Source organism: Eleutherodactylus coqui, chromosome 13 (genome assembly GCF_035609145.1).
Source record: "Eleutherodactylus coqui strain aEleCoq1 chromosome 13, aEleCoq1.hap1, whole genome shotgun sequence".
Taxonomy (NCBI): Eukaryota; Metazoa; Chordata; class Amphibia; order Anura; family Eleutherodactylidae; genus Eleutherodactylus; species Eleutherodactylus coqui.
In genome coordinates this window covers 84904160-84976248 of record NC_089849.1, presented here as the reverse complement: position 1 = coordinate 84976248, position 72089 = coordinate 84904160, and the positions used below count along the sequence as shown (strand labels likewise).

At 45.7% G+C, this 72089-nt stretch overlaps 1 protein-coding gene across 1 annotated transcript; it reads left to right on the top strand.

Moving 5' to 3' along the window:
• The first annotated feature begins 12420 nt into the window (after positions 1-12420).
• On the top strand, positions 12421-64356 carry LOC136587879 (uncharacterized). Its single transcript, XM_066586683.1, has 8 exons — positions 12421-12456; positions 27309-27406; positions 27482-27608; positions 36297-36407; positions 36490-36609; positions 60735-60882; positions 61737-61899; positions 64214-64356. Exons 2-7 carry the CDS (start codon positions 27393-27395, stop codon positions 61877-61879), a joined length of 663 nt encoding a protein of 220 aa, XP_066442780.1. The 5' UTR covers positions 12421-12456; positions 27309-27392; the 3' UTR covers positions 61880-61899; positions 64214-64356.
• Positions 64357-72089: the final 7733 nt, after the last annotated feature.

Below are 72089 nucleotides of genomic sequence, written 5' to 3'. Positions count from 1 at the left end.
CCCTTGAAATTTGGCAGGAGCATTGATTATGTCATAAATAGGAAAAGATCAAGGGTCCCAACTCGATTATTCAATTCTAAGCGCAAAAGAATTAGCGCCCAAATTTTATGTACGTAATCTAATTCGATGTTCCCGATGTCATAGAAACTTGAAATTTGGCAGGAGCATTGATTATGTCATAAATAGGAAAAGATCAAGTTTCTATGACATCAGGAACATCGAATTAGATTACGTACATAAAATTTGGGCGCTAATTCTTTTGCGCTTAGAATTGAATAATCGAGTTGGGACCCTTGATCTTTTCCTATTTATGACATAATCAATGCTCCTGCCAAATTTCAAGTTTCTATGACATCGGGAACATCGAATTAGATTACGTACATAAAATTTGGGCGCTAATTCTTTTGCGCTTAGAATTGAATAATCGAGTTGGGACCTATTAGCTTTTTCTATTTATGACAATCTATGCTTGTGCCAAATTTTATGTTTCTACGACATCGGGAAGTGAGCGAATTAGATTCCGTATGTAAAATTTGGACGCTAATTCTTTTGCGCCTAGAATTAAATAATCGAGTTGGGACCCCTTTACTTTTCCTATATATGACATAATTAATGCTCATGACAAATTTCAAATTTCTATGACATTGGGAAGTGAGAAAATTAGATTCCGTACATAAACTTTGGACGCTAATTCTTTTGTGCTTTGAATAATCGAGTTGGGACCCATTAGCTTTTCCTATTTATGACATAATCTATGCTCCTGCCAAATTTCATGTTTCTACGACATCAGGAAGTTGGAGAATTAGTGGCGAGTCAGTGAGTGAGTCAGTGAGGGCTTTCGTCTTTTTATATATATATATATATATATATATATATATATACATAAAACCCATGAGAATGGGTTGGATGCAGTTAGACAAAGAGTAGTGACGGCTAATTTTTCAATCCAATGTGAACATATTCTGATGCTATTAGAATTTGTTCTGTGTAATATCTATCTCATGTTCGGTGACAAGTATTACAAACAACGCCAGGGGACCACCATGGGTGCCAATATGGTGCTGACATATGCCAATATTTACGTGGGCACGTTTGAAGAACAATATGTTTACACATCTACCTATTGGCACCTGGTGGTCTCCTGGGTGACATACATTGGCGATATTTTTGTGGTGTGGGCCGGTACAGAGGAAGAACTACATCTGTTCCATGAAGAATTGAATAATGTACATCCTGAATTAAAATTCATGTTGAAACATTCGTATATCAGCATTGAATTCCTGGATGCATTGATCAGTAGGAGTGGAGAGGGATTTGAAACTGATTGTTACGGTCAATGTGTTTGATAAACAAATCTATTGGAGTATGGGAGTCATCATCCGCGTACTACTATAGATTCCCTCCCTTGGAGCCAATTTCTGTGAGTCAGACATATCACCAATGAGAATAGAGTAGAAGAAGGATTAGAGACGTTGATTGCTAACGCGGCCCTGAGGGCAAAACAAACACCAAGAGATACACTACTTACACCTAAATGTAGAACGGAGACCCATGGACGGATACCATTTGTATCCATCTACAGCCCAATGAGTAGACGGTTTTTGTTGATTCTTAATAGACATTGGCCAGTACTGCAGTTGGTACCAAATGTAGATGAATTTCAAAATCAACCCATCATGTCATACAGGCGTTGTCTAAGTTTATGCGACAAATTGGTCCATACACGGTTTGTAAAGAGGGATTCATCCAAACAGCAGACATTTATCCCTAGCAAAATGTGTAATTACCCATGCTTGGGATGTGCGTGCTGTTCTAATATGGTGAAAGGAGATAAATTCCATCATTCGCAAACAGGTGCCAGCTTTCAGATTAAAGGTCGCTACACGTGTTCGTCATCTTATGTCGTGTATTTGATAACTTGTCCATGTGGATTACAATATGTGGGTGAAACCACAAAGGAGGTAAGGACAAGGATAACAAATCATAAGAATCCCGTATTACATGGCGTACCCGGCAAGACTGCGGATCGTATCAGAAGGGAAAGTGTTTCTGCATTCACCAGAAGAAGACGGAGAGTGGCTACAAATGCATCCGGCATAAAGAACAGATGAGAGACTAACAGATAAGATTTAAGATTATACTAAAACAAGAAAGAGAAGTTAAAGAGGTTTAAGAATAGGCAGTATTCGGTTAATAAATGTAGGGGGAGGGGAAAAGATAGATAATAGATGTTGATTTAAAGGGGTTGTCCCGCGGCAGCAAGTGGGTCTATACACTTCTGTATGGCCATAATAATGCACTTTGTAATGTACATTGTGCATTAAATATGAGCCATACAGAAGTTATAAAAAGTTTTATACTTACCTGCTCCGTTGCTGGCGTCCTCGTTCCCATGGAGCCGACTAATTTTCGCCCTCCGATGGCCAAATTAGCCGCGCTTGCGCAGTCCGGGTCTTCTGCAGTCTTCTATGGGGCCGCTCGTGTAGAATGCCGGCTCCGTGTAGCTCCGCCCCGTCACGTGCCGATTCCAGCCAATCAGGAGGCTGGAATCGGCAATGGACCGCACAGAAGCCCTGCGGTCCACGGAGACAGAGGATCCCGGCGGCCATCTTCAGCAGGTAAGTATGAAGACGCCGGACCGCCGGGATTCAGGTAAGCGCTGTGCGGGTTGTTTTTTTAACCCCTGCATCGGGGTTGTCTCGCGCCGAACGGGGGGGGGGGGGGGGGAGGTTAAAAAAAAACAAAAAACCCGTTTCGGCGCGGGACAACCCCTTTAAGTAAAAGAACAGGAGGGGAGAGGGGGGAATGTATATTTCTTTAAGATGTCGCATAATGTTAAGAAGTGAACTCTTCGGGGGGAGGGGAGGGGGAAGCGGCCGACCTAAATTTATATGAATAAGACCACGCACAGAGAGTCATGGAGGAGAGATGCGTCGGCCGGTCCCCTTCTTCACTCCCCACTAGTAAGCACAAGGTGCCTACAAGAAATGTTTTAGTACCATAGAGTAAGTAGGAAAGGAGGAAGTGGTAAATGTTTAAATCTATGGATTTTTCCTTTGGAAATCTACATTTAGCTGTATAAGCTGTTTTGTTAAGTTATGATTGTTATTTGTATGTTTAGGTACATACAACTCCCAACTGTCACTAGGAAGATGTCACCACCTTTAACGGAAGATAAAAGGTTCAAAAAGAATTATCCTACTACACAAATCAACGAATATAGATGTCATTAAAATGCATTATGTGGAACGTGCGAGGACTGGGAACCCCAGCTAAGAGATCAGCAGTATTCTCACACATCAGGCAATTTACCCCACATATCATAGGATTGCAGTTGACACATCTGATCCCAGACAGGATGGACTGTCTCAAAAAACCCTGGATCCAATGGTCTTGCCATTCTTTTCATACTCTAAGGGTGTTTCTCTTTTGGTTCACCGTAACTTGCGCTGGAACCCGATAAACACCCGTAGAGACCCAGAGGGGCGGTTTGTTTTTGTGTGTGCCGAGATCAATGCTAAGCAATATGTCATTTTATGTATTTATCACACCCCACACGATAATGTACACGTACTACAAGCAGCAGTTGTATTTGCACATCAATACCCGCTAGCAGAAGTCATATGCATAGGAGACTTAAGGTTAAGGACCCCATAAAAGACAGGTTCAGTACCCGACAAGTACAGGCAAGCACACAAGATTCTCCAATGAAACAACTGTTCAACGGAGTGGGATGGGTAGACCTATGGAGATTCAAACACCCAGATGGCCAGGAATACACGTGCCATTCCCCCGGTAGAGGATCACTATCTCGCATAGACTACATTTTCGGGTCTCCGGCGTTTACTCCATATTTAGCTTCAATAACACATGGCGCCAGGGGGATATCGGACCATAGCCCGATCATGCTCACTATACAATTGCCGGGACAATACTTTGTTCCCACCTGGAAACTTAACCCCTTCTGGCTAAAACTAATAGGAGCACAAGATCGAATACCGGATCAGATACACATGTTTATACAAACACATGAACAAGAAACACGAGAGATACTAAAATGGGACACCATGAAGGCCTACCTCAGGGGGTGTTTCAGATCAACCATATCTTACATAAAAAGAACAACCTCACAAGACGATCTCCAATTAGAACAACAGATGGTCGAAGCAGAGCAGCAATACATTACAAACCCCACAGACACTTATAAGATGCAATGGCTAGGACTAACCCGTCTTCACAAACATCAATTACACGTTAAAACCAAAAGGAAACTTTTCTTTACAAAACAATATTTCTTTGAATTAGGAAACTAGTCCAGCCATCTCTTGGCTAATCTAATTAGGCAACACGGGCAGTCTAACTCAGTGCTCAAGATCAAAGCAACCGATGGTCAACTACTCACAGAGGCCCAATCTATTGTAAATAGATTTAAAGAATACTATACCACTTTATACACCTCCTCAAATAATAAATCAGTACTAGATAACTTGAGATACTTAGAAGACCTAATATTCCCAACTCTTTCATCAGAACAGGTAGAATTACTGGAAGAATCAATTACAATAGAAGAAATCCAACAAGCAATACAGGAAATGGCAATAAATAAATATCCAGGCCCGGACGGACTTCCTCTGGAAGTGTACCGCAAATATATGGAACAATTAGCCCCATTACTATATGAAGCCTTGAAGTGGGGAGCAGGGAAAACTCTCTTCCACCCTCCTTCTACGACGCATAATAACACAACTTGGTAGAATATATGACAAACCCTGGGCAAGAGCTTCACTAAATACAAAAAAAGCGTTCGACTTAGAGTGGAATTTTTTGGAGACCTTTCTGATTCATTTTGGCTTTGGACCACAATTCATGAAATGGATTAGACTAATATATAGAGCGCCCATGGCCAATGTAGTGGTTAATGGCGTACCATCAGAGAGATTCCCACTGTCGAGAGGAACGCGCCAAGGGTGTTCCCTGTCCCCGACACTATTCGCAATAGCAATAGAAGCACTGGCCATCAGATTGCGAAGTAACCCCGAAGTGACAGGAGTACAATGGGAAAATGAGGAGAATAAAATCGGATTATATGCCGACGATATGATCCTATATCTCCGTAACCCCGAATACTCACTTCCACGAGCCTTGGAGATAATAAATGAACATTCCGGACTATACATAAACTGGTCTAAATCAGCAATAATGCACACTAAGCGAAACCCAGCAGAGATCCCATGTGTACTCACTAGTGGATTAATAGAGGTAACCAAATTTAGATACCTTGGTGTAAATATAGTACAAGATCACGAAAACACTATAGCTGAAAATATAGACCCCCTATACAACGTAATAAATACAAAACCTAAGAGTTGGTCCGGACTGCCCCTCTCAGTAGCTGGACGCATAAACTTAAAGGGGTTGTCCCGAGGCAGCAAGTGGGTCTATACACTTCTGTATGGCCATATTAATGCACTTTGTAATATACATTGTGCATTAATTATGAGCCATACAGAAGTTATAAAAAGTTTTTTACTTACCTGCTCCGTTGCTAGCGTCCTCGTCTCCATGGTGCCGACTAATTTTTGGCCTCCGATGGCCAAATTAGCCGCGCTTGCGCAGTCCGGGTCTTCAGCAGTCTTCTATGGAGCCGCTCGTGCCAGAGAGCGGCTCCGTGTAGCTCCGCCCCGTCACGTGCCGATTCCAGCCAATCAGGAGGCTGGAATCGGCAGTGGACCGCACAGAAGAGCTGCGGTCCACGAAGACAGAGGATCCCGGCGGCCATCTTCAGCAGGTGAGTATGAAGATGCCGGACCGCCGGGATTCAGGTAAGCGCTGTGCGGGTGGTTTTTTTAACCCCTGCATCGGGGTTGTCTCGCGCCGAACGGGGGCGGGGGTTTTAAAAAAAAAAAACCCGTTTCGGCGCGGGACATCTCCTTTAATTAAAATGGTAATACAGACCAAATGCTTATACTCCTTACAGCACACGCCAGTTAAAATCCCAGAGAAATACTTCAAAATGTTAAACTCCCTAATCATCCGATTCATATGGGGAAACTCCAGATCCAAACTAAAGCTTGCCAATTTACAAAGATCTAAAAGTCAAGACGGGAATGGCGTTACCAGATCTCAAGTTGTATTATCTTGCAGGACAATTGCGGAATCTCCGCCCCTGGTTTCTAGATAAGGAAATGCCATCAACGGAAAAATATCTGGCTGGCGAGGTGGCAAATGGAAAAATTTGATAGGGTTTCTAGAACATCCAGAATACATAAAATCACCAAAACTGTTACCTATACATAGACTGGCTTTATCAATATGGCGAGCAACTAAAGAAGTCCAACACTACACAGACACAATGACGGATACTCCTCTATGGAACAATCCCACTCTACCATCAGTGCAAACAATGCAGAATGTCGGATAGCGGATTGCCCCGGGGGTACGTACATTAGAGGATATATATGAAGACAATATAATGTTGTCTTACACACAATTACAAGAAAAGCTGCAGGGGCCTAGATTGCAACTGTTCAGATACTTCCCAATTAAGGCACGCCCTAAATGCTCAATTCCCACCTGCTAAAATTTCTAAATACCCAATAATGGGAATTCTTAAAACACAAGGACCGAAGGAATTGATATCACAACTATATACACATTTATTATCAGCCAGGATGGACCATGACCCTCTGACAATATACGATAGATGGAAAGCTAATATACCCACACTGACAACAGAGGACTGGCAGGAGGCAATGGAATCACATTTGTGGGTGTCGCCGGCAATCAATAATAAACTAATACAACTGTATATTATATACCAGGCATACCTAACACCAGTCCGTTTGAATAAAATGGGTAGAACTAGTACCACAACATGTCATAGATGTCACCAAGTAAATGCTAATTTTTGGCACCTAATGTGGGAATGCCCCTATGTAAATAAATTTTGGGAAGAGGTCTTGATCTTTCTATCCACACTCCTATCGGTTCCTCTGGAACTAGATCCCAAGGTAGCAATATTCGGGCTAATGGACGAAGAAGAATGGAGTCACTACGACAAAATATTCATTAGGGAGGTGCTGTTTCTGGCCCGGAAGGTGGTGGCCATGAGATGCATGGCAATGAGGTCGCCCACAGTCTCATGCTGGAAAAGGCTGGTTGACACCATAATTCCATATGAAAAAGTAATTTACCAGCATAGGGGATGCCCTAATAAATTTAAAAAGGTATGGGGCTTATGGACAGGCTCGCACAACACACTAGTAGCTGAATAAATCTAGTTTAGACAGGTGGTGAAAATGGAAATAAGGCACAGTAGACCGACATATGGGAGATGTTTTATTATTGTGTGTTATACATTTTTTTTATATTTAATTGTTAAAGGTTAAGAAAGAAAAGAATTTTAATGTGATTTAAGATGTAAACAAGAAGAAATACTGTACTTAATTGTATGCAATATCTGTTTATAATCTGCAAATAAACGAAGTTAAAAAAAAGATAACAAATGATAAGAGCACGATTCGCACCAAAATCTAGATTTACCCCTCTCACAACATTTTCTTGACTATAAACATTCGATTAGTCAATTGAAATTTCGAGTTATTGATGACGTTCCACCAACAGTAAGGGGAGGTGATAGGACTAGGGCTCTAAAGAAAAAGGAATTGCGGTGGATATTCCTTTTGGATACGATGACCCCAAAGGGTCACAACCAGGAATACAATGCGGCTATGCATTTCTAAGATATTTCAGTTTGTGATGCATTTAGTGATATTACAGCAATAAGTGTTGATTTTATGTTTTTTAACTATGTGTTTCTTTGTTTTCACAGTCCATATTGGCGATCATCATGGCAGTGGCCTTACATTTATATCTAGAGGTTTAATCAATTGGGGCACTTCATTGATGACCTGTTTTTATAACGAAGGATGCATACGATTATAGTTTAATACTTATGATTATAATAATAAAGATGATTAAATATATTGATGCAATCTTCGTTTTTCCATCATTTGGAGGTTGTATACTAGAGATGAACGAACATACTCGATAAGGCAAACTACTCGAGCGAGTAGTGCCTTATGCGAGTACCTGCCCGCTCGTCTCTAAAGATTCGGCTGCCGGCGGCAGGCGGCAGGGGAGAGCGGGGAGGGGAGATCTCTCTCTCCCCCCTTCCTCCCTACTCACCGCCGCAACTCACCGCTCACCCGCGCCGGCAGCCGAACCTTTAGAGACGAGCGGGCAGGCACTCGCATAAGGCACTACTCGCTCGAGTAGTTTGCCTTATCGAGTATGCTCACTCATCTCTATTGTATATCCATTGAGGTAATGTATGGGTCAAAAAGTGATTACATGGATTATCATGTTTCAGACAAAGTACCGTGACATCAATAGTGAGTTATGATGGAATTCGGATATGATATGTATATATTCCATTATGGTGTACACAATAAAATACCATACTGACTGAATATATAGAACATCTTTTGAGTACAATTGATGTAATTGTCGTCGGTTAATGAACAACATAGTGTATGTTCTAAAATGGATACCATCATGCCTACATAGGATTTGGTAATACTGGGATTAGATGCAATTTATCAGCGTTGGTTGACATATCGAAGTTCCGTTTTAAAAAAAACGGACCCCATATATACTCAGATTTGTATGCCACAATGTTTGTCACCAACTTGGTGGCATTAATGTCTTTAGCAGTTGGGGTATTTGCCCTTAATTGTACGTGGCCTCCTGCGGCAGACGGCGCATGTGCGGTCCGCGACACATTGGGATGATGTATCGCCATGACCCAGTTGTGATGAGGTGTTGTATGCAGCTTCCAGTAATCAGCCGAGCATGCGCGGCTTGTGGCAGGGTGTGACGGTGTACACCTGCGACTTAGCTGTGATGACGCATAATGCGCGACTCTAAGTAGTAGTCTGCGCATGCGCGGGATATATACGTGACATCGTTGATTGCCAATGGTGGAGTTGATGCGAGATTTCTGCGGCTCGCGGTTTATTGTGGGCTACGGTCATGCGCAGTGGACCTGGATATGTGTATAGGTATATATGGGCTGCTAGGCATACAGGACGTTATTGAACACCTGTGAGGTAATTAACCTGAGCCCCTCCTATTCATGATGCATTGTGGGCTATACATATGTGTAATGGGGCCTGATTGAAATGCAATTATGCACAATGATACACAGGTTGCAGATCGCCATGATGACGCCAATGATGGATTTCACCTGTTTGTCAGAGGTAACAATTGTGGTGATCTTCACTGTGATTGGTTTGTGTGTTCATGTATGCACTATTCACATGTGGTATGGTGCTGAGTGGTTTTAGACTCACTAAGAGTCGAAACGTTGTTTTTTACGCCTGGAGGAATAAACAAGATTGACTTGCACCAATTTGCTGCCATCTTTACCTGTTTTGTGAATTAATGTAGGCCGGCGGGCCAAAAGCATCACACCATCTGCTGTAACAATGCCTTCACGGGCTTTTAGTGTTTCCCCCGCAGAATAATTGGACAGACAATACTGTTTTTTTTCAAAAAAAAGAAATGTAAATCTTACTAAAAAGTTAGTTTTTTTGCACTGCAATGGTTTTGAGCTCACCACTGTTGACTCAGCGGTGTGGAATGTTTTACTGCTGATTTTTTTGTAAGCCCCTATTTTTTTTTTTTAACGCTTTGTAAACTTTCCGCTCTTTAGGCTGCATTCACACGAGCGAAAAAACTGCGCATAAATAAGCCCGTGCGTATATATGCGACAATCGTGGCTCGTTCTTTGTAATGAACTAGTCCTCACGAGCGAATATACGGCGCGTATAATCGTCGCAAACAATAATCTAGTATTAACAGTATGTATATAGGATGTGATCGATGTCAAAACGTTCCAGCCGGCGTTTGAGCGTGTGCGCAACTTGCCGAGAATCATCTGCTTCTGTCGGATGCAGTGATTTGCACAGTTTAGCGGCTGACAGGTGTGCTTTTTTCGTTGTGCTTTCGCCGCCGTAGCGAAGGGATTTACCTGGTAATTATGCAGGCACCTGTACATAGGCGGGCGCACGCAATAAAAGTTCTGCTGTGGGCTGCTGCATTTTGACTGTATCCCTGATTACAAGGAATTGCCTCATCCCAGCCGTAGAAGCAAGGCCTGCGCTCTGGGACACACGCCATCGCCACTACAGAAATGTGAACCGAAAGGACGCCTTGTAACAAAAGAGTTCTATTTACATTTACAAGCGGGTTATGAAAGTAATAGTATATGCAAGAGAGAATACATCTATATGAAAGAGACACCAATAGGTGTCCCGTACTTCTATCACGCGCCTAAGGTGCATAAAAACCTACACCATCCTCCAGGGAGACCGATAGTATCGGGGATGGAGGCTATTACTCATAGATTGTCTGAATACGTGGACCGTCAGCCACAGAAATATGTAGTGAGTCAATCATCTTACATTAAGGATTCAGGACATCTCCTGGAGATACAGAATGGAAGCCCACCTACCTATGGTGCAGTATTGACGTGGAAGCACTATATTCCAACATTGAACACGTAAGTGGAGTGGGAGCAGTAGATAAGGTTTTGAGAGAAGACATACTCATGCCTGAACACCAGAAGCAATTTATTCTAAAAAGCATATTGTTTATTCTGAGGAATAATATCTTTATGTACAACGACAAATATTACCGACAGTGTACTGGTACCGCAATGGGGACGAAGTGTGCACCTGCCTTCGCAAATTTGGTCATGGGTACGTTTGAAAAGGAAAGTTTTATAGACAAATGAATCAAACTCTACAAACGTTATATAGACGATCTCCTTATCATATGGGACGGGACGAAAGAAGATCTTGGTAAATTTGTGGAGAACTTGACAGAGAACTAATTCAATTTCAAATTCACACACGTCATCTCGGCAGAGAGGATAGTCTACCTTGATCTAGAATTAGAAGGAGTAAACAATGAAATTATCACGCGAACTCACTTCAAAAAGGTAGACACCAATAGTTACTTGAACTATAAAAGTTGCCACCATCGGAAGTGGAAGAAGAATGTCCCATACGGACAATTTCATCGGATAAGGAGGAATTGTACTCGTGAAGACGACTACCGACAACAGGCGAAAATTGTGGAAAAGAGATTCAGAGACAAGGGATATCCCAAAACACTAGTAAAGGCGGCCTTCAATAAAGCATTGAATAGAGAAGGTGAAATAAAAGAGACGGGGTGGGTCACTGATATAACTAGAAAAAAACAGGAAGGATATGAAACAGCGTTCACCACCAAATTCAGTGCACATTCAGGTCTAATAAATTACATACTAAGAAAAAATTGGATAATATTGAAGGAAGACCCGTTTCTGGAGAAGAAATTATCAACAAGACCGTTATGCATATTTCGAAAGAACAAAACTTTGAAGAACCTCATAGCCCCGTCTTATCCAAAAAAAGATAAAAGACAGAATCAGAACAAAAACGGAGAAGAAAGTGGAGTATATAAATGTAGGGAAAAAAGATGCATATGTTTCGCAAACATCAATCAGGGCATTAAGAAGATAAATCTACCTGACGGAGAAGAATACGTGATCCAACAAAGTATGACATGCAAGTGGAAAGAGTAGTGTATATGTTAGAATGCCCTTGTGGGCTTAAATACATAGGAAGAACAATCAATACACTGCGAGGAAGGCTGAACAAACATCGCAGCAACATAAAGAAAGGATTTGAAAAACACAGTGTTTCGCGACACTTTAATATATGCCATGATCGAAATCCCTCAGGTTTAAAGGTCACTCCCATTGAAAATATTCAGGAAAGATCAATAGAAAAATTGAGGTCAATAGAAATGTTCTGGATATTTCGCCTAAATACTCTAATACCGAGAGGCCTCAATGAAATTTTAGAAAAATTATGAAAATTTTAATTCATGATAAATATTAGATATAGATTTGATATAGGGTTTTACATGCGTATTTTATGTATATAAATTTTACACAGTATATTTTTATGATATTTATTAGCAATAATAGTCTTTTTATGGAGTAATATGAAATTGGTTATTGAATTATATGAAATTGATGGTTATTTAATATTTTAAGATAGTTAAGATATATTATTTCCAAGCATTTATTAAGGATAAGAAAGAATAGATATAAATCTTGGTTATCATTATAGATAAGAGGAGATCAGCATGATTGAATGTATAACTATTTAGTTAGTCTCATAGAATACATAGAGACTTAGGTGTAGGCCAGTGACACATGTCTTTTCTATGTATCCCATTAGCAGCACTCCTGCCTGTTCCGGACTCTCTCCCACAGAAGGAGCAGCGCCCGGGATTTGTGACGTCACGGCACCATGTGATTGGTCCCATGACACGCACAGGGGGTATGACGCCGCAGGACGCTGGAGGAGGACGAGACGGAGCAGACCGCACGGGAATAAGGTATGTGGATTTTACTATAAATAGAATGTAAGCATTGTATGTACACACTTGAAAAAGTCCTTGTTAGGATGAAGTGTGTAGAAATAAAACTTTTCAAAAGAAGAAAAGAAGCTTTGAGTTCTCGGAGCGCGGATCCAGTGTTTACTATATACAGCAATTTGTGGCGGGAGGTGGCACAGCATGTCCACGTGGCAGAGTGGCGTGCTGCTTCAACACAGGAGCGAGCAGCATTAGTTATGTGGTTTATTGTTACAACTGTGTAATTTGGGGTTCTTAAAACCCATCTTTTTAAACCTATAAGGGTGGCTGCACACGGGCGGATTTCCACCGCGTATTATGTGGCAGAAATCGGCCGCGTTGCCCCGCAGCTATTAGGTTCTATTGCACCTAATAGCACAATGTGGAATTCCACCGGGGAATTTTGCCCCATGAATTCTCCCGTCCTCACCCGCGGCATGTTATATTTGCCACGGGCATACGCGTGGACGGCTTCCATTGCAGTCAATGGAAGCCGTCCGTTACGCTATCTTCCACTGTAGCACAGCATAAGATTGTGTGAAACCGTGTCCCCGCCTACCGCCAGCTGTGTCATATAATGCGGCTGGCGTGTCATATGACGCGGCTGGCACATCACATGGCCCTGGCAGCGCGTCACGCGCTCTATTGCGCATGCACGCCGAAGTGTCATGCGGGACATCGGGGGGCGGATCCGGAGGTAAGTATGAGGGCGCCGTGACGGGCTCCGCAGACAGAATTCCGCAGCGAGCCCGCTGCAGAATTCCGCCCGCAGAGCCCGCCACAGCCGTGTGAACCCAGCCTATCTGTTTCGTTTACCCCACATAGTTTGACAAGTCTACCCTGCCTTGAGTACCCCACAGCATTATGTGTGCTTCTGGGGCGCCCAGACATTTTTTCGTTGATAGTGGAACAAGTAATCTATAATCAGCAAGCATGACTTTGAACTGTGTGTTAACTTTCCATGCAGAAGTAATATAGTAATGTGGCCTAATATAAAGATGGTATTTCTCGCTTTGCCTACTTATATGCTTCTTGTTGGATCCCTTTAAGCCGTTACTGAGGATCGTTGTCAGCTTTGCTTTGCTGCAAAAATCTTTCCCTCAAAAACAAAACATGTAAACCCCTACCCCTTCCATCTGTTTCCGCATCCTGCAGTTGAAGCAGTTCAAAGAAACTGGAAATCAGCCAGGGACCAGAACAGACGAGAAGCTCATCAGACAAAGTGCAGCCCAGCTAGGAGAGCGCCCATACAAATACACACACCCCCTGGGGTTTCTGGATCAATGGATCTAGGACTATAAGGCAATCATTTCTGTATCGTTACTGTCTTATGGTAATGTCTAGTGGATGTGTGGGTCATGCCGCATTAGAGCCCTAGACCTCTATGCTGGCAAACGTTGTGGTTAGAACAGCAATTTGCAGCACATAGAATGGGAAGGAATAACTCCGCTTTTTGATGCTGCTTCGTTCCACGCTGGGTTAAGATTGGTGTTGTTTGCAACTGTTTACTTACTGTTACGTATGTAATGTGTAGCAGTTTGCACACACACATCTGCATTGTTCAATGCGCTAGAGGGTTGCGGCAGGGCTGGTTTGCCGGAATGCTGGGCGGCGTGCTTACAATTCTAAAGAATAGTGTAGAGCATGCCAATGCCTTACAAACATACCAACACTGTACTAGTGCATTGTCCCCGCGCACCCACAAGGTAACGCCATGTGCCAACTATGACTCGGTGCACTACCTTTCTGCGTACGCATGGCACTCACAGGTAGCTATCTTTATACATCGGGGCGCAATGCAGTAATGGGGTGTTGCAGATTTTGCTGAGAACAAATTTTGCCCTGATAGACTTACATTTGCAATTCACCTGGGTACCTGCAGCATTTCCAAATTGCAGGTATACCTGGGCATGTAGGGCATAGCATAGTGCACTGCTATTGACTTGCGTTGTATTAATAGGTTTTGCTAAATAAGTTTTCACCGCTGTACTGCCTCACCGGGCAACACAGCGTAGAAGGACTGCCTGCCGCCATGGAATCTTATACTTTAATACAACTTACCAATCTCTATAAATAAAAGACACAGACACCAATTTTGGATAAATAAAGGCCGCGGTGTTTATTAACGGGGTTAATAACAAAGGGGAGAAATTTAACCAAAGAATGAACATAACATTACAATGTAACCTCTGTCATACAGACACAAGTTTACCACCACCAAACTCTCCCCAAGTTTATCTGCCCACCTGTCTAATGCGGGCGACAATCCCCCACCAGGGTACGTCATTCACTAACGACATGCCCCCCCCCCCCAACCAACCGCAGCCCCTTCAATCATCGACTGAAAGTCCATATTGAAGATGTCCAATGCTATTTCAGATAAATGCACCATATCATCTCTGTAGAAGCCTTTTACAAAACCCTCAAAATTAACGTGTCTCAAAGAAAAACCGCCCGATCCTAACATGAGCTTTTCCACTGCCTGATTAACCCGCTTCCGAATCTTTTCAATGTACGTAAACTTTGGCAGAGACCACAGCAATTGCGGTACAATTTCTGAAAAAAATCAACACTGTGTCAGGAAATCTGGCTTTAATAATCAACATCACCCGCTTGATGCCCCACAATCCAGACAATCCTTTTCTTATTACCTGAAAAGACAAAATAATTAGTGCCCAAGTTTATCAGGGCGGATGTACAATTTAAAGCGAGATGACCCCCATCTGCCCACTCCTTGGATGTTTTCCTCAGTGAAGCCAAATCGGAACGCTTCCGTTGCTGCTCCAATCCTAAATGAATGTGCAGTAAAACCCACATAACCCAACCTCTGTAAGCAGCTTTTAAGCACCATTGAAAACTGGAAGCGAGATAATGAAAGCCCATCCTTATGAATCAACAACGAACCCGACTTCAGTGGGCGAAGGTGCCTAAACACTTGTAAATTACCCACTGGGCAAATATCTTTATGCCCATTAGGAAACAAACGAATCCAAACACCTTTTCCCGTCTTGTCAGTTTGTGTGCCCCAGAAATATTTTTACAAAATTACCATGATTCGACACATCTGACCATAATAATGATGAAAAAATGGACTTAGACTTAGCCAAAAACTCACCCATTCTCAATGCTCCAAAGTATGCCAGCACAAAGGCACACAAACAGTTGTACCTCATATGCTGACGTACATATCTCCGGCAATACTGTCACCAACTTCTGCAACAGGCTAAATGTGATCGCCGGCCATTTATCAGGGGCATAAGACACTGTCCTATTGCCCTAAATCAACTGCTTAAAATGAAAAAAAGAATTAATCGGAACCAAATTATGCCACTTCTGAAAAAAAATGCAATACCTGACAACAATTGTAAAACTGAATTATAAGAATACTGGCCTTGAAATTTTAATTCTTTCCAATCCACTGTCTGATGTCTGAAGACATTATGATTTAAGGCTGTACAGCTCTGAAGTTTGAAGACATCTGTTGGGGTTCTCTGACTGTAAATTGCCAGCCTCTCTGCTGTCGGAGCGTATCAAACGTGTCACCTCATGCAGTACTGGCTTCAGCCAGCAGATAGCGCCGTTGTATAACGGCAGAAAGAGTAAGCCCCCTAGGAAAACCAGGATACAAATTGGATTGGAAAGGGTTAAGCAAACATAAGCAACAAACCACTTTACTTCCTGAGTGCTGCCTTGAATCCCATTCCTTCCATAACAAGCTCTGCTTTGGAGGACAAACAGTTAATAGCCGTCAGACCTTTATTCTCAGAACAAAAACATATGCGTCTATTGCAGAGCTGAGCGACCCATAACTGCAAAATTACAACAATAGCAAACAATTTTTAAGAACACCCTATTGTGAACGCGACCTCTCCTTACCCAAGACGCATGCCATCGCTCCGCCGACCAGTCCTTACCAAAAATCACTCCGTACCCTTGCTTCACAGACACTCCGAAACCCAAACATAACTCCTCTGCTCCCACAAAATCCAACTGCCATGCTGACTGACCATTAAAGTCAGCCAAAAACTCCAGCCATACTATTAAGTCCTGCTTCATTTCGCTTGACACCCGTGTATGCGACATAGGAGACATCAAACCCTTCATCGCTACAAAGAAACTACGGGAAAAACAGCGACCAATTACTATAACCCGAGATGCAAAGGCTAACTGACCGGCTAATCTTCCTCCTGCGCAGCGTCTGGCTAATCAGACCTGTCAAACGAAACACTTTAGGCATAGGCAATTGAAATATCATAGTGTCACTGTCAATCAGCACCCCATGAAACTAACTTCATACACGGCCATACTGTTTTGTGATGCGCCAATGTTGCGCCAAAATCATCCATCTGGGCACATTCATCACTATCTGGACGTCCCACAAAAAGGAAGTCATCCAGATAGTGGATCACACCTGCTGCAGGGAACTCTTGTCTCACTAGCCACTCCAAGAAGGATGAAAATACTTCAAAAGCCCATGGGCAATGACATGTCAGAAAAGTAACAACCTTTAAATTTGAAACCTAAAGAGTTAAAACCTGACCGACACACAGGCAGCTAAGAAAATGCTGCCTGTATGTCCGATTTAGCCATTAAGGCACCTCTACCAAAACATCTCAGCAAACACAATGCATTCTCAAACGAGGCATATCTGACCGACACCAATTCACCATCAATCTCATCATTCAGAGACCGCCCTTCAGGATAGGAAAGATGGTGGACTACCCTAAAAGAATTAGGCTCTAGCCCTAACGGCGATATGCGGAAATTCCTGAATGGCGGCACACAAAAAGGACCCGCCACCCGGCCCTCCTGCACAATCTCAGGAAAATGTTTAACAGAACCTAAATGATTAACTTGTACACAACCGAAACCATTTTGAAAACCATCTTCTGGATACCTGCCTAACCATGGCAGCATTTTTACCAGCTTCACTGGCGTCAAGGCCCTTGCTGGCAAATTCTCGAGGCAGTGACGCAGCTGGGCCGGCAGAAGCCTTCTTAGAACATTTGCTTGCAGGATGCGATCCGCCACAAAAGGAGCACTCGTGGCGGTACTTGTAATTCTGCAACCATTTGCACTGGTTTTCGTTAAACGCAAAGCACACACCTCTGCGCAAATTCACATTATTGCCATATGGCACCTTAATAAAATTGGGGGATCTAGTGGGCATCATGTTTAACCATAAACCCACACCCTTTACTCCCCATTTTAAATTAGGGTAAATTACCAGCTTTTGGCGAAACATCATGTCATACGTAAACCACGATGTTCCCCCAAAATTACGGTATGCTTCCAAAACTATATCAACATGCTGGAATAACCCTGCCACACTAACCTGAGAACGCTCAGACAGCACCGCTGCAAAGAGCTTGTAGCCAACTATTAAAATGCTTAGGCCGTCTACTTTCTTCCTCTTTCTCCTTCTCATCTGACTTTTTATCTGATTTACTGGGTTCTTTGCCCAGTGGCAACAGAGTCAATCAACTCCCCTTTCCAGATCTTTTCCTTCACAGCTTGTGGCAGGTGAAATCCGAGAGGGGAGACTTCACAGCCATTACCTCCTTAAAGCAAGCACAATTAACCCCTGCTGCTCTGCTCAACTCAGGAATCTCCTGGGCTGGCACCCATGACTGAGCAGAGGTCAAAGCACTCGCCCCAGGCTGTACCAAAGCCGGCAACTTAACCCCTGCTGTGCAAGCTGTAACAGCAGTTCCTCCAGCGAGGGGCTACTAGGCTTTGCACATAAAGTGTTAACTCCTATACAGTCATTGCTAGCCGGCCGGGCTAATCCACGACCGCTAGTGATCTCACGGCTAGACGCCTCTTAACCCTGGCTCTGTTCCCGCAGGCTACTATGGCTTGTAGTGGGCTTCTCTGCCTCCTCCTTCCATGCTGATCCATCGCTGGCACCACTTCATGACGTGTCCTCTTCCTCTGGCGCTTGGCCCTCGTCACACAGCCTGTATACTCCTCCTCTTGGTCACAGGGACTGATAACATCCAGGTTAATCATCTCCGATGCCCCCGACAATAGAGCAGCCAGTAATCTACAGTAAGAATACCCTGCCGGACGTCTTCTGACATCAGAGCTGTACAGCCTTCAATCAGGCTCGGTTTTCACGCCGAGCCGATATACGTCCTCCTCATCTGCAGTTCGGGGGGGGGGGGAAGGATGGAAGAGCCAGGAGCAGGAACTGAGCTCCCGCCCCCTCTCCACCCCTCTGCACTATTTGCAATGAAAGGAGGCGGGGCTAAGTGCCGAGAATTAGCCCCGCCCCCATCCCGGCTCTCCCCATTGCAAATAGTGCAGAGGGGCGGAGAGGAGGCAGAGAGGGGGCGGGAGCTCAGTTCCTGCTCCTGGCTCTTCCATCCTCCCTCCCTGCACACGAGGACAACGTATATCGGCTCGGCGTGAAAACCGAGCCGATATACATTCGTGTGAATGCAGCCTTAAGCTGAAAATGCAACTTGAAATGTCTTTCCCCCCCCTGTGTTGGTTGACTGATTCTTATGCTTTGGTTCCCATTCATTAGGAGTACCAGCAACCTGTCGCACATTCCACAAAGACGTCAAGGCAGCATGCAAAACACAACACGCCAGGGCACCAGCACGCAATCAAGCCCCCTGTTATGTGACCAACCCACCCACAGGTCCCCATTGCCGGAACCATCATCGCATACTGACGCTCCATTAAGTAATGCCCGCCTCTTGCAGCATGGGCAGTGTCAGCCACCACCTTCTGGAGGAAACCAGTGTCAGACACGCAGCCTCTTGCCATGCTCCCGCGTGGAAGATGCAGTGCTAGGATTTTTATGAGGCAGGGAGGGTGCTGACTGGGCAGAGCTTTATTGTGCCACGCTGGTGCCAAGTTTTCATGCACTCCCCCCTGCTCTCATTCCCAAAATGAAAGTGGCCATGAAGATTCTTTTTGAATCGGTCCTCGGTTCACAACCAACTGAAGAATGTTTTTGGCTGCTATCACAATGGAGTCTCTACGGCCGCGGCCGTTATCCGTGCAGAGCGGAGTACACCTCCGTGCGCAACACTCGCGGTGACAATGCCCCAGAACTGCAAAATGAACCTGTTTCTGATTTCTCACGATTCCCCAAGTCCCCATTAAGCCCCCATGGGGCTTCTGAAGTTGCCGAACCATGTGCTCAGCCACCATTGGCAGAACCAATTCACGACCCCTGAGAACTCGCATGCAACACTGTTGCACCTCCACCCACACCAAGCAATGTAATCCCTATCCCTGTTTTAGCGCAACTAATTGGTACTCACAAAGAAACCACCAGCAACACAGTCCCACAAACTCCCACGACTATGCTGCGCCTGGCTAAGGTTGCTAACCGTCAGGATTCTGCAACGTCAAGGTTGGCAGTTGGACCCCACGAATGGGAAACGAGTTCTGACAATGAACTAGTGCAGCCATGACATCATGCTACTTCCATACAACACGCTGCAATGCCAGGCAATACCGCAACACGACTACAAACCGCAGAGCCCAGTGTGCTTGGTGAGCAGGATACAACATGTTTGCCACCATCAGGCGTACAGTCATCTGCTCGTGCAGCCAACGTGCAACCAATGTTTTCTCGCCAAACACATGCACCTATTAATGTAGGCCGGGGGGGGGGGGGGGGGGGGCAAAATGGTTCGGCAAAGTACAGTAACTATCCATAACCGCTCGTGCAGTGGTTCCCTCTCTGACTAAGTGGACAGACAAGACTCGTGTGTTACAAATTCATTAAAAACCATGCTAATTACGCTTTTTCCCTTTTAATGCGATGGTTTTGAACACAGCAATGTTGCCAGAGGTTACGGTTTCTGTATAACGGCTGGTATGAAACCCATATGTGCTTTTCCTTTGTGTTGTTTTATAGCCCTTTCACATGCAAGAAGTGCGTTGTCTACTTTGATTAAACACTCCTTTTGGCTTGTGTTATAAATTGTGTGTGTTTGTGCACTTGAGGGGTATCTTTATTTTGTTTGGCGGGTACTAATTTGCGCCATCAGTGTTTACGTGACGTTAAGTTTTCAAACATGCTAACAGTAGTTTTGTAAATGTTAAAGGTGTTTCTGGCACCGTTGCAGTTAAAGGGGTTTTCCAGGTAGTCATCCCGACGGCCCTATTACAATGGAGGTTGCCCTCTGACCTAGGTAGGGACAGGAAGAGATTTTAAAGCACCTCCCTTTCCACCATGCTTCAGTGTCTTCCTGTCCCTACGGTGGCCAGATGAAGCAAGAACTCCAGGCAGCAAGCAACTTACCACACGCTGTGCGATGCCCCTGGAGAGTAGAGGTTGGGGCCGCATACCTCTGTAGTCCCTGCATCCCCGACCTGCGCCGCTGGGAAGCCGTCAGTCGCCGCAGCAGCGCTGGTCTTCTCGCGCAGGTCCGCATGTTGCTGCCGCGATGGGATAGTTCCTCCTGGCAGGTGAACGGCAACGGCGGCCTCCCCATGCTTCCGGGTTCCTCGCGGTGACGTCACGCGCTCAACGTAGGGGGCCTGGCCACCAGTAGAAACCCGGAAATGGCGCCAAAATTTGAAAATCTCCCCATAAAAGCAGGCTCTACTCCATGGAAATCATCCTGCAGACTGCCAGAAGTGCCAAAAGCATGTCTAGCCACGACAGCTAAGCACGAGAGGGAGAAACAGAGACCCTACAAACAGTGAGTAGGCTATATGCCAAAAAATGGAGCATGCAAATTGCCGTTTTATGCGGAATTGGATGCATATACGTTCCCCCTCTTTTTTTCCCCCATTTTTGCGTATGGGTTAGATGGATGAAGAAGGTCCGAAGACTAAGAAGAACCCCAGGAAAAAGTCCAAAAAATGTGTCCTCTGCAGTAAAAGGCTCGAGGAAAATTATAAAAAAACCCTATGCGAGGAATGCACAGGGAAGATACTAGTGGAGGAAAAGGCGGCATTTAAAACCGACATCTGCTGTATGATTAGAGAGGAATTACAGGCCTCCATGGCATCCCTCCCCCATGCTCAGCCAGGTCCATCATGGATCCCTAAAAGGCCAAGACAAATAGAATCAGCAAGTTCAATTTCCGGCGAATCCCTGGAACTCCTGTCAGAGGGAGAACTAGAAGATCTGCCAGCATTAGTCGAGGACGAGAAAAAATACTATTTCTCCTCAGACAACATTGGGCACCTCATCAAGTCGGTGAGGGAGACCATGCAAATTGAAGATGATCACCCACCCAGGACAGTCCAGGACGAGATGTTGGGGGGGCCTCCGGTCAAGACGGAAGACCATGTTTCCACTCAACCAGACCCTGCAACAGGTTATTGCAGACGAGTGGCAGGAACCTGAGAAGAGGCTATCGGTCTCAAGAGAAATCAGGAACCGGCTCGCGTTTTCTGCCGAAGACGTCCGTCTATACAGAGAGACCCCAAGGGTCGATATAAAAATTGCGAAGGTGGCCAAAAAAGCCCTTCTGCCCTTTGAGGATGCTTCGCAACTCTCGGACCCGATGGATAAGAAAATCGATGGCCTGATAAGGAAGGCCTGGGAAGCGACGTCTTTTACCGTCGAGGCCAACATAGCAGCAACATCCGTAGCCAGGTCCATGGTCCTATGGCTAAACAGGCTGGAAACATCCATCAAAGATCGGGCTCCTAGGGAAGAGTTAGCCTGCTGTCTCCCCCTCCTAAAAATGGCCAACGCTATTCTAGCTGATGCATCGGCAGAGACCATTAGATACGGTGCAAAAACGGGAGTCCTCAACAACACCACGAGAAGGGCGTTGTGGCTAAAAACATGGGCGGGGGACATAACATCAAAAAACAAACTGCGCCATTCCGTTCCAAGGGGAATACATGTTTGGGTCCATCTTGAACAAAATTCTTGAGAAGGTCGGGGACAAGAGCAAGACCCTTCCCGACAGAAAGCCTAACAGGAAACCATCCTTTCCAAGGAGGACATAACAGCCCCCTCCTGAAATTAAAGGAAAAGGAAAGACGGGAAATGGTTGTACCCCAAGGGAGGTCGGGGTAAGGAAGCTTAACCCTCCTCTAACCCAACAGGGGGTAGATTAGCACACTATCTGAGCCAGTGACAGGGGATAACATCTAACCCCTAGGTACTTCAGATAATCGAGGCAGGGTACTGAATCAAATTCCACACTCTACCTCCTAGGAGATTCCTCATAACCACCCCGGGGTCCCTGCAAGAGAACAGGGAACCCTCCTAAAAGGTGTCCAAGAGCTTAAGGACCTAGGGGTCATTACACAGGTTCCCGATCACGAGAAGGGTGAGGGATTTTATTCCCCCCTTTCTCTGATTAAAAAAACGAACGGCTCTATCAGAACCATCTTCAATTTCAGAGCCCTAAATAAATTCATCTCCTACAAAAAATTTAAGATGGAAACCATGAGGTCCATCGTATCAGTAATAGATCCCGATAGCGTCATCTGTACTATAGATCTCAAAGACGCATACTATCACGTCCCAATAGCCGCTGTCCACCACAAATACCTGAGATTCGCCCTGCGGGACGGTGACGATATCCACCACTATCAGTTCACGGCTCTACCCTTTGGGATCTCGACTGCCCCTCGAGTCTTCACAAAGATAGTAATAGAGATGGTAGCTTATTTCAGGCGCAACCAGATTCTTATTTTTCCATATCTGGATGACTTTTTGTTGGTGTCAAGAACAACAGAGGCCATACGCACAGACCTGTCCGTAGTCCTGTCCACCCTGAATGATTTAGGGTGGCTAATTAACGAACAAAAGTCCGATTTGACCCCAGGTACACGGAAGGTATACCTGGGCGTACTACTAGACTCCCACATTCAAGAATCTCGTCTTCCACTATCCAGGAGGGAAGACCTTATTCAAGCAGTAACCTCTCTGTGCCGGGCTACTTCGGTATCCATCAGAGAGGCAATGAAAGTGCTTGGTATCCTGACAGCCTGCATACGGATAATTCCGTGGGCGCAAGCCCATACCCGACAACTACAAGGGTTCATGCTTGCCAGGTGGGACAAACGACAGACCTCCCTAGACAAGAAGGTGAGCCTGACCGTCCAAGTTAAAGAATCCCTACGCTGGTGGACCTCGCAGAGGAACCTGAGTAAAGGTACCTCCTGGTCATGGGAACCTGCCATATCTGTCATAACAGATGCCAGCAAAACAGGATGGGGAGCGCAAGTAGCCGACCTAACCCTACAGGGTACCTGGGACTCCCAACTTACAATACGCTCATCTAATTATAGAGAATTAAGAGTAACTCCCCCTAAGACTACTCACGCTAAAAGTTGCTCTTTTAGTCACCATAACTTCGGCTCGGAGAGTAGGAGAACTACAAGCCTTATGCTGTGTCGAACCACATATGCTAGTGCAAGACAACAGAATTATATTTAAATTAGAACCAGCCTTTCTACTGAAGGTGGTGTCAAAATTTCACAGGGAGCAAACAATTACTCTGCCCTCTTTTTGCCAAAACCCCCGTAATGATAAAGAACGAGAGTTTCACAGCTTAGATGTCAGAAGGGCTGTTCTAACGTATTTAGAGGCTACCCACTTTTTCCGAAACACTAACAACCTCTTTATCCAATTTGAGGGGCTGGGCAAAGGAAAGACAGCATCTAAGGGCACCATTGCGAGGTGGATTAGGACTGCTATCCAAGAGGCATATAAAGCCAGGGGCCTCGATCCCCCGGAGAAAATTAGAGCCCACTCCACACGCTCTCTCTCCTCCTCATGGGCAGAGAAAGGCCAGGCGTCTGCCGAGCAAATTTGCAAAGAAGCCACCTGGTCTAGTATACACACCTTTATCAAGCACTATAGGGTTAACGTCCAGTCGGACAAAGACCTGGGATACGGATGGAAAGTCCTCCAGGCAGTAGGCCCACCCTAAAGTCGCCTATACTTTTGTATTACTCCATTGTAATGGGGCCGTCAGGATGACGACCTGGAAAGATACGGATTACTTACCGGTAGTCCCTTTTCCAGGAGTCAGCACAACAGCCGTTTCTTTTGGCACCTTTGCAGTTAAAGGGGTTTTTGGCACCGTTGCAGTTAAAAGGTAATGCCTTAGGTTCGCCGCGAAACGACAAATTTCACACATCTGTGCGCATGCATACCTATGGCTAGTGTGTAGGCAAGTTGAGTTTTTGGTTTTGTACAAGTTTTTAATCCCCCCCGCAGTTTAGCTTTCCATCTTCCAAAGCTCCTTTTGTAATGGCGTACTAGTTTTTTAAACAAAAGCAGACCATTACTAACATGTTACGCAATCGGTAGGACTGTAATGCCAGACCCTAATAGAAAACATCATATTCACACCTTTTAAAAAAAAAAAAAAGCCGCTCACCTGTGTCAGGCACTTCACGCACAGCGGTTTATATGCAAATCAATGTGAAGAACCGTAGGGGCCACATATTTTGCTCCTTGCCCCCGCGCAAAAGTTAAACAAATGCCGCAATGTACTAACAAAATGCCCCAGAACAGCAGTATGACAAACAAACATTGTATATTTTGCATTTATATTAGAGTATTAATAGGAAGTTTGAATAACCGAATATTAAAATGTGTGATGTTTGTGTGTACTACTTTTGTCAGAAATATTTACACTTGTATGTGTGTCATTAGTGATGCAATTTGGAAGGGTTAATCCGTTGCGATGAGGTGTACAGTTATGCAGAAATAACATTTCTTTACACGACTGCTCGCGCCTCACAGGATCTTGGGAGTGTAATACATATACACTGTAGCGCTAGAATCCCTCCATGCATAGTTGTTAGTGGGCAAATATAGAAGTGCAGATCAGCAGAAGGTAGGCAAACCCCAGCGACAGAGGTAAAAGGAAACCATCACTATGCGCAATTTTTTGCTGCATGTTCATTACATTAGTGTCCCAAATTAAACGCCGCATCACATTTGGAGACGTGTACAAGGGGCGATGCAACCGGTCATTACCATTAATAAGACTATGTGAATTATGCTGGAGCAATAAAGACACAGACTGTATGAGTAGCTTATCGTATTGTAAAAACGCAAATGTCAATGTGGCTCTTAACCCTTTCCAATCCAATTTGTATCCTGGTTTTCCTAGGGGGCTTACACTTTTTCTGCCATTATACAACGGCGCTATATGCTGGCTAAAGCCAGTACTGCATGAGGTGACACGTTGGATAGGCTCCGACAGCAGAGAGGCTGGCAATATACAGTAAGAGAACCCCGACGGAGGTCTTCCAACATCGGAGCTGTACAAGGCTGTCTTCATGTCTTCAGAGGTCAGACAGTGGATTGCAAAGGGTTAAGTCGAAATACAGTTTCATGGATTAGTGCAAAACACTGCACTAACTATTGACGAGAACACCTTACCCCACAAAACCATGTTCCGATATGCAAAGTGTGGGCACTGTGATGAAGCTAAACTTTACATAGTGAGCAACACACTCGTCACTGGCACAGCTTTGTTAAGCACCCAAGTATTAGGACCACTATGCTGCCAAGGCCCTTTGCTGAAGAACATTCAACGATCGCAACACTGGACGCGTGGTTGTACTCTCCTTTTCTCAGCGGCTTCAGAGGTGAACATATTCTAAAGTAGAGATAACACGCTCGATAGATGGCCGTCGCCGTATCATGTCTTCAATGTGGGTCCATCTCCAGCAAATTTTCGCGACAAAACTGTTGCGCAGAGAAACACTGCTTGCGCAACCAGCCGCCATTTCGCAGACTCCTGCTTCATGATGGCACGCAGAACCTCCCCTCTTGGCCGTCGTGAGGTACAAAGATTTGTATAAATCATGGACCAACGGGACTACGACGGCCTGAAAGGGCCGTACCTGCATCCAAATGCGCACAAGCACAGCATCATGCGTGAGGTCGCCCAGACTTTGGAACGCCGCTATGGAACCATCCGGACTCGTGCTCAGCTCCAAAAGGAGTGGAGCGATCTAAAGGCTAAAGACCCTGGTGGTCTGCGTGCCATTAGGAGGCGCATCAGGCTGAAGGAACGAGGTAGGGCTGCTAATATATTATTTTGAGGACTTGATGAATGTGCTGCGGCCAGCAATGCACGCAAATGTTCGCTCGCATGCTTGTTATTGAGCTGCAGGCGAACATTTTTGCGAACTTTTGCACATTATTGGTGAGCGGCTCAGGTAAAAAAAACTCGCAGAAAAACGAAACATTCCTGCGCAGCTTAAGCGAACATTCAGTGCAACACAGCCACTCTGTTTTTATGCAATGCTCCCACTAGCAACTCGGCACTTTGCTCCTAATTCAGAGCTTGCATAAAGGGGGAGCATCTTATGTTATCTGCAAAGATGCATCACACATCTGCAATAGGCTGACAGTGTTTTGACGAATAGCGCGAGGTTAACTGCATTTGAAGGCCACAGTTGCACATAAGCCACAATATTTCGTGAAAATGCAAAAGCACCCAATCACCATGTGCACATGCCAACTATTTTAGCCCTTCGGTATAGTTGAAAGGAGCATTGTTTGATATCTTCACAAAACGTGACCAAAGGTTTTGTATCTCTGAAAGCGAAGGGCTACATGGCTATGTGAAAGCACAACTGTGTTACTTAAGCTCAATATTTAAGCATGCTTGTCAGCTAGAACAGTAATGAGGAAAGTTTTGCCATTAATTTTTCTTCCACCTACTATACTCGGACTTTGGTAGCAGTTTACACTACATGAGAATGTTACATGTAAAGGAGCAACACAGTAAATCATCTTCAACTGCTTTTTGCCAACAAGGATGTGCAATGCGCTACTACTAAAGATGGTGAAAGACAGTAAATGTTTCAGAATTCCAGTTTTTGAACTAACTCTTTTTCTTCTTTTCCTCCCTCTCCAACAGCACGCACCCAGGATAGCCAAGGTGCTTCAATCCAGGAGACAGCACAGAACGGCGGCGCACACTGAGCCGCATCACAGACGACACATGCTGTTGCACAGGTTATTGCACAGCAGAATAAGGACTAGACCATGGTATTCTATCAGAGCATTAACATAAATGTTTTCTTTGTTCAGAGACCCTCTGTTGTACTCCCTTCAGAGTTTTAGCTGGATGTTGGAGGGGACAACACACCTTCTCCGCACAGCTGCCCAGTCAGCAATCCCGCATCTGCAAGTCTACCAATGCTGGCACAAGGCCCTGGTGAGTATGTTAACCGATGTGCTACATTGCACGAATGTGCAATGTTTACAATGTGTAACGTTCGGGCTTCTTATTGATATTCCGAACATAAAAGGAAAAAGGGTTTGCCAGTGAGGACTTAACAGTCAGTCCGACTGTTTCCCAAACACCCCAAACTGCGTTTCTTAACCTAATTGGAGGGTATATTCTTAGTTGCGAGGGGATAGCTATAAGCAGCCGATGTGGTCCATAGACCGTCACAATGCAGACCTTTAAAGTACGGTGCGCCGCCATATAACTGATGTCTGCAGCGCTGTCTTGACAACTAATCCATAGCGTTACACTTCATTATGTTTAGGGAAAAGTTGCCACGGAATGGTTGCCCCTTTCAGTTTAAGTTTTTCTCTGCATGTATGCATCAGTGTAGATAAGGCGGAGCAGCTTATTAGCACTGCCCATTATATTGCGTGTCTCTTATCTCCACTGCTGCCTCTGCTCACGCATCTTTTAGCATGCCCTCAGCGTACTAATCATCCAATAGAATCCCAGAGGCCTAGTGGCGCGAAGATGGATGTACCCTAGCAGGCGTAATGCATCCTCAACAGCTACGGATGGCGGCTGCTCTGTTTGTTGTAAAGCTGCACAGCAGTGCATGACCTCCTAATTTCACGAGTCCGTCTAAATGGCACGTTCACTATTGAACCATTTTCAATCAAACCCTGTCCTTCTGGCTTCAGTTGCTTCTGGGTGTGCACTACTGCCGTATCTGCGCACGTACAGTACCCCGCCTTCAAATGTATTAGCGGTTCTGAGGATTTTGGTTGGTGATAGCACATACACTTTGGGGTCCGCATGTAAAGCTTGCTATTGTTGAGCATGGAGGCTGGGGGGCCAGCTGAAGTTCAGAATTGACAAATTTAGAGCAATTTATATTAGCATTGTCTTCTTAATTTTGCAATCACTGTGTTGCAAGGAATGGCACGTGCACATTCAAAGTTCTGTGCGACACGCTGCTTTAAAGGCAAGGCATAATTACAGTTGTATTTCACATTGAAAATGTGTGTATTACCGATGAGGTAAACACCGAGGCAAACAGTAAGCATTTGTGATTGATAATGCAGCAGCTCCCTGCAATAAATGACGGCTGTAGTTAGTGCACCCAAAAACTTGCCCAATGCGTTGTTGCAGGATACATTAAAAGTATGCAGCATTGCTAAGTCGTGCGCTTTTAACTATTGCTGCCTTTGCTCTAACACTGCCCTGGTCTAAATTTTCTGGGGCCAAGAGGGGTAAGGGTATACATGGGTTGTGGCTGTAGGGGGCAGTTAGCCTCTCAACTATACATATCTTTGATGGGTACTGTAAATAAAACAAAACAAAATCAGCGCCTACTCGGTCAAGTAAAATCAAATTCTCAGCTGGATACTGAAAGCACTCACCTGGTGCTCGGTGTGATCCACTGCCTAGAGGATCCACCGGCACCCATGTCCTTGTTCGCTTGTATTATTATCCTGCGGTTTCCTATCCGGTGTTCACCGGAGAGCGATCATCGGGGAGACAGCCCAATTCCAGCTGTTTGCACGCACACGTTCCCAAAACGAAAAAGAACCCCCGGCGCTCGCGGATTCCCAGGATATTAACGGACCCAAAATCCGTTTGGGTCCGTTAATATCCTGGGAATCCGCGAGCGCCGGGGCTCTTTTTCGTTTTGGAAACGTTTGATGGGTACTGATTAGAGATGAGCGAGTATACTCGCTCAAGGCAATTGCTTGAGCGAGCATTGCCCTTAGCGAGTACCTGCCCGCTCGAGACGAAAGGTTCGGGTGCCGGCGCGTGGGAGCGGTGAGTAGCAGCAGTCAGCAGGAGGGAGCGGGGGGGGAGAGAGAGATCTCCCCTCCGTTCCGCCCCGCTCTCCCTCGCAGCTCCCTGCCCGCCGCTGGCACCCGAACCTTTTGCAGTGCGGATCAGCTTGAAATTGTATTTTATTGCATGCGGGTGACATGCGGATGTGGGTTTTTTTCACGCGCTTTTTTGCACGCGGATGACATTTTTCCATCTTCTCATGAAAAAAACCACAAGGCCACTGAAAAAGAAGCCAACCCCCTGGCCAAGCCCCAAATAGTAGTCCAGCCCAGTGGGCAACACCTCGGAGCCATTTTACTTTGCTTTAAGCATTGTACCAAGCAGGATGGCAGTTTCTGATGCCGCAAGAAAGGCCCTTACTTCATGGCTGCTGTACTCCACATTTGTGGAGGATCTCATCTGCAGAAGAGGAGGAGGAAATGGTGGCGCGGGTCCCGAAAAAACGTCGGTTTTGGGTGCACCTGAAAAGGGGCATTTTGTCACATTGTATGAGGACCTGCGGATCCATGAGGACAAATTTTCAGCATTCTGCAGAATGTCAGTAGGCACATTTGATGGTCTCTTGAAGTTGCTGCGTCCCGATCTTAGGCGTAAGGACACTAACATGCGAAAGTCCATCAGTGCAGAGGAGCGTCTGCTAGTCACTCTCCGGTAAGTTTAAAAAAAAAAAAAAAGTTATCATTTCTGTAATTTTTTTTCTTTTACATTATGTGTTGCCCTATTTCCCCTCCCCTGAAATATTTGCATGGCCGCAGCTAGGCATGTTTACCTGCATAAATGCACCTTGGCATGCCTCTCTAACTGTTCCCTTTTATGCTTAAATGCTTTTTCATTCTGCTTTTTTGGCATTTCTAAAATATTATCTTTCTTCTTGTTACCGATTCCTGGCCACGGGCAACTCTTTTGCGGCCCTGCATTTTGAATTTTTGCTTGGCCACTGCACGATTGCCCCCATCGTGACGAGAACGTGCAATGTAATTTGGGAGCATTTAAAGACAACCCAACTTCCGGCTCCCTGCGAGCAGCAATGACTCGCCATTGCTGATGGTTTTCAGTAGGCTGCTCAGTTTCCTAACTGCATTGGGGCCCTGGATGGGAAACACATCCATGTTAAGAAGCCGCCGCGCTCAGGGTCCCGATATTTTAATTACAAACATTACTGTTCAGTAGTCCTGTTGGCGGTCGCCGACAGCAGCTACCATTTTGTAATGGTGGATATCGGGGTCTATGAAAGCTCTGCTGATGCTAGCATCTTCAAGGCTTCCAGAATGGGCCAGTAGCTTCTTGTCAACCAGCTGGCCCTGCCAGAGCCACGGTTACTGCCTGGTTCTTCAGGTCTAACAGTCCCATTCGTAATTGTGGAGGATGAGGGCTTTGGCCTGTCAACACATATATCCTGTGACCATTTCCCCACAGAGGGTTGGACACCAGAAGATGAGTCCTTAACTATCGACTCACGCGTACTCAGCGTTTCGTCGAATGTGCTTTTGGAATTCTCTCCAGTAAATGGCGAGTTTTCCTGGGCACCATTCAGATGGAACCTGAAAATAAGTGCTCAGTGGTTAAAGGAGCTGTGGTTCTGCATAATTTTTGCAGGAGCAAAGACGCGGGTTGGGAGTTTGAGGATGGTCAAATACCAACAGCTTCAACAGTTGACGGTGTGGACCAGAATCAAGCGATAAGGCCTGCATCTTCTGGCCTTTGGATTAGAGATCACTTCGCAGACTACTTCCTGACTCCTCAGGAAGCAGTTCCGTGGTAGCTGGCCTCTATCCGTTAAGTCTGAAGGTCACGACTTTCTAAAACCGTCAAATTGTTTTTCTTTACCGTCCCAAATTTTTTTTAGGTAGTTTTTTTTTTTTTGGTTAGGGACTTGCAAGACAATGAGGACCCTTGACGTGGGTTGCGAGCTCAAGTAATATGGTCAAAATTAGCTCTAGTGACAATTTTTTCTTTTAGTTTAGTTTTTCTTAAAGCTTTTGTAGAATTTTACACAGTAGTAACAAAACAGACATAGCAAGTAGCTAGTCTCGCAGAACTGCTACATTAATATAAGGGCTATACAAATCATAGATCGCACCAAAATATAGCAAAACTCGCAGTTGCCAAGTGCCTAACTGACACCCCTTTAGTAATTGTACTTTGGCAGTAGATCGTTCGATTACCGGACCCGCAAATATACTTAGCCCATGTGAACAGGAGAAAGATGAAAAAGAAAACAAAGTCCAGCTACGACGACAAGAAAAGAGAGAAAAAACACAAAAAGAGACACAAAACTCCTGGAGTACACACAGATAGGAGAAGTGCACATTTTTATAGTGATCCTGGTGACACTTACTGCTTTAGCAAATGTGCCAACTAGAGATGAGCAAGCATACTCGCTAAGGACAATTGCTTGATCGAGCATTGCCCTTAGCGAGCACCTGCCCGCTCGGAAGAAAACGTTCGGCTGCCGGCGCGGGTGACAGGTGAGTTGCGGCCATAAGATCTCCCCTCCGTTCCTCTCCGCTCTACCCCACAGCTTCCTGCCCGTCGCCGAATCTTTGCTCCCGAGCGGGCAGGTACTCGCTAAGGGCAATGATTGATCGAGCAATTGCCCTTAGCGAGTATGCTCGCTCATCTCTAGTGCCAACGTTTCCTCCACCTCTTCACATTTTTCCCATGACCTTTTATTGCGTGCGAGTTAATAACTGTCACAAGGGCTTTCACTTTGCACCAACTGTAGGTCTGTAAGTCCAGCTCCCAATGGGGACAAATAATAGCATCCAACTGATACATTTTAAAAGTGATGCTGCCCGTCTCCTTAGGCACACGGTGCAGTATGGTTGTTATAGACGGCGAGCAGAACAAAACTAGGGGTCACATACTTTGCTCCTTGTTCAATAGTGCATCTCACCCTGACAAAAGGCCTCTTAACGTCACAACGTGGCAATAGATATACCTGAACTACAGTAAGGAAAGCTATACTGTATATCCTGCTGTCATGTTTTGTGTGAATGGACAACTGTGAAGTAGCAGATGTTTGTATGATTGATGTATGTGCATACTAATTTGTTTGTATGACATGTCAATTCTATGTGAGGACAGTGTTACCAGGGTCAACATTGCCTCTAACATTGACACTCTTTGAATATGGAAGCAAAAACTAGATGACACATAAAACAGTCACAGACATTACCATATACTATAGCCATATGGTCAAATCTGATCTCTAATGGCGGTGTCTGGCCAGAATAGTCACGTTTGTCTCTGCTTTATTTGTAATGCAAATTGAATGGCCCAATCTGTCATTAACAGCGATACAGAAATAGTACATAAATGTGAGCCACAGGGCCACGGGCGTTTAATAAGGATACACCGTAACATTTTGATGCCTCCACATACAATTGTTGCTGTACAATTCTTGAAGTGCTGAGCTGCAAAAGCAGTTAAACCCCAGGGACATAGTTGTGTATGTAGGGAGGTAAGAGAATACTAGAGGTATGTCCGCTTATTTGCAGCATTGTCATTTTGCAAGCTCTCTAAATTAAAACTTGGCCAAACATTTGGAGGCGTTTGGATGGGATGATCTAACCTGCCATTTTCTTTACTATGTTAATTGGAGTTCTGCTTGCACATTAATGTCACATAGACTGCCATAATGGTTTGTCACAATTCTAAGCTGTGATGCCAAAGGGGCATGTACAAGAAAAAACTGGGGCATGACTTTGTGAGATGCAATATGCCTACTAGGGGCGAGCACCTCTTTCCCCACAAACCCATGTAGCCAGCGATATGCTAGGTGTGGCCAGGAGGAGTAAGCTAATCATAACAATGTGCCACCCAGTGGGTAGTAGCAGAGGTTTATGTTCAGCTAACTACCCCTTTGCTATAGAACTGTCAGCGATGGCATTAGTGTAAGCGTTGTGCTATTATGGTACAGAAGCAATTTACAGCGAGGCGAATACGCGCTCAGGGCCCCACAGCGGCCAACAGGAGGGCATTGGATGGAACTTCCAGTTCAAAAATTCGTATGCCCTTGCGTCACAGACATGAGTGCCTCTACATGATTAAAACTGCCATTTTAACCCCTTCCCACCCCATGACGTAGGGGTACGTTCATGGCAGGGTGGTACGGCACGGCAAAATGACGTACCCTTACGTCATAGGGATAGCGCGACATCATAGCAGATATCGCGCTATCCTGCAGCGGGATCCAGCTGTCACTAGTAGCCGGTTTCCTGCAGCCACAGCGGGGGGCATCGGAGATGCGCCCCCCTGTTAACACCTTCCCTGCCATGATCTAAGTAGATCAGGGCAGGGAAAGGGTTCACAGAGCCCAACTGGTTGCTATGGCAACAGGACGCCAGATACTGGCGTCCTGTATTGCGTAAGATCGCTGTAATAAGCGATAAGGCATGGCAGGAGAGAAGTCCTGCCATGCCTTATCGCAGCGATCATTAGTGCTGTAGTAAAAGTCCCTCAGAGGGACACAGACTGTGTAAAAAGAAGAGAAAAATAAAGTACAAAAAATAAAAATGTTAAAAACCCTTTTTTTAAATGTTTTTTCTCATATTAGCATAAAAAAAATTAAAAATCCCACATATTTGGTATCAACGCGTCCGTAACGATGTGTACAATAAATTGAACATGCTTTTTATCCTGCACGGCAAAAAGCGTTTAAAAAATGCTAAAAAACTGCGGCAAAATGGTAATTTTCAGCATTTTGCCTCCCAAAAAAACGTGTGTACCCCAAAATGGTACCATTAAAAACTACAGCTCGTCTTGAAAAAAATAAATAAGCCCTCACAGAGCTCCGTCCATGGAAAAATAAAAGTTATAGCACTTTGAATGCAGTGAGTTTAGAAAAACATAATAATTTCCAAAAAAAGGGTTTTTATTGTGGAAAAACCTAAAAAAAAATAAGAATTTTGGTATCGTTGTAACCATACCGACCTGCAGAAAAAAAATGTAGTGTGTCATTTATGCTGCATAATTAACGCTTTAAAAAAGAAAAAAATCTATGGCAGAATTGATGCGTTTTCTCTCCCTGCGATCATAAAAAAATTATAAAAGTTTTACAATGTAGTCCATGTACCAATAAAAACTACAGCTCACCACGCAAAAAACAAGCCCTTATACGGCCGCGTTGATGGAAAAATAAAAAAAATGTATGGCTTTTGAAAAATGGAGATGAAAAAATACCAAAAATCGTTTGGTCCTCAACGCCAAAATAGGCCGTGTCATTAAGGGGTTAATGACCATAATTGGCTGAATGGTTAATGATACACTTCCGCCCCTCGGCCACACGCAGCCGCATCGTTTTCTCCACTTGAGCAGCGCAATTATGCATGAGTAGCACACTGTCGCTAGATGCCAGGCGGTGTCGCCGTATGACGACTTTAGTCTGGGTCCATTCTGAGCGCATTTTTGCGGTAAAATACCTTCTTCGCAACCAATCCGCCATTTTCTCCTGTTCTGCTCAAGGATGGCATGCCGAAGCTCCCTGCTGGGCTATCGTGAGCTGTTCAAATTAGTGCAGATCATGGACCACAGAGACTATGATGGCCTCAAAGGACCATATCTGCACCCTAATGCGCATAAAGGCAGCATACTGCGCGAGGTTGCCCGGACTCTGGAGCAGCACTATGGCACTGTAAGGAGCAGAGAACAGCTCCAGAAAAAGTGGAGTGATCTCAAGGCCAAAGATCCGGGCCGCGGCCTGCATGCCATAAGGAGGCGCATTCGCCTCAGGGAACGAGGTAGGTTTACTAATAGATTTTTCGGCAGACTTTCAGGTTGTAGTGCGGCTCGTGCATCGAACAATATGCACCCTTGGTTTGTGGTTGGTGAACATTCTACGATTGTCCCTGCGAACTTTTGCGAATCGTTGGTGAGCGATTTTTTTTTAAATAAAACGTTTGCAAAATGGGCAAGGATCAGCACTTCTTAAGCGACCATTTAGCACTACAGACACACACTGTTTTGGAAGCTACGCTTCCATGACTGACGAGGCACATTGGTCTTTATTCAGAAATTGTATGCTGTAGTTAAATACTTTTCTCTCGTCGCTGCACTCACCACAACCATGCGAAAGGGTGACACTGCTAAAGCTGCATTTTAAAACCGTCCTGTCGCATAAGGGACTATCTTCTGTTTATATTTTATGCTTGCAAAACTAGACAATCATCATCTTCATATGCCAACAGGTTTAGCCATTATTACAGTCCTAAGGTGCATGGTAGCACGCAAAGGCAAAACGTGGCCATACTTATTCTTGAAAGAAAAGCAATAGACTAAATGGTTGCTTGCTCCCCAAAATACTATGCTGCAATTCTGTGCTCACTAATGCTTGGCTGTAAACGCACTAGTGACGAAAGTATTCTATGTTCCTACCATCTACAACGTACGCTAATATGTCTCTCTTACACTTCATGTGAAGGCTGTCTGCAAAGCCAGAACTCACAAATAAGTTTTTTCTACTTAGAGCATTTTAGCGTTGTAGGATGTGCAATGCGTAGCGACTAGAGATGAGCGAGCGTACTCGTTAAGGCAAACTACTCGAGCGAGTATTCCCTTTTTCGAGTACATGCCCGCTCGTGCCAAAAGATTCGGGGTCGGCGGAGGAGGAACGGGAGGGAGATCTCTCTCCCGCTCCCCCCATTGCTCACCCCCGCCAACCCCCGAATATTTTCTCACGAGCAGGCATGTACTTGAAAATGGCAATACTCACTCGAGTAGTTTGCCTTAGCGAGTACGCTCGCTCATCTCTAGTAGCGACTAAACATTTGAACAGAATTGATGAAGTGTTTGTTTTTGCTTTTTTAAACCCACACTATTGCTCCTCTTCTCCCGCATCATAAACAGAACGCATCCACAGCAGACAAGAGGGCCTGGTACAGGCAAGTGCGCCGGTCAGGAGGACGGAACGCTCAGAACCGCAACATACGCGCCAAAGGTTGTTGGCTGTGGCTCCTGGTAAACTGGTTTTGTGCAGCAGATGTGGGAATTGCCATACCTATCAGTGTAGAGTGGAAACATTACTGTTCAATTTCTGCAGATCGCCACTCAGCTGCCTTCTCAGCAGAGCGGCAACATGGTGTCGGAGGGAACATCAGTCCTTTCCCACATGCCTCGCCAGGCCAGAGGGACCCCCCATCTATTATGGCACAAGGTCCTGGTGAGTATGTAAAGACATGTATAACTATAAAAGTTGTTGCAATAGCCCCAATGTCATGGTTAGACATTTAGTTAGACATTTAGCGGTCATTGCCAACATAAATGAATCAAGGGTTTGGCTTGGCTACCTTGGCAGTAATGCCTGACGGTTTCGCAAACCCCCAAAAATATTATTATTTATTAATCAAATGGGCGCGTAATCGTTCAGTTGTTTACTAGTTCAGAGGGGATTGTTGTAAACAGCAAGTGTGATTAATTATCCACCATACTTTAAAACGCTGAAACAGGGAGCGCCGCCATATTATAGATGTCTGCAGTGCAATTGGTATTTTGCTATACAATTGCCCTACACCACATTGGTGGGGGAGTAGACATAGCAAAATTAAGGCTGCCCCATTAGTTTGAACTACAGGATACTTTTTCTAGAGTAACGCCATATTTGAAGAGAAAAGAGAACTGCTTATTGGCAGCGCCTATCACATTGTGTGGTTCCTTGTTGCCATGCTGTCGCAGCTCATGTGCCATTTAGCATGCTCCCCACTCACTATTAATCCCAAAGAGTCCCCAAGACCTTAGGGCGCAGAAGTGTATGGACCCCAACAGTGTTATGCATCGGCAATTGATAAGTACGGCGACTAGTCAGCTGCTTTTAGGCAGAAAAGCAGCGCAGCTGTGCATGGGCTTCTAGCTTCACATGCTGCTGTTCCTGGCACTTGGGCTATTGTGCCATTGGCAATAAGAGACTGTGCTTGTGGGCTCAGCTGCAGATGGGTGTAGACTAGTGCCGGCTGTCAACACAGACTGCACCATGCCTTCAATAGAGCCTGAAGCATTAGCGGGTCCGTGCATTGAGGGTGCTGCTTTGACATGCGTTTATGGGCCCAGACGCAAAGCGTGCCATAGCGGAGCATGCATGCGGGGAGGGGGAAATACAGCAATGTAATCGATACACTGTTTTGGGTGATAATGATACTACTTACAGTTGCAAAGACCAATCCGAGTAATTGCACCCAAACAAGTTGGATTATGTGTATTTTTTATGTTGAGTAAAAAGTATGCAGCATTGCAAAACCAGACATTGAATGCTATGGCTTCCTTCTTGTTGGAGGGGGAAAAAAAACCGCAAACTAACTTTGGCTGGGGCCCCTTTAACGGTATGCACCCCTTAAGGCTATACTCCCAGGTAGCAGTTCGACGCTCAACTATCCATTGCTTTCCTGGCTAATGCTACACAAAGAATTATGGGCTATTACGTAACAAGGGGTAAGGCGCTAGTATTTGTGTTTGTTGCATGTGTGGCAACATAATTGCAACCTTTGGGCCTATTACTCTATTTGCGATTATTGCCCCAGTGTGCAGTCAATCAACGTTTACTGGCAGCAATTCTGTTTGTGCTACGTCTCCACTGCGATTTTCTTGCCGATTGAACTTTATGAAACCATTGCCACCTTTCACCATTTAAAGAAACTCTCCAAAGATCGCTTTTGTGTGAGTTTACTTACTGGGAAATCCACTGACGGCGGCACATGCCCCAACCTGTATGACGCCCGTCGCCGGCCAGGCATTTATGTGTATTTCACAACTGTCAGTGTAATAACTTAGCACTACACAGGTAGTCTATTGGTATATGGTTCGAAATGCAACAGCGTAATTTTAATATGTGTTTGTCAATTTTTAAGGCCATCCTGTTTTCTTTTCCCCCTTCCTACAGCTTTGGACATATTCCCAGCCGCAGAGGGTTTGGAGGACCTGCACGCTCAAATTGTTGCGTGCACTGCCCTCGTGTTAGCGAATGCTGGAATGGCTAGCGTCCCTAGATGAGTGGTGGGAATTGCACACTGGCTAAGCAATTACATTATTTGAGAAAAGCAGTTGAAAACGTGGTTGCATGTGCGCGCAGTCTAAGTAATGCAAGAAATTGAAATGTACAATTATTAACCTACTATGTTTTGAAAAAAGAATTGCGTGCCTGCATTCACCAGCTTTCCCAATGCAATAGCGTTTTCTGAATTTATCATCGTTCGCATTGACAATGTGTGAAAGTAGGCAGCGCACTACATTGGAGGTGGTTACGGCTACATTAGCACCAAGACAACGATCTACCCGACTTCCTGAAAGAATTGATTTGCGTTCAGAGCGTTAGGCAAAACATGTACCACTGTTTATTGTTTTTACCACAACAGCGGAACAGTTGTGGGGTTACAAAACCCACTGTTGCCCCTATAGGCATTATAGTTGACAAGATGTAAGCAGAAGGTGGACATGTGGTGACAGTAACATGGATGGTTTAGGATGGTAAACCCATAATGTATATGTAAAAGGCTCAAGCACATTGACACTTGCTATATTTTCAGAGGCCAGCATTGAACTATACATTAACCAAAAATGGCATCACTACAAGTTTTGCAACCGAAGTGTACAACTGCGCCGTGGCACTGGTGTAGCAACATGTAATGCAACCATTATGCATAACTGGGGAAAAGATGCAAGCTTAAAAATGTGGGCTTTCAAAGGTTCGCATTTGTTTGGCTTCCTGTGCGTTTGTCCTTTCCATGGTCTAAAGGATGCCATTAGTGAAACCTGCAACTTACGTGAACGAAGTTTTGCCAATGCTACAGCACAACAGCAGTTACGCAAACAAGGGGCCAACACTTAGGCAGAAAATATATGATATATAGATTTTGGTAGCCGGTTAGAAAAAAACAGTGTGCAGCGATTTTTGTGTGTGTGCTCTCCAGATGACACTCTGAAGCATATGCAACCCAACGCACGCCCCCTGGGCATATTTCACACACCGGCAAACTGTAAACATACCGTGTTTCCCAGAAAATAAGACAGTGTCTTATATTAATTTTTGTTTAAAAAGGTTTAACTTTTTTACATGTATAGCTGCCTGGACACTATTTAAATTGACTTTTTAAATTAACTGTTAGCAGGGCTTAATTTTGGAGTAGGGCCTATATTTCAAGCATCCTCAAAAAGCCTGAAAAATCATTTTGCATCCTCAAAAATTCTGGAAAATCATGCTAGGTCTTATTTTCAGCATATGTCTTATTTTCAGGGAAACAGGGTAGTACGCTATTTATAAAAAACGACTTACAAAGTGAGTCCATAGCAGGCTTTCTGCTGCATATGTTATGGTTAAGTGCTCTTTTAATGAAAGTATCTGCACAACAGTAAACTGTTTTTTACGTAAAAGCATCATTAGACACTAAATCAGTCTGTTACTGCAGTCTGTAGCAAACAGATATGGAACCACATTTTAAAGGGCATTGCAATGTAAGCAGGGGTGGCAATGGTTTCAGAGAGATAAATTGCATGTGTTACAGACAAATAGAGTGCTGGTGGGATGATCGAGGCAGAAATAGCTGTAAAACACAAACATATCGCGATTGTGGCCTGTTGCAGACAACTATGTTGGAACGTGGGCAGATGCTAAGGAGATACTACATCTTCGATGTAATGCTGCTGAAAACGTTACAGGTAGAGATGAACGAGCACCAAAATGCTCGGGTGCTCGTTAATTTATCGCGATGCTCGAGGGTTCGTTTCGAGTAACGAACCCCATTGAAGTCAATGGGCGACCCGAGCATTTTTCTATTTCGCCGATGCTCGCTAAGGTTTTCATGTGTGAAAATCTGGGCAATTCAAGAAAGTGATGGGAACGACACAGCAACGGATAGGGCAGGCGAGGGGCTACATCTCAAGTTCACAGGTCCCACTATTAAGCCACAATACCGGCAAGAGTGCCCCCCCCCCCCCTCCCAACAACTTTTACTTCTGAAAAGCCCTCACTAGCATGGCATACCTTAGCTAAGCACCACACTACCTCCAACAAAGCACAATAACTGCCTGCATGACACTCCGCTGCCACTTCTCCTGGGTTACATGCTGCCCACCCCCCCCCACCCCCCAAGACCCAGTGTCCACAGCGCACACCAAACTGTCCCTGCCCAGCCTTCAGCTGCCCTCATGCCACGCCACCCTCATGTCTATTTATAAGTGCGTCTGCCACAGGAAAAGCAGGCACACACTGCAGAGGGTTGGCACGGCTAGGCAGCGACCCTCTTTAAAAGGGGCGGGGCGATAGCCCACAATGCTGTACAGAAGCAATGAGAAATCCAATCCTGTGCCACCTCCATCTGGAGCTGCAGACGTGGGCATAGCAATGGGGAACCTATGTGCCACACACTATTCATTCTGTCAAGGTGTCTGCACGCCCCAGTCAGACCGCGGTTTTTTATAAATAGTCACAGACAGGTACAACTCCGCAATGGGAATTCTGTGTGCACCGACAGCATGAGTGGCTCCCTGGAACCCACCCGCTGTACATAAATGTATCCCATTGCATTGCCCATCACAGCTGAGGTAGTAATGTCGTGCTTAATGCAGGTGGGCTTCGGCCCACACTGCATGCCCCAGTCAGACTGGGGTTCTTTAGAAGTGGACAGATGTAGGTTAAACTCCGTGTGCACCTACAGCATGGGTGGGTGCCAGGAACCCACCGGTGGTACATAAATATATCCCATTGCAGTGCCCTACTCAGCAGAGCTAACGTCAGATACAATACAGGTGGGCTTCGGCCCACACTGCATGCCCCAGTCAGACTGGTAATATGTACCTTAACAGTAACCTCATTGGTGGTAATGTGGTGGTGACTGCGGACCTAGTAGCGCGGTTTTATGTAGTTGGTTTTCGGAATGTGGCCATGATTAAGTGGTCCGTGGCGGGGGGATGGTGGCGGTGCTCTCTTGTTGTGTCGTTAAAGGTGAAATTCTTGGACTGCCACCAGACGGACCAATGCAAAGGTATTTGCCAAGAATGTTTTCATTGTTGGAGGAGGAGGGGGATGTTTTGGAGGCACTATGTGTCCTCTACACGTGTCCGTGGTTATATGCACCTTAACAGTAACAGCGTTGGTGGGAAATGGCCTCGCCGCCATCATGTCTTTGTGAAGCCTCTGTTTCCACACCCCAGTGACATACCATTAGCTGCGGTATAGGCAGAGCCCAGAATTATTAACCTTTGCAGCGGTAGTATTAGGGACAGGCCCCACTAACATCTCACTAGCAGCAGTATAGGGGGAGCGCAGTCTTAGTTCCATTTCAGTAATAGTAGCACTCAAGACAGGCCCCAGTAACAATTCCGAAGCAGCAGTATAGGAGGAGCGCAGTCTTAGTTCCATTTCAGTAATAGTAGCACTCAATACAAGCCCCAGTAACAATTCCCATTGCAGCAGTTTAGGGAGATAACAGTCTCTTTCACATTTCAGTAGCTGCAGTATAGACAAGGCCCCAGTTACATTTATGTAGCAAAAGTGTAGGCCAACCCCACACACCTTTCTGTACCATGAGTGCAGGCGAAGAACATAGAAATTACAATGATTACACTGTAGGTGAGGGCCCAAAAAAATTGGTGTAGCAACAGATGGCAGGTGAAACCCATTAATCGCTTTGGTTAATGTGGCTTAAGTGGTAACTAGGCCTGGAGGCAGCCCAGTTTAACGAAAAATTGGTTCAAGTTAAAGTTTCATCGCTTGTAAGAGCATTGAAACGTATAAAAATTGTTTGGAAAAATTATATGAGTAAGCCTTGTGGCACAAAGAAAAATTGCCCGTTCGGCGTGATTACGTGAGGTTTCAGGAGGAGGAGCAGGAGGAGGAATATTATACACAGATTGATGAAGCAGAAATGTCACCGTTTTGGATGGTGATACAGAACGATGCTTCCATCCGCGGGTGCAGCCTACGTATTGCTTAGGTATCGCTGCTGTCCGCTGGTGGAGAAGAGAAGTGTGGGGAAATCCAGGCTTTGTTCATCTTGATGAGTGTAAGCCTGTCGGCACTGTCGGTTGACAGGCGGGTACGCTTATCTGTGATGATTCCCCCAGCCGCACTAAACACCCTCTCTGACCAGACGCTAGCCGCAGGACAAGCAAGCACCTCCAGGGCATACAGCGCGAGTTCAGGCCACGTGTCCAGCTTCGACACCCAGTAGTTGTAGGGGGCAGAGGCGTCACGGAGGACGGTCGTGCGATCGGCTACGTACTCCCTCACCATCCTTTTACAGTGCTCCCGCCGACTCAGCCTTGACTGGGGAGCGGTGACACAGTCTTGGTGGGGAGCCATAAAGCTGTCCAGGGCCTTAAAGAGTGTTGCACTGCCTGTGCTGAACATGCTGCTCGATCTCCGCACCTCCCCTGCTACCTGGCCCTCGGAACTGCGCCTTCTGCCACTAGCGCTGTCGGATGGGAATTTGACCATCAGCTTGTCCGCCAGGGTCGTGTGGTATAGCAACACTCTCGAACCCCTTTCCTCTTCGGGAATGAGAGTGGAAAGGTTCTCCTTATACCGTGGGTCGAGCAGTGTGTACACCCAGTAATCCGTAGTGGCCAGAATGTGTGCAACGCGAGGGTCACGAGAAAGGCATCCTAACATGAAGTCAGCCATGTGTGCCAGGGTACCTGTACGCAACACATGGCTGTCTTCACTAGGAAGATCACTTTCAGGATCCTCCTCCTCCTCAGGCCATACACGCTGAAAGGATGACAGGCAAGCAGCATGGGTACAGTCAGCAGTGGGCCAAGCTGTCTCTTCCCCCTCCTCCTCATGCTCCTCCTCCTCCTCCTCAACGCGCTGAGATATAGACAGGAGGGTGCTCTGACTATCCAGCGACATACTGTCTTCCCCCACCTCCGTTTCCGAGCGCAAAGCATTTGCCTTTATGCTTTGCAAGGAACTTCTCAAGAGGCATAGCAGAGGAATGGTGACGCTAATGATTGCAGCATCGCCGCTCACCACCTGGGTAGACTCCTCAAACTTTCCAAGGACCTGGCAGATGTCTGCCAACCAGGCCCACTCTTCTGAAAATAATTGAGGAGGCTGACTCCCACTGCGCCGCCCATGTTGGAGTTGGTATTCCACTATAGCTCTACGCTGCTCATAGAGCCTGGCCAACATGTGGAGCGTAGAGTTCCACCGTGTGGGCACGTCGCACAGCAGTCGGTGCACTGGCAGATTAAACCGATGTTGCAGGGTGCGCAGGGTGGCAGCGTCCGTGTGGGACTTGCGGAAATGCTGAGTAGTTTCAACACGGCCTGCTGACGCTTGCCCACCGCTGTGCTGCCACGCCGCGCGACACCGACTGCTGGCGACGTCCTGCTGCTGCTGACACATCTAGATTGCGAGGCAGAGGTTGAGGAGGAGGAGGAGGAGGAGGGGGGTGCTTTAGTGGAGGAAGCATACACCGCCGAAGATACCACCACCGAGCTGGGGCCCGCAATTCTGGGGGTGGGTGGGACGTGAGCAGTCCCAGGCTCTGACTCGGTCCCAGCCTCCACTAAATTCACCCAATGTGCCGTCAGGGAGATGTAGTGGCCCTGCCCGCCTGTGCTTGTCCACGTGTCCGTTGTTAAGTGGACCTTGGCACTAACCGCATTGGTGAGGGCGCGTACAATGTTGCGGGAGACGTGGTCGTGCAGGGCTGGGATGGCACATCGGGAAAAGTAGTGGCGACTGGGAACTGAGTAGCGCGGGGCCGCCGCCGCCATCATACTTTTGAAGGACTCCGTTTCCACAACCCTATACGGCAGCATCTCCAGGCTGATAAATTTGGCTATGTGGACGGTTAACGCTTGAGCGTGCGGGTGCGTGGCGGCGTACTTGCGCTTGCGACGGCAGGACGGTGTGAGACATTGCTGGATGGGGCCGAGGACAGCGGAGGTGAGGGTGTGGGTGCAGGCCAGATGACGGTAGTGCCTGTGTCCTGAGAGGGGGGTTGGATCTCAGTGGCAGGTTGGGGCACAGGGGGAGAGGCAGCGGTGCAAACCGGAGGCGGTGAACGGCCTTCGTCCCACCTTGTGGGGTGCTTGGCCATCATATATCTGCGCATGCTGGTGGTGGTGAGGCTGTTGGTGGTGGCTCCCCGGCTGATCTTGGTGCGACAAAGGTTGCACACCACAGTTCGTCGGTCGTTAGGCGTCTCTGTGAAAAACTGCGAGACCTTAGAGCACCTCGGCCTCTGCAGGGTGGCATGGCGCGAGGGTGCGCTTTGGGAAACAGTTGGTGGATTATTCGGTCTGGCCCTGCCTCTACCCCTGGACACCGCACTGCCTCTTGCAACCTGCCCTGCTGCTCCCCTTGCCTCCCCCTCTGAAGACCTGTCCTGAGTAGGCGTTGCACACCAGGTGGGGTCAGTCACCTCATCGTCCTGCTGCTCTTCCTCCGAATCCTCTGTGCGCTCCTCCCTCGCACTTACTGCCCTTACTTCTACCTCACTGCAAGACAACTGTGTCTCATCGTCATCGTCCTCCTCACCCACTGAAAGGTCTTGAGACAGTTGCCGGAAGTCCCCAGCCTCATCCCCCGGACCCCGGGAACTTTCCAATGGTTCGGCATCAGTGACGATAAACTCCTCTGGTGGGAGAGGAACCACTGCTGCCCAATCTGAGCAGGGGCCCGAGAACAGTTCCTGGGAGTCTTCCCGCTCCTGAGCATGTGTCATTGTAGTGGAGTGAGGAGGCTGGGAGGAAGGAGGAGCAGCAGCCTGAGGATTCGGATTTGCAGCACTGGACGGCGCAGAACTGTGGGTGGATGATAGCTTGCTCGAAGCACTTTCTGCCATCCACGACAGGACCTGCTCACACTGCTCATTTTCTAATAAAGGTCTCCCGCGTGGACCCATTAATTGGGCGATGAATGTGGGGACGCCAGAAACGTGCCTCTCTCCTAATCGCGCAGCAGTCGGCTGCGATACACCTTGATCAGGAGCTCGGCCTGTGCCCACACCCTCACTTGGGCCTACGCGTCCTCGGCCACGTCCACGTCCTCTAGGCCTACCCCTACCCCTCAGCATGCTGTATTACCAGTGATTTCCCAGCCAGGAAATAAATTGGCGCAAGCCTGCAGGCCAAATAGAATGTTTCCCTTTTTTTTTTAAAGGGAAGGCCCACTGACTATATTCAATCAGATAAGATTAGAAATGTGTTCCACAGAACTGCAGTGTTATATGAAGTGCAGCAGAGCGGTGATTTTTCCCAGGCAGGAAATAAATTGGCGCAAGCCTGCTGTTAAACGTAGCTGGCTGCGTATGATTTCTTTACGTTCTCCACCCACCACACACGTACCCAGAACGCTGAGGACTGTCAGAGGCAGGCCAAATAGAATGTTTCCCTTTTTTTTTTAAAGAAAAGGCCCACTGACTATATTCAATCAATAATACATGTCTTCTGGCCCTGCCTACACAATTCTGTCCCTGTAGTATTACTGCAGGGCGCAATGCTCTGCACAGCCGATTTTGAAAAAAAAAAATGCAACACTGCTAACAGCAGCCTGCACAGTACTGCACACGGTTAAATGTGGCCCTAAGAAGGACCGTTGGGGTTCTTGAAGCCTACACTCACTCCTAACACTCTCCCTGCCTAACCACCACTTCTGTCCCTGTAGTATTACTGCAGGGCGCAATGCTCTGCACAGCCGATTTTGAAAAAAAAAAAATTGTGCAACACTGCTAACAGCAGCCTCCACAGTACTGCACACGGATAGATGTGGCCCTAAGAAGGACCGTTGGGGTTCTTGAAGCCTACACTCCTAACACTCTCCCTACAGCAGCTCCAACACAACAGCACTTTCCCTCAGCTAACTCACAACGCATCTGAGGCGAGCCGCGGGAGGGGCCGATTTTTATACTCGGGTGACATCTGATCTCGCCAGCCACTCACAGCAGGGGGGTGGTATAGGGCTTGAACGTCACAGGGGGAAGTTCTAATGCCTTCCCTGTCTTTCAATTGGCCAGAAAAGCGCGCTAACGTCTCAGAGATGAAAGTGAAAGTAACCCGAACACCGCGTGGTGCTCGTTAAGAGTAACGAGCATCCCGAACACCCTAATATTCGCCCGAGCATCAAGCTCGGACGAGTACGTTCGCTCATCTCTAGTTACAGGTGACATGCTCCTCTTGTCACCGATCCTTCACCAAAATAGTGCTACCCTAGAATGCAAACGGCTTTTACATTAAGCGTAGACTGTGTGTTTAAGTGTATGCGGCAGTCGTTTGAACAGCTAAACATGAAGCTTAACTTGTATTGACAAAGATTGTTTATGCCAGGTTAAAGGGTGTGAAAGTAGGCTATTACGGCTTTCCCAATGTGAGTCAAGATGCACCAGGTATTTCATTGCTGCAACTAGCCTACCATTGGAAGTCTTGGTTCATAATATGGCCCACATGTCCCATAACATCTGAACATAAAAGCAAATTTGCAAGGCATGTTTGCCACATTATGTTAAGCTCGCAACCCACGGCGAGGGGCCTTGAAGTTTGCGAGTCCCTGACCATTTAGAACCCAAAACATAATTCCAATTACTGTCTTTCGAAAAATTATTAGCTTTAAAAAAAAATGCTGCTAAGATAGCACAGCTCAACTGCCTCCCTGCACATGGTCCAACTGCCAGGGAATGTGTCCAGGCGGGCTCATAAAAAAAATCGTCAAATGTGTCCCGCAGTCGTTCAGCAGATGGAGCTGGTCTTTGATACTGCATTGGGTTAAAATTCCCTAGTTCATAATAGCGTTGGCCGTCAGCAGTATTTCACACAGCATTGCTGCGCCGACAAAAATTATGCAAAACCACGCAGGCTTTAATTACGGCACACTTGTGCTCTGCCGTAAGCTGGACAACGGTGTGGAGCACTCGCCAGCGATTTGCTAGTAAGCCAAATGCGCACACCACGTAACGTCTGGCCTGTGTAAGCCGGTAATTAAACACCTGTCTCTGGTGTCAATGCCCCTGCGAGCAAAGGGCCGCATGACATGGTTTGACAGGCCGAAACCCAAATCTGCAACAAAAACATATGGCACAGCTGGGTGAGCCAAGCCAGGAAGCTTTTGTGGTTCTGGTAGGGCAAGCTGGCCAGTCGAAAGCCGCCAACTCATTCTGGAAGCACTGAAAATGCATCAGCAGCACTCCCATATGCACCCATATCAACTATGCGGAAGCAGCAATTGCTGTCGGCAATGGTGAGAAGGTCCAAAGAGAAAGAAAGGCCAATAGTTGAAGTACCGGGACCCTGAGTGTGGGGGTTTTTGGACACGAATGTGCTTTCCGTCCAGCACTCCAAGGCAATTTGGAAACTGTGCCCTCTCCCAGAAGCCTCTCACAACATCAATCCAGTCTTGCTGTGAGGGAGGGGCCATAACCATTGCCACTAGGAATTCCCATATTAGGTTACATGTCTCAGGAACAATACACGAAATTGTAGATCTTGCACGTTGGAAAGCAAACTTTAGAGAAGCATAGGAGTGTCCAGTGGCTAGGCACCTGTTACACAAATGGGAGAAAATGCATTACAAGCGGCTACGTTATGCAGACATTACTAACACTTCTTATAAATTGCAGCGCATTGGACAGCTATTAGAGCAGCCAACAGTGCACCTAATGACCTACACCAAGAAGGGTGTTTTGGGGGCAATAATTAAAAAAAGCAACCTGTCCAATCTGCAGGAAAAACATTGTCTCGCATATGACTTTAAAATGCCCACTCGCCAGGCCAACAACAAGCCGAACACACTTCAAAATTCGCTCATTGCCACAAATTGGAGTGTGGTGCCGCATGTCATAGTCAAGTTAATCTTCAGATTTGGCCCACACTTCCAACACCTCCCCCCCCCCCCCCTTCCCGCTTCAACATCCAATGCAAGTGCAACAATTTATAGTGGTTCTAAATACCGGCCTACTCATCAACATGGCAGTCCGTCTAGATTCTTTTGGCACTGTCATACAATACTTTTTGGCCCTACCCGTACCCAACATGGCGAACCCAACGGACCCCGCTGGCTGTTTCCGGATGGGATTTGTAACTTTAGCCGCAATGAAATAGATTGAAAGTTTGGTGGGTTGAACAAGGTTGCACAATCAGGCAAACATTGTTTTTGCTGAGATGCACTGCAGTCCTGGACATGTCAATGACGGCTATGTAGCGGACTATGCTGTAGCTACCGAGAAAGAGGTAACATGCCTCTAAACCACAGAGAAAACACACAGCAACAATACTGCAGCAGTATCTGGAAAACAGAGAAAGAGTATAGCCAGCTGCGCAGTAAATAAGCCGCCAAACCCAATGGGCAGGGAAGACAAATTACCCCATAATGAGTAGTTTCTTGCAAGTGTACAGAAACGCTTGCCGTGTTTTCGCAAACGTAACGACACCCATGTGTACAGCCAAATCAACGGATAAACGAACTCCAAGAAATATGACCTAAACAGCGCATTTACATCGCGCATGTGCGAGCGCAAATACGCCAACGCTCATGTGAATGCACCCTGAGACTGAGACTATCTTGTGTAAGAGGGAGAGTGGAGGGGAACAAAATGACTCTAGCAAGGAGGAGTTTGTGGAGGTCGCCGATAAAAAAGCAGCAAAGAAAAGAAGATGTACAAAGAGTAAGGAGATCCTCATGGAAACCTGCAAGCCATTTGAGAGTCTGGCGAGAGTGGCGAGGACTTATGAGAATAAGCCACCATGAGCTACTCACAATCTGCATCTTGTGGTTTAAGCCACTTTGTGTAAACGTTTACTATTGTTGATATCATAAGAATTGTTGCATAATTATATTCTATGCCATAAATTCATATTTGTGTTATGGTTTTGACTATATGCTCCCAGAACGTGCGAGTTTTTAAACTGAAGGCCAGAAGAACTGCAATTTTTAGTTTTTTACGATCAGAAAAAAGCTGACTTGCTTTGTCTACAAGAGCGCGGGATAGACTGACATCAGCTCGCAGGAATGGCCTTACGGTAGCGCAGTTTGGTCCAGGAGCGTATAAAACAAAAATTACGGAGTTGATATATTAATCAATTCCAGAGAGTTGGCACAGCAGAGTAGTGAAGTTATTGAGGCCGGTAGATGCATCTCTGCAGTGCTGGCATGTAGAGGTGTAAAAGTTTGTGTCATTAATGTATACGCACCTGCCGAGAAAAAGGAGAGGAGCGCTTTATTTGAAAAAATTTGTTCATGCAAGGAAGGATGCCTACCACCCTTATAGGTGATATGAACTGCGACATTTCTAAAAGAGCGTTTGATGTGTCCGCAAAAGTGTTATTTGAAATGTGTACAGATTTCCGATTGAGGGATATCCAGCAGGCGTGTGGTATATCCCACTCCAAGATAGACTTTTGTTTACAGTAAGAGAATGTATCTGCGATTTAGTTATAAAGGCCCATTTACACCAGCCGATGATCGCTAAAAAAAAAAACAAAAAAAAAACAACCCGCTAATCGGCGATCGTTTTAGCGATCATCGTTGCATGTAAATGTGCGCCCATCATGCACTTTTCGGGCACTGCTGGCTGACTTAAATGTGGGTGCAACATAAAAATCGTCTCTCACTTTTATCAGTAGTTCTCCACGGGGGAGTGCTGATAGCATTGTTTCCCCATGGAGAATAAAGGATCTGGAGGTTCTGATAAATTACAGATTATCAATTGATCCTCATACATTTTGTCAGACATTGAGACAAAGGTTTTGGAGAGGGGCCTGTCCTTTGTCCCGACCTGCCAATTCAACAGGTTTGTCAGGGCAAAGGACATGTCCCTCTTCCTAAGAAAACTAAGATGGAAAAAATTATTTTCCGTGGCAGACAGAAAAAAAGGCATCTAATCTAGGACTTGCACCTAGTGACATGCCCATCATTAGAGAACTCGAGGCTCTTGAAATCGATAACACCAGAGCTAGAGGTGAAGGTCCTTTTACAGACCTTAAAGTAAGTAGCAAAAAATCACCCCCCTCAGGGTCAATCCCCACACATTGACATCTTTTGAAAAGATAATTCTGAATGAGATTAAAAGTGCATCACCTCCTAAAAACAAACGGGGTAATATGACCTCTTTGGAACTAAAAGCGCTTAGGGGTCTGGAAACGAATCCTGACTTGATTATCAAGGCATCAGAAAGTGGGTAATGTGGTCATTCTGTCTTGGAATGACTACATTTTGATATGACAAGTATACCTATAGGACTCTGATGTCGGATCCCACGGATGCATTTAGAGGGGCCTTAAAGGTACTCTTGTATCATTCTAGAGAAAATGGTTGTATTAGTCGGGACGAGTATGATTTTTTTCTACCCGCTCACCCACAGGTCGCCACTTTTTATTCGTTACCCAAGGTACATAAAGGCCTCCACCCGTTGAAAGGGAGGCCTATTGTTTCGGGGGTAGATAACCAATTACAGAACAGCAGTATCTATCTTGATAGGGTATTGCGGCCATTTGTCCAGTCCCTTCCCTCTTTTGTCCAAGACACCCTGGATATACTACGACATATCGAGGGTATTCATGTCGGGGACAAGACTCTTTTGGCATGTCTCGACATCGAATCTTTGTACAGCTCCATCCTACATGATGTAGGCCTGAATGCTGTACAACACTTCTTGAAACAAAGAGGCGGTGATCTCTCTAGGCATTACCAATTTATTTCCGAACTCCTCCTGTTTGCACTGACTCATAATTATTTCCTATTTGATGGCAAGATCTTCCACCAGCTCAGGGGCACCGCGATGGGGAGCCCAGCTGCCCCATCCTACGCAAATCTGTTCCTGGGCTGGTGGGAGGAGCAAATGGTCTTCACAGAGAGTAACACTAATGACTAATGACATTCTGATGTGGTACTGTTACATAGATGTCTTCCTATTATGGACCGGTACAACAGCTGGCTTTAACGCCTTTGTCCAACATCTAAATTGTAACGAAATTAATCTAAGGGTGACATCTGAACTACAAGAAAAATCCACTGCGTTTTTGGATATACATATTACCAAGACAACACAGGGCAACTGTCTTCCACCCTCTATAGAAAAGATACGGCCACTAATAATTTACTCTCTTGGCATAGTGCACACCCCTATCCCCTGCGTAGGGGAATACCGAAAGGCCAGTTTCTTTGGTTGAGAAGGAACTGCTCCTCGGATCTGGAATTTCTACATGAAGGTACCAAATTACAACACAGATTCCTGCAAAGAGGTTACCCCATGAATATAATTGAGCAAGCCTTTGATTTTGCTAAATGCTAGAATCGAACACAACTTCTGGCCCAACGTGAGAAACCTCCAGATAATACTCTAAGAATCATAGGCACATACGATGATGGGGTACACTTTATGAAAAATCTGTTGCACAAGTATTGGTATATCCTCAAAGATGACTCAGACATAAGGGATTTAATTCCAGACACTCCATCCATCACCTTCAGAAGGGGTAGGAACCTAAAAGACAGGAAAAGTAAAGTAGTAAAAAGGCATCTTGATCCTACACCAGGTACACAAAAACTTGGCTTGGTCCTCAGCGACCAAATGGTAGGTATCCCTGCAATGAATGCCACGCATGTGACTTCATTGGAAGAGGTGATAAATTTCAAAGTGCTGCCACTGGTGTCTTTTATACGATCAGGGACTTCATGAACTGTAAATCATCCAACTTGGTTTACATAGCTACATGTACCTGCCCAAGAAACTATGTTGGTAGAACGACACAGCAATTCAGAAGATGTATTCTGGGTCATGTTGGCAACATATGGAGGGGTGAGAGTACACCCCTCGCCAACCACATGCACCAGAAACACGTAGGCGAGGAGTAGAACATCAAATTTTAGGGTATCGAGATGATACAAACACATGGTAGGAGGGGTGATGTTGATAAGGTGTTACAGAAAGAGGCCCAATGGATATACAGGCTAGACACGGTAGACCCTAAAGGTCTTAATGAAGTCCTGTCTTTTAATTGCTTCCTGTAAAATTTAGCAGAAAGTATACGAGGTGGAGTAGTTTGTCTGGGAGATTGTAAGGAACGAAAGAAGAGTGTGTATGTGGTGAGTTTAGATTTTGAAAAAGCATATGACAGGTTGTCGTGTGGGTTTTTGTTCTGAGTGTTGGTATAAATGGGGTTCCCGCGTGTTTTCGTGGAGAGTGAGGAGTCTGTATGAAAGGATTTATAGTAGTATGTTAGTGAATGGGAAGGTTGGAAGGAGAGTGAATGTGATGTCTGGTGTGCATCAGGGATGTCAGTTGGCAGCTGTGGTGTTCATTTGTGCCATGGAGCAGTTGCTATGCTTATTAAGGCAAGATAAGATGGTAAGGGGGATTCATATCCCAGGTAGTAATGGTAGAGAGTTGAAGGTGTGTGCGTACATGGATGATGTGTGAGTCTGAGAGTGCAATAAGGAGGGTGAAGTTGTTGGTGTCTGTGTTTTGTGGTGCGTCTGCTTTTCGTGTGAACTGGGATAAGAGTGAATGCAGAGTATTTGGCGAGGCTGGGTTGAGTGTGCATGTAGGTCTTAATAATGTGTCCGGACCATAGGATTTGCCTCCCCTCTTACCCGCGGATGGGGGGAGCAGCGGGCCACAGGCTTTGCCTCCCCTCTCTTTCCATCCATGGTGCCAGGGAAAGCGGAGGCCCAGAGGCTCCTGAGACCCCTCTCCCAACAGCCGCAGGACTCAGCATGCAAAGCAGGGGGGCGGGGCTTTGACGCGGCACGACGTGATGTCACACGCCGGCAGAACCTAGAAATGAGAAGCCCCGCGATATTTAAAACTTCCTGACAGCCTCCACTACAGAAACAGCTTTATAGAAGTTTGCATCTCCGGTTTCTGGCCTTCTTCCAGCATGACAAGCAGAGAGACTGACGTAGAGGCCCTGCAAACCGTGAGTGTTCCATTTAAATCAAAAAAGGTGCAATATGTACAAAGTGTGGTTTAAGGGGGGCATTTTGTGCATATTTATGTGCCTCTATGCATGTATCGTTGCAGGACAGGGAATCTGTTAAAGTTAAGCAGGATCCTAAAAAGAGGCATAGGAAGTGCTCTATGTGCCTTAAAAAATTAGAGGATGCATATAAAAAATCGTTATGCCCGGAATGCACAGCCAAAATCCTTAAGGAGGGGCAGTCGGCATTTATGGAGGACATAAGGTCCCTAGTTAGAGAGGAAGTGCGAGCGTCTATCTCTAACCTTCCAGCGGCCCAGCAGGAGAAAAAAATCCACTAAGAGGCCCAGTTATATGCCACTGACAAGCTCGGACTTGGAACAGTCGCAAGGCGAGCTCTCAGAGGGCGAATTATTCGCTCATCCTCCCGAGGCCACGGATGATAGTAAAAAATATTACTTCACCTCAGGTGATCTCGACGAGCTTCTAAAAGCTGTAAGGGACACCATGAAAATTGAGGATACTGCTGAACCAAGGTCTGTCCAGGATGACATGTTCGGCGGACTAAGGGCCAGAAACAGGATTGTTTTTCCAGTAAACACTACTCTGAAGTAGGTGATTGCCGACGAATGGACCTGTGCTGACAAACACCTGTATCTGCCCCGAAAATATGAAGAGAGACTTAGGTTCTCGGAGGAAGACGTACAGGAGTATGAGAGCGTACCGAAGGCGGACGCGCAGGTGGCCAAGATGGCTAGAAAAACAGCGCTTCCCTTCGAGGATTCCTCCCATCCAAAGGACCCCATGGACAATAAGGTCGATGTCCTCATGAAGCGGTATGGCAAGCATCGGCCTATGCCCTAGAGTCAAATATCGCAGCCACGTCAGTGGCAAGGTCTATGTTCCTTTGGTTGGGGGAACTGGACGACCACATCAGGCAGAGGGCATTCAGAGAGGAGATCCAGGAGCGTATACCTCTGATAAAGTTAGCAACAGCCTTTCTGGCGGATGCCTCCGCTGAGACAATTAGACTCTCAGCCAGGAATGCGGCACTGTCTAATATGGCCAGGCGAGCGATCCGGCTAAAAAGCGGGTGCTACATCTAAAAATAAACTATGCAACATCCCCTTCTATGGGCAATACATTTTTTTGGGCTGATCTGCCTAAGATCCTGAAAAAAGCAGTGGCTAAGACCCAAGGATTTCCAGACCAGGGGAGGATCCCGCAACCCTTCAAGTGACAGCCTACCTTCAGGCCCCATCAAGGAAAAGGAAAGACGGGCCGCTGGTCTTACCCCAAAGGCAGCAGGGGTAAGACGGGGAAAGTTGCTGCCCCAGTGGAGAATTCCCAGGTGGGGGGTAGATTGCTGAGGTTTTGTCAGGGATGGCAGGGCGTTAAAGAAAACCTGTGGGTTCTCCAGTTAGTATCCAAGGGGTATAGAATAGAATTGTTTGTCCGGCCTCCTAATAGATTCGCTGTTACTCCCACGCATTCCCAGGCCCTCCAAAAAGGCTTTAGAGAAGAAATCCCTAGGCTGCTACATATGGGGGCAATAGTGGAGGTCCCCGCTTTAGAACAGGGATTGGGGTACTGCTCTCCCCTTTTTCTCATTAAAAAACCAAATGCGTCGCACCGGATGATCTTTAACCTTAAAGGCTTAAACAAGTATATCATTTATAAAAAGTTTAAGATGAAGACGATTAGATCAACAGTAACCCTAGTCAATAGGGAATTACATGTGTACAATCAACCTAAAAGTTGCATACTATTATGTCCCGATTCTTCCTGAACATCATAAATACCTGTGGTTCGCGGTAGAAATCGGGAGCTGTCTATCATTTCCAGTTCCAGTGCTTACCATTTGGCATATCTACCGCGCCAAGGGTTTTCTCGAAAATCGTGGTTGAGATGGTAGAGCATCTCCATGCATCAGGCATCAATATCGTTCCCTATCTGGCCGATTTTTTACTGATAGGCCCCTCAGTAAAGGTCCTGAGGGAAGATACCACTCGTTCAGTCCAAAAACTGGGGTGGATTGTGAACTTCCAAAAGTCCAGTCTTCTTCCGGAAACTCGGAAAATATTTTTGGGGGTCTAGATAAACTCCGAGTCCCAGACTCTATCTTTGCCGCCACCCAGGAAGGAGAGCTTAAGACAGACAGTCCATAAATACGTGCGGAAAAACCAGATATCATTAAGAGAAGAAATGAGACTGTTGGGCCTTATGACATAATGCATACAGATTATACCGTGGGCCCAAACACATTCAAGAACACTGCAAAGGGCTGTCCTGAGTAATTGGGACGGAGCGGCGACCTGATTAGATAGCAAGATGCCCCTGTCGTCAGTGGTTTGGTCTCTTTACTGGTGGCTGTCGGCGTATAATCTGAATGCGGAATCCCAGTGGGTTCCCGAACCCTTCGTTAGCGTAGTCACGGATGGTAGCCAGCTTGGTTGGGGAGCACAGGTAGGACAACATTTGTAACAAGGGAAATGGGGCCCAGAAACTAAAAGCCAGACTTCAAACTTCAGGGAATTTATGGCTATCTGGGAAGCGCTGCGCAGGTCACGAGACACCTTAAGAGGCAAACATGTTAAAGTCTTCTTAGATAACATGACTGCGGTCTCCCTTATTAGTCATCAGGGAGGTACCAGGAACTTCCATCTCCTAAAACTAACAGCCCGAATCTTCCGGTGGGCCGAAGTCATGTTGCGGTCTTTAACAGCAGTCCAGCATAGAGGTTTTCAGAACGTGACGGCAGACTACCTCAGCCAAAAACACCTGGATCCAGGAGAATGGTCCCTGAATCAAGAAGAGTTTTGACGTATCGTGGACACCTGGGGCACACCACAAATAGACCTTTTCGCGAGCAGGTCAAACGCAAAATGGCAGAAATACTTCTCCCTCAACCCAAGAGAGAAAGCTGGGGGGATGGACGCTTTCTCTCAAACGTGGGATATGGATCTGGCCTACTCCTTCCCTCCCATTTCCCTTATCCCAAGGGTCCTGCAGAAAATCCCGATAAGTCACGTGACTGTTAAACTAGTCGTCCCATACTGGGAGAAGCGCGCGTGGTTTCCCCTTCTCCTGAACCTAGCTATCGCAGACCCAATCCAGCTTTCAACCAGAGAAGATCTCCTGTCGCAGGGCCCAGTTCTGTGTCCCAATGTGCAGAAGCTGAATTTAACAGCCTGGATGTTGAGAAACAGATGCTACTAAACCAAGGTGTGTCTGCCAGGGTAGTGTCAACTCTGTGTCAGAGCCATAAACCAGCAACCACCACCATTTATAAAAAAATATGGAAGAAGTTTACTTCCTGGAGGAAGTCGGAAATTTCCGATTTGGACACCTCTATAACGGAGATTCTGGACTTCCTTCAGGAAGGCCTGGACAAAAATCTAGAAGAAGAAGGGGAAAAAAGCACCAGAGAAAAAAAGGTCATGGGTCCCTCTTTTTTTAAAAAACAAGGAGGAAAAAGGATGACTTCGGTATGGAAAACCAGATATCTCACCTCAGTGTAGACCTTCCATAGTTCTGTATTGAAGAAAACATCCTCTCTTCACAAGAGGAGAGCCGCTGGAAATAGCTCAGGGATCCATCAAGGGAACCCCCATATGAAATGCAAAGAGATTTTTGATTAAGTAAAAATTCTTTCCTGCGCTCACAGAACCCATATTGTTGGGCTTTCAATGAAGGCCACTGTCGCTTCTACGCCTCGTGCAAATTTCGTCACGAGTGCTCAATTTGTGGAGGATCGCACGCAGCACTGCGTTGTTTCCGGCGCCGAGCGTCGGCCACACCCGGGGTATTCGGCGCAGGAGCGAACCCCAGTGAACTTCAGGTACTTGGAGGGGTGGCTCGACAGGTATCCCAGGAAACAGGAGGCAAGAGTGCTAAAGGCAGGTTTTGCGGAGGGTTTCTTTATCCCGCATACCCCGGGTGCTTCGCTTATGCTCAGCCACAATTTAAAAAACGCTCGGGACAACAAAAATTTGGTGATGGAAAAGTTGCTAAAAGAAGTGGAGCTAGGTCGAATGGTTGGTCCTTTTCAGAAGCCGTTCGGGAACTTGCGTGTTTCTCCTTTGGGATTAGTACCGAAGAAAGAAACAGGCAAGTTTCGGCTTATCCATCATCTGTCCTTCCCGTAGGGGCAATTCGGTCAACGACGGAATATTTAAAGAGCAGGCGGCGGTTTCATACACCTCCTTTGACTGTGCGGTTTCGCTAGTCAGACAAGTGGGGGTGGGCGCCCGGCTGGCAAAAGCGGATATTGAGTCGGCTTTCCGGCTATTGCCAGTGCACCCAGAGTGTTTTCACTTATTGGGATGCAGCATTGAGGGTCTATATTTTATAGACATGGGCTTACCCATGGGTTGCTCCATTTCGTGTTATTACTTCGAAGTTTTTAGTTCCTTCTTGGAATGGATGCTAAGATTCGAGACGGGGATCCCATCGGTTTTGCACTATTTGGACGATTTTCTGTTTGGCGGTCCTCCGGACTCAGAGGTGTGCGGTTTTTTACTTTCGTCGTTTCGAGCGCTGATGAAAAAAGCGGGGGTTCCGCTATCTGAAGAAAGGACGGTCGGTCCTGCGTCGCGCTTAGTTTTCTTAGGTATAGAGATTGACGTGTCGGAAATGGTTTTCCGTTTGCCAGACACCAAAGTGGCGAGGTTGCGACAAGCGGTCAAGTTGATAGGCAGTTCACGGAAGGTCACACTGCATTAACTGCAAGTACTGTTACGTTTACTTAATTTCGCGTGCAGGGTCATTCCTATGGGCCGTGCCTTTTCACGCCGGTTGTCGCTGGCAACAAAGCGGGCAAAGGAGCTGCATCATTTTGTCAGAGTGACAAAAGGAATGAGGTTGGACCTGCACATCTGGAGAGCTTTTCTCAGATCTTTCAATGGGCAGGTCATCTGCCAAGACAGAGAAGTAGATAACGAAGAGATTTGTCTTTTTTTGGACGCGTCAGGTTCCTGGGGTTTCGGCGTGATCCTAGGAAGTAGTAGGTGTTGTGCCACATGGCCCGGATCTTGGGTGGAAAAGCAATGGGTCAAGAATATCGCGTTGTGGGAGATTTTTCCTTTAATGGTGGCTATGGAGATCTGGGGCCCTATGTTGGCCAACAAAAGCATCTGTTTTTGGTCAGATAACCAAACGGTGGTGAGAGCGGTTAACAAACAATCGTCATCCTCGGTATTGGTGCTGGCAGCATTATGCCACTTGATACTAAGAGGTTTACAGCACAATGTCAAATTCAAAGCAAGACATGTCCCGGGAGATCTGAATAAAACTGCTGACGCTCCTTCTCGTTTCCAGATGGCGAATTTTAGGGAGTTGCACCCGACGGCGGACGTCGAAGGGGTATGTTGCCCTGCTTTCTTGTGGGAGACGATAGAAGAGAGCTCCTAGCTTTGGTCAGAACGTCGGTAGCGGATTCCACATGGAAGCGCTACAATAGCATATGGAAGGGATGGTTGGCAGCAGCAGGGGGAGTTTTTCCGGGAGAAGAGCGGGCAAGGTCGGTAACTTTAGACACTTTGTCTGCGCTGCGAAAAAAAGGGGCGTCAGTGGATGCGGCAAGAAAACATATGTCGGCTATCGCTTTTTTGCTCCGCCTGCACGGTACCCGCGACATGACAAAAGAATTAGTTTTCTGACAAATCCTTAAAGGATGGAAGAAGGATAAGACGACCAGAGACGGGAGGCGCCCGATCACATTTGAGCTGTTATGCGCCATGCTCGACGTTATAGAAACAATCTGCACGGATGAGTCCGAAATGGACCTTTTTTGCGTGGCTTTTTCACTTGCCTTTTTTGCGGCTTTGTGACTGGGCGAGTTAGTATCAGCTTGTAAATCCAGAACCGCCGGCCTCCTTTTTTCGGATGATTTGGTAGATAGCGGCGGGGTCAAAATTGGCATCAGAAGGTCCAAAACGGACGTATACGGTGTAGGGGAATGGATTAGGATAGGCGCTTTAGGGTCAAAATGGTGCCCGATTGTACTTATAAAAGAATTTTTAGCCCGACACAGCGGATCGGGACCTTTGTTGGTTCATGCATCGGACCTCCCGCTGACAAAATTTCAGTTCACTGCAGTTATGCGCGCTAGCTTGAGCAAACTGGATCTTACACCGGGGGAATTCGGAACACACTCGTTCAGGATTGGCGCGGTGACGTCAGCTTTTACGTGTGGATTGGGAAGGGAGGAGGTAAAAAGGGTGGGCCGTTGGAGATCGGAGGCGTACCGTTCTTACGTAAGACCGGATTTAAGAGTACTTTGAGTAGTGGTGTATATAAGGTTGGTTATGTTTTGGGTTTTGTTTCTTTTCTTTCGATTCCATCAACAGATTCGGATCGGACAGTTTGGGTGGTTGGCCACTCTTATGTTTATTGGGCAGAGAAGAGAGCTGGAATTAAGCCAATCGGAGCGAATTTGGGACTGAGAGGAGTATAAGTGAGATGGCACGGAGTTAGAGGCTTGCAATGGCCCAGGCTGCTTCAAGAAGTATTAAAAATCAGCAGCTGTACACAGGATAAAGTTATTCTGGTCATCCATACAGGAGGAAATGACCTTGGAAAAATCAAAGTAGCAGAACTCATAGCGTTGATGAAAGAAGATTTGTATCATTTTAAGCAATTTTTTAGAAGGGTAGTCCTGGTATGGTCAGATATTGTGGCCAGAAGGTTCTGGAGGGAGGCGAGGGATAATGAGGCTATTGAGCTAATCAGAAGGAACGTAAACTTTAAAATGTCCAAATACGTGCTAGCCTTGGGGGGAGTGGCTATACGTCATTGGGAGCTGGAAAGAAGAGAACGGGGGATGCTAAGAAGTGCTGGAGTGCATCTTAGCGATATAGGTTTATCATAGAAAGTATGAATGCCGCACACACTTGTCCTCTAACATGAGGTGAGAGATATGTGCTCTTCTATTTGCCAGCTTAACCGGGTAAGCTGGCAAATAGAAGTGCACATATCTCCCACCTCATGTTAGAGGACAAGTGTGTGCGGCATCCATACTTTCTATGATTGACTGTTGAATTTGGACTACTGGATTTGCTCGCACCTTTTTGGGAGTTGCTTATTCCAATTAGAAATATGGAGGGGGGGGGGACTCCACCAACACCAAGATTTTTTGCTTACACAGATGAGGATGCCACCCGTATTTTATCAAGTTTCATCAAGGACTCTGCATTTTTGGGCGTTCCTGATGTAAGGACGCTCACAAAGAAACATGAAGCATTGAATAAACAACTCATCTCTCTTAGGCTGCATGCGGTAACGCTGAGCGAGTACTATGCGGTGAGAAGGATATCTAGGGGTTTACGTCCCCATATAAGGCCAACATTAATGGTAAAAAATTCTGATTTTTGCGAGAAGTTTACAAGTATATGTAACAAGTATTCCTTTGATCTCATTTTATTGAATCTAGAATTCTTGCAGGCTGAAATTTCAACATGTACCACTGCTTTGAATTCGGCAGAACAGGAAATACGGAAGGTACTTACAAATGATGATCTGAAGAAACACATGGATTGGCTTGATGACATTCTCAAAAAACATAAGGAGACGATTGAAGGCGTCAAGAGAAGTAAGTGGCTACGTGATACTGAGGACTATAAATTGGGAAAGATTTTTGCCTGGCAGAAACCAAAGAGATCTATGCAGCCCTCAGCTGTTAGAAGAGAGTACAAACCAAGGAATTTTAACCCTTTCCAGTCCAATGTCGGGCCTGCCCCGACATCATCATTTTCCTCCACAGCTCCGATGTCGGGGCAGGCCCGACACTGCAGTGCAGGAGTGGATCTGCACCCGATCGTAAGGCACATCGGGTGCAGATGCACTCCTTTACTGGTCGTCATCGAGGACCCCCGAGGAGAGGGCAGAAAGGGTTTTTAACCCTTTCTGCCCACTTCTTTATACATTACATAGCGCTCAATTAGCGCTATGCAATGCATAGATTCCGGCCGGCGATCATGTGACCGCCGGTGTTACCTGACCCCCGGCGGTCACATGAACGCCGAGCCGGGAGCCTGCACTGTGCAAGGACCTGCTTACCTGACCAGCGTCTTGTGCATTCTCCTTCTGTCTCCCGACCCGGCGATCATGTGACCGCCAGGTGTCACCTGACCCCAGCGGTCACATGATCGCCGAGCCGGGAGGCAGAAGGAGAATGCACAAGACGCCGGTCAGGTAAGCAGGTCCCTCCCTGCACCCTCTTGAACTCTGTCAGATCAGGAGGGTGCAGGGAAAATGTATTTTTTCTCACCCATTCTCCCAGCTCCAATTTATTTGGAGCTGGGGAGAATGGGTGAGAAAAAATAAATGGATTGGAAAGGGTTAAGGGACGTCGAGGACACGGTCGTTTTGGATGGTCTCAAACAGGCTCTGACTCATCATTGGATTCTTATAATGAAACTAACACAAGGGATGTTGATTTTTTAGAACGACCACCATCGGGAGATCAGGGTCCTCAATCCCCGCCCGTAAGAGGAGTGGCGGCAAGAGACATCACAGGACATGGAAGAGGAGCTCGCAGAATGACAACCCGTGCAGGGATGCGCCAGCAGACTCTGGAGAAAACCTAGTTGTGAATATCTCCTCGCAGGTACTCTCTACGGTGCAGACACAAGTTCTTTCTAAGGGCTTGTCGTTCTGCCCGACACAAAATACTGACTGATTCAAGATGGATGTAGACATTAGATCTTTTATTAGACGCATTTTGCGACTGTTGAGGCTGTGATTCCCTCTGTTCCGTAGCCCGCCCCACATGATGGGTTTACATGTAGTCGGGTTGGGTTGCGTAACATGAGCAGGTTTTAACCTACTGATACTGATCATGTAGTGGCCGCATACGCCAATCTTGTTTTGCAGGATGTCGCATGTCTGAGGAAACGAAGTATGTACTCTGTATCTAAAAACAATTTGAGTGCTGTAGAACGTAATGCTGTGAGAGAGCTAAGCGAGGATAGATCCTTAACAATAAGAATGGCCGACAAAGGAGGAGCAGTAGTTATTATGGATACTATTAGCTATCATGCAGAGATAATGTCCCAATTATCGGACACAGAAGTCTATGAGCCATTAACCCACAACCCTACTGAAGAATTTTTTTTGTTGCTGAGAGATATGGTAGAGGAGGCTAGAGATGAGGGACTAATTGATAAACAGCTATGTGAATTCTTATTGCCATCACAGCCAGTAGTACCTATCCTTTATATTTTGCCCAAAATTCATAAGGACCTTTGCTCCCCACCTGGCAGGCCTATCATCTCAGGGTGAGGATCCTTATTTAGCAACACCTCACGCTTTCTTGACAGGGTATTAAGGTGCCATGCAGTCGAAGCCCGGTCGTATATCCAGGACACTTCCGACTTTTTGCGTAAATTAAGCAAGGCGATACCGTCAGAGGGTTCCCTGATAGGGTCCTTCGATGTCACATCACTTTACACCAACATTACACATGAACAAGGTATAGAGGCAACTAGGGAATACCTACTACAGTCGGACATGTCAAGCAGATGTATTGAGTTTGTTGTTGCATTGCTATCCACCATCTTGGAATGCAATTATTTTCTTTATAATGAGGTTTTTTACCGCCAAAAACAAGGCACAGCTATGGGGTCCAACGTGGCCCCAACATATGCCAACATCTTTATGCGGTATGTAGAGGAGCCTCGTCTGTGTGCCTCCCCCTCTTGGGCCTCGGTCCAGGTGTGGTGGAGGTACATAGACGATGTCTTCTTTTTTTGGAAAGGATCTGAGGATGAGCTATTGGCCTTCCATGAAGAGATTAATGGATTGGTCCCTAAATTAAAATTCACATTAACATACTCAACCTGTGAAATACAATTCCTAGATGTGATGGTACATAAAGAATCTACGTGCTTCAAGACAGACCCTTTATACTAAAACAGATCGTAACAACTTGTTACACTTTGAGAGCGACCACCCACCAGGCACAGTACGGTCTCTACCCTGGAGCAAGTTACTCCGGGTGAGACGGATTGTGAATGAAGAGTGGGCGGAACCTCACCTTGATGCGATGTGCAATAAGTTCATACATAGGGGCTTTCCGGATGAATTGGTTAAGTTTTGCAAAACGAAAGTGTTGATGAAAGATAGAACTGAGTTGTTGACATCAACGCAGAGGAAGTCTGAATTAGAGAGAATCCCTTTTGTTTCAACATTTGGCGCAAGTAGTAACCAAGTGAGGAAAATCATTAATCGACACTGGTACTTACTGAAACAATGTCATCCAAATATCAGTGAGTTCCAGAGACATCCATTGATGGCCTATCGGAGAGGCCGTAACTTGAAGGACACTTTGGTTCACAATTTTATAACCAGAGAAGATGTGGATGAACAACGTCGTTTTGCTCCTCTAAGAAATGGCAATTTTGCCTGTTTAAATTGTGTCCATTGTAACAATTTACTTAAGAGGGGACGGCTTTACGCATCCACATACAGGACGTAGATATAAAATCAAGCGACATTTTACATGTAATTCAGCAGTCGGCATTTATTTGATCATCTTCCCGTGCGGCCTCTATTATGTAGGTGAAACAACTAAGGCAATTAAAATACGAATTTCCGGGCACAAAAGTACTATTAGAACAGAAAAAACAGACTTACCGGTACCAAAGCATTTCAAGGAGGCAGACCATACAGTGAGCCAGATGCGATTTAGAATTATAGATTCAGTGCCCGATAATGGCAGGGGAGGAGATCGTGAGAGAAAGCTAAAACTGTTAGAGGCGAGATGGATCCATGAATTGGATACCATCTATCCAAAAGGCCTCAACCTGGATTATAATTCGCTTCTATACGTCTAATTTTGGAGTTCTTGATAATATCATGTGAAGAATAATGATGATTTTTATGCAGAGTCAGTGACATGTTTGTTTTTACTTTTTATTCAGTTGCCCATGTTGTGAGGACTACTGCGCCGGAAGCTGTGGACACCAATTGCGTACACTGTTTTCATATAAGGATTTCTGAGGCCATGCACAAGGATGGATACGTTTTGTTTACATCTAATAAACGATATTTTGATCAAGCATAACCCTATTGTAGTGTGAATATTAATTTTGGGGTACAATATTCATTTGGATTGGAGACATCTTAGGCCTTATTGATATATTATTGATTTAGGTGTGACTAATAATTCTCAGATATTTGACCTACATTGTAGATAATGTTAATAATCTGCTGCCAATAGGAATTCCCAACGTAGGGATATAAACCTCTTGGTGTGGTTATCCTTATGGACTATGGGTACAAACCTTGCTGAGTGTATTTCTCCCAAATTTTGCTGATGGACGTAGATGGCTTCCTAATAGAAGCGGTGCATGGAAATTTGGCAGCTAAAATCAGTTCTAAATTCTTCTGATGGGAACATTAATTACATATGTCATGTAGAATCTCACGTTAATGAACTAGTCTTGTGCTGCGGATCAACAGCATGAGAGGCTGTGGGATAGGTTGCTATGTATTGCTGACGCAGGGACAATAAGTCCTGCATTACATCCTGACAGGTTGTTGCCCAGGAGACATTGTTATGATGACGTACGGACATCCGGGGAGTTATACGCATGCGCAGAGTAGATTTGCCCTAATGCGAGACAAGATTGTTGTTCTCGCGATGACAGGACCGGCTGGATATCGCTACGGGGGTGAATAATTGGGCGTACATCTTGCGGTGAGTCCGCATAGTCCCGCGCCTGTGTGGTGTGGTTGCTGAGACCCGGTATTAGCTGTTAATATGGTGGGATTAACCACACATCTCGTGGTGTTTCCGCTGAGTCTCGCGCTTGCGCATTATGATTGCCGACAATTTCCGGGTATGAGAATCACTAAATAATTATGGGTTCTATAAACGCGGCATAAAAAAGTGCAAATGCTGTTTGAATATATCACATGGAGTGAAAGAAATTGAGGTCAATGACGAAGAACGTGTCAAAATCAAACAGAGGCTCACATGTGGTACATCTTGTTATTTATCTGTTAGAATGCCCATGTGGGAAATGTTATGTTGGACGTACTAGTAACACTCTTAGAACGCGGATATCACAACATAAATGCAATATAAAGAAAGGGCAATCCAGACACAGTGTCTCCCGACATTTTAATACAGCGCACCAATGTGACCCTTCGGGCTTTGAAGTCATCCCCTGGAATTTATTTTTAATAGATCTATTCCAGAACGGAGGAAAAAAGAAATGTTCTGGATTTTTAAATTAAATACTTTAACCCTATTTGGACTAAACGAAGTCCTGGAAAAAAATCTGAATGAATAAATCGAATGAATTAACTGTATAGGGGGAATGACAAACACAGAATTGTATGTTTACATCTGTGAAACAGCATAATGATTTTTATTGTGTTTTTATAGTGTCTTTATGCACTTTTATGCATCTACTATCTGATCTCATTTACATGACCCTTTTAATATTTTTTTAATGGTATTATAATTTTACAAAGGGCCATTTGTTAGTTTTTTACATAATTATGCATAATCAGATTGATACACATAAGGCTTTTATTTTGTGTCTTTCTATTTACTGTGATATATAGAGAGAGATAATGGTTTGTTCAGAATCTTTTTTATTGACAATTAATGTTAAATGTATAAATTTGATCCAACACAAAATTGCCATAACATGATTTGGTTTAAAACACATTGTTAGTTATAATTTCACAGGAACGGGGATAAACACCCTGATGACTGAGATAAGTTTCACTGTAGGGGTTTAAATTATACAACGTTTAATAGATATATATTAAAAAGAACTTGATTGACAAGTCCAAAAAGAGACACACGGGGGGCGGAGCCTGGCCGGAGATGTAGATAGTCGCATCTCAGAGTAGCTCCTGCAAGATCCGACATTCCCATCCTGTTAACGGGACCCAGAGACGCCGAAAGGCAATCAAAAAGCAGCGGAGACACAGTAGCAAGCTCCGGAGACAGAACAGACAGCAGCAGAGTTAATGATGCGAGGCAAGGAGCGGGGGAAGGCAGATGAAGCCGGCGGCAGGCAGAAGCAACATGGCGCCGGAGGGAGGGAGCCGAGAACGCTCATACCGCGGCCCAGCACAAACAGTGCAGACACAGCCCGTAAACTGGCAAGGTATTCCAGGGAGGAGGGGGGCAGAAAACAGGACTCCATAAGCCTAAAACAACAGAGGGGAGAGCGGGAGAGCCCACAGAGAAGCACACAAACGGAGGGAGCAGGAGGGGAGGAAGAAGCTGCAGACACAGTACATGCAGAAAGTGAAAGTCAAAAGGAAAGAGCAGACAAAGCAAACACAACAACGGACCCTGCTAAACACAGCAAGGACAAGGAAAAACAAAGTAATTTACATGCTGTACAAGATCATGCTGGAAATGAGCAGGAAGTCACAAGTCAGGCAGACAACCCCAACTACAAAAATAAAGGTGCAAACAGTGTCAATCCAGACGAACACTACACAGAAGACAGCATGAATAATGCAAGCAGCCCAGGCATATGCACGCACAGCGAAAATCACGCAGACACCTCAGAAAGCACTATACGAGACACCTCCCAAAGTGCAGAAGATGCCGCCAAAAAAGATCAAAGGCAGGAGGACGAAAGGTGCGCCAGGGAGCCTACGTTGAAAGAAATATTCAGCGAAATCACTAAAGGCAACGCATCACTGAACAACCTTAATATGCAGATGGGGGCGATGCAAAGTAATGTAAACCTGCTACGGCAAGATATGAGGAAAATATCAGAGCGTCTGACAGAAACTGAACAACGTATAAGCGACGTAGAAGACGCAATACAGCCGATGCAGCGAGACGTGGAAAAAAATCTGCAGGACATACAATATCTACAGAACAAGGTAGACGACCTAGAAAATAGGTCAAGAAGGAACAACGTGCGGATTGTGGGCCTCCCAGAAAAGACGGAAGGAAGAAACCCTGCAGAATTTTTTGAAACATGGCTGCCCGAACTGTTCGGAAGAAACACTCTAACTGCAATGTTTGCAGTCGAAAGAGCCCACCGTGTACCGACACGACCCCTCCCCCCGGGGGCTCCAGCCAGACCGATACTCATCAAAGTACTGCATTACAGAGACCGTGATACCATACTCCAAAAGGCCCGCGAAAAGGGTGAAATCCAATATAATGGCGTGAAAGTCTCCTTCTATCCAGATTTCTCCACGGAAATACAAAAGAAGCGAGCAACATTTGTAGAAATAAAAAGACGACTGCGAAACCTACAAGTGCCCTACGGGATGCTGTACCCGGCTAAACTGAGAGTGGCGGCGCTGGGCACGACACAATTCTTTGAAAACCCAAAAGATGCAGGTGCCTGGATAGATCAAAATGAAGAACAGATTCGGAGGGGAAGATCGCCGCGCAAGACACCATGAAGAGGCTGCACCTAAAGAAACGCTCATGCAAAGGGAACCGAAAATTTCTGAAAGGAGCTCCTGGGACGACAGGATGCATCGCGTAGGAGAATGGAGGACTGGTACCCCGATCCGATGAGACAACGGATCAGTGAGTTACATGTTGGGGGTGTCTGTTGTTTGGTCTCTCTCTCGCATATTAGGGGAATATTAGATAAGATACAGTTAAAAGGGATAAGGTTAAACGATAGAAAAATGATTCAGGGTGGGATAAGGGGAAGAAATGTCAACGTAAATGTACAAATGATAAATGTGTTGCAAATAACGAAAATATGTATAGTAAATGTGGATAAATGTCTGTACTGGGGGATGTGGGGGACCAAACCAAAATGTTACTGGAGAAGCCCTATGCGGAGAACAAACAGTAATACACATACACATATACGGGGCGACACGGGCGAGACACAAATACAGAGATGTGGACCCTCCCAGTGCGTCTCACTCATAAAAACAAAAAGGGGTGGAGGCGCCCAGAAAATAATAACCCTGCGGAAAACAAAAAACAAGGAAAATGGGTAGTAGGATAAGGGTCGTATCGTGGAACGTGAGAGGTATGAGTGACCAGACAAAACGATCAGCAGTACTGCAAGTCATCAAGGAACAAGGCCCGGCTATTATATGCTTGCAGGAAACACATTTATCAAAAGAAAATACGGACACGTTCAAAATAGGGGGGATGGGTCAGAGCTTCCACTCCACACACACGAGGTACTCCAGGGGGGTCAGCATAGTGGTACACAGAAATATACCGTTTAAATGTCTCTCACGAAAAATTGACCCAGAAGGCCGCTTTATATGCCTACACTGCAGAATCTACAACTACACATGCATTATAGCTTCAGTATATATCCCGCCACCATATAATAACATGATAATGAGGCAAGTTATAGGTTTCATAACAGATAAACCGGACATTCCAGTCCTTATCATAGGCGACTTTAATTCGGTCATTAACCCTGCACAGGACAGACTAAGGGCAGGAAACGCAAACGAAGAAAGGAACCTGACACCACTAGGTAAACTAATAAACGAGATATCATTGATAGACATATGGAGAACACGGCACCCCACAAACAAACAATACTCCTGCTACTCATCCACATACCAATGCTTATCTAGAATAGACCTAGCGGTAGGGAATATTCAGATATATAGAGATATAACCTCGATAGAATATCTACCAAGAGTTGTTTCTGACCACTCCATCCTACGTCTGGACATACAGCACAGTAACACTGTGAGTCATTCCCAAAAAAGATGGAATCTGAACTCGCACTGGCTAAACATATTAAACAAGGAAATAGTGAAAAAAACACTAGAGGAATACTTCATATTAAATAAGGATACCACAAGTATGACGATTTGCTGGGAGGCCATGAAGGCATATATGAGGGGGGTATACATACAGCAAATCACACAGGCAAAAAAAGGACAGAGAAAGAGGGCAAAAAATACGAGACAAACTAAAAGAATCAGAAGAAAATTACATAAAAGAGAAAACTATAACAACACTCAACCTATGGAAACAGGCCCAAGAGGCCCTTAATAAATACGTCCTAGAAACGGCAGCCACTAAAAATGGGTTCAGGAAACAGACATATTATGAGGAGGGAGAAAAAACGGGACATATGCTGGCAGTTATAGCCCGAGCACAAACCAGCCCCACATACATCATTGAACTAAAAGACGCACAAGGCGAGATAGTCAGGGACGCAACATCCATAAGAGAGATTGCACGGGAATTTTACTCCTCTCTGTATTCCTCGAAACTGGAAAAAACGGTAGAACAAATCGAGGAATACTTGGCGGATATAAGAACACATAAATTGACGGAGGAACAGAGAGAGTTTCTAGATGCACCAATAGACTTGGAGGAGATGCAAGAGGCAGTAAAAGATATGCAAAATAACAAGGCCCCAGGGGAGGATGGTTTCCCAATAGAATTTTACAAACAACATGCAGACACTTTATTACCACAACTCCTGGAGACATGGGCGGGGGCGGAAAAGGAAGGGGAACTACCACAAACAATGCGAAAAGCAAAAATAATAATTCTGTTAAAACCAGAAAAGGACCCCCTGTTGATGGACTCGTATAGGCCGATATCGCTGTTAAACGCGGATGTCAAAATTATAGCAAAAGTTTTAGCCAAGCGGCTATCACAAGTGGCATCCACCCTGGTGCATCCAGACCAGAGTGGGTTTATACCAGCAAGATCAACGGCAACGAACATCCGTAGAGTATTTCTAAACCTACAAATACCCGTAGATAATACCGGAGACAGAATCATATGCTCACTGGACGCGGCCAAGGCGTTTGATAGCGTTGAGTGGCAATACCTGTGGAAGGTACTAGAAAAAATGGGCTGTGGCCCAATATTTGTGAGACGAGTAAAACTCCTATATGCTAGAGCGGAGGCGGATGTGTCCATCAACGGGGGGTCATCAGAAACATTCCCACTACATAGAGGGACAAGGCAGGGATGCCCACTATCGCCACTCCTGTTTGCACTTGCAATAGAGCCCCTAGCATGCAAAATTCGGTCACACCAGGAAATAGTGGGATTCATAAGAGGAAACATGGAGGAGAAAATCGCTTTGTATGCAGACGACATGTTATTATTTTTAGGGGACAGGGAAAAATCTTTAGAAACCACGATGCAAACAATAAAAGAATTTGGAGCCTTCTCAGGACTCGCTATCAATTGGACCAAATCCGAAATACTATCAATAGACACCCCAGACATGCAAGTTGCCAACAGAGAATTAACCCTGAAATGCACCCCAACAATTAAATATCTGGGAGTTAAAATTACGAAAGAGGTCAGTGAGTACGGGAAAATAAACCTGGAACCACTTATGGAAAAATGGAAACAAAAACTTCACATATGGAAAAAACTACCCATGACAATCATAGGAAGAGTGAATCTTATAAAAATGATATGGATGCCCCAATTACTGTATCTAATACACAACTCCCCACACTGGATAACACAAAAATTTTTCCACAAGGCCAAGGGACTGTTTAGAGAACTCATATGGGGAGGGAAGACACCCAGGATAAAATTAGAACTGCTATACAATTCAAAAGAAAAGGGAGGATTAGCCTTGCCCAATCCGTTCTCGTACTTCATGGCCTCCCAGCTGCAGCATCTCAGGGGATGGGAGACAGAAGAAACACACGACGCTAGTTTCAGAATCCTTAAAAATCTCTTTAACGGATCACATTTGTTTGAAACCCTGGAACGTGGAGCGTTTAAAAAAAACGGTCAAAGTGCCCCCACGCTATTATTGATACATAAAATATGGTGGAAGACCAGAAACATGCTTGATATAAAAAACTGCACACAACATACCCCCATATGGAATAACCCGCACCTGCCAGAAATCAACAAGCTAAAAGGATTCCAAGGGTGGAAAGACAGGGGAGTTAGGAGAATGGATCAGATACTGGAGGGGGGGGAACTAAAAACCTTCGAGCAGTTAAGGCAAAACCACGACATCCCCAATAGTGACTTTTACAAATATCTGCAACTTAGACACGCTATACAAGCGGAAAAAAACACGGCGGAAATAACAATGGCAATAAATATAGTAGCGGACATAATAGGAAAAGCCACCACCACAGCGGGGAAAATATCTGTACTATATTCCCATATACAGGACACGGTCAATGCACACAACCCGTTATCAACAAGAGCAAAATGGGAGGCAGACATAGGGCCCATTGAGGAGTCGCACTGGGAGGAAATCCTACAAATGACACCCAAGCTATCTCTGAGCGAATCACACAGAGTCTCACAAATATTTCTAATACACAGAGTGTACCGCACCCCGGCCTTCTTACACAATATAGGAATGAGAACCTCCCCGATATGTGTAAGGTGCAAAACCCACACGGCGGACCTAATCCACATGCTATGGCGATGTCCGAAATTGCACAGATATTGGATGGGAATAAGAAATGCAATTAACGCGGCATTTGGCATACGTATGGACTTTACACCATACGTGTGCATTCTGGGATACATACAGGATCTAACATTAGATGATCATGAAAAACTAGCGGTAGCCAGACTATTGTATATAGCCAGAAAAACAATAGCCCAGCGCTGGTTGGACGAAGAACCACCCACGCTGGGAGAATTCAAAAATAAGGTCAACCAAATTTTACCGTGGGAAAGGAGTATTTACACTAAGCGTAAGACCAGTCAAAAATATCAGGACATATGGCTGAGATGGATACACGCCCAGAGTAGTAATGTTGGATCAAATACATAGGGAGTGGTGAGCCGTGTGGGGAGGCACCAGTAAACCGGGGATTTTCTAAGACATAACAACGTATGTAATGGATATATAT

What these genes read in the sequence shown, in the direction of transcription:
- LOC136587879 (XM_066586683.1), top strand. An exon ending in AATGCTGGCACAAGGCCCTG is followed by an intron (nt 27,609 to 36,296) that starts GTGAGTATGTTA and finishes CATCATAAACAG; the next exon opens with AACGCATCCACAGCAGACAA. An exon ending in GTTGTTGGCTGTGGCTCCTG is followed by an intron (nt 36,408 to 36,489) that starts GTAAACTGGTTT and finishes CAATTTCTGCAG; the next exon opens with ATCGCCACTCAGCTGCCTTC.